This window comes from Tachyglossus aculeatus, chromosome 10 (assembly GCF_015852505.1).
Source record: "Tachyglossus aculeatus isolate mTacAcu1 chromosome 10, mTacAcu1.pri, whole genome shotgun sequence".
Classification (NCBI taxonomy): domain Eukaryota; kingdom Metazoa; phylum Chordata; class Mammalia; order Monotremata; family Tachyglossidae; genus Tachyglossus; species Tachyglossus aculeatus.
The window spans coordinates 57,784,307-57,853,483 of NC_052075.1; the positions used below are offsets into that span (position 1 = coordinate 57,784,307).

Consider the following 69,177-nt stretch of genomic DNA (forward strand, 5'->3'; position numbering starts at 1 on the left):
AGTGGCCTGTTTTGACCAAAGACTCCGGTCCCACCCCACCCCAGAGCTTCCACGACTCCTGCTCCACGCCCCACCGGGGAAATCTCAGAGGATAGGGACTGGATTATTCAGGTCATGGAGGCCAAAAAGTCTGCGTTTCCCGGTATAGACCCAGCTGAGGTGAAGGGAAGGCGGTCATTGCCCGCAGAAATCCGCCTCCGAAATCTGTCTCCGGGGGAAAGGAGCGGGGCGGAGGGCTGTACACTGAGTGGAGACCCTTCCCATTCACTGACACCGCCCCTTGACATACCGCAGCCGTATTAGGCTTGAGAAAGGGGCTGGCACTGACCCCATTCTCTGGAATGGGAATGGAGTGGAATGGGATTTGCAAGGAACCATCTCGGGGCATGTGAATTATCCATATAGTTTGCTAATGTTAGAATAAGATGCAAGCAGAAAAATCACTTTTCCTTTCCTCTGAGAGAAACTCGTCCGGGGAGAAAACCCCTTTCTGGAGAGGAAGGACGGGGGACTCAACGATTGCCAGCCCCTCAAAACAGAAATAATGACGTAGGGCGCCCCCCCCGCCCCCATCGCACGGTCGTTTCTGAGAAAAAAATTTTACTGGCTGTGAAGACTCGGAATGCGAGGTGGGACTAGTGTTTCGTTTCTTTTTAATAATGATGACATTTGTTAGGCGCTTACTATGTGCAAAGTACTGTTCTAAGCGCTGGGGGATACAAGGTGATCAGGTTGTCTCCCACGTGGGGCTCACAGTCAATCCCCATTTTACAGATTAGGTAACTGAGGTTCAGAGAAGTTAAGTGACTTGCCCAAGGTCACACAACAGACATGTGGGGGTGCCGGGATTAGAACGCTTGGCCTCTGACTCCCAAGACTCTTTCCACTGAGCCACGCTGCATCTTCCTTTTGTGCGTGATTCTAGAGTCCGCAAAACGGGCTGCCGTATAGACATGCCTGCCTGTGGTGGAAAGGACTACCACCGGGCGCTCTGCCGTGTAGACGGCCGCGATGGGGTTCTGGAAACAGAGCTTCGAGGAGAGATGGTTCCACTCTAGACCCCCCTGCAATGGAGACCAAGAAGGATTGGAATGTGCTTTCCTCTAAGGAGAAGGTATAGCTGTTCTGATGGATGCTTGTGATGACTTTTTTTTAATGGTTAAGCGCTTACTAAGCGCCAGGCGCTGTACTAAGCGCTGGGGTAGATCCAAGATAAGAAGCCCACGTGGGGCTCACAGTCTTAATCCCCATTTTACTGATGAAGTGACTGAGGCACAGAGAAGTTAAGCGACTTGCCACGCAGCAGACAAATTGCGGAAGCAGCATTAGAACCCAGGTTCTCAGACTCCCAGTAAACTGCCCTTTCCAGCTCTAAACCACGAGCTGGTTTCTTCTGAAATTCTCCGTGGGGGTCGAAACTTCCACCCTGCCCCCATCCCCAGCCGAGCCCGGGGCCGCGCCGTGGAACGAATGGGATCGAAAAGGGTCGCGCCCTGGGTCGAATCGCCCCGAACCCAACGTCTGCCTCGCAGCCGCACCCTGAAAACCGTTTCTTCTTCTGAGATCCCCGATTTCCGAGCCCCAAGCCCTCAATTGCTGCCCTCTCGAGATTCAGCGCGCTAGCATGGGGCTAGGGGAGCATATTTCTGTTTCTCCTTCTCCCCCGCCCCCCAACAGCGATTTCCAGCTTCGAGCGCAACGATTCGGAGCCTTTTCAAAGGTTAAAATAGAGCTAGGGACAAATGACTCATTTGTAGGGTTTTTGTGTTGCTTTGTTTTGTTTTTAAAACGGAAAAAAGCAGAGTTTTTTTCGAAAACGTTTCCCATGTATTTTCGTTTCCAGTCGGCGTCCGTTTACGGCCCCGGAGCCGGACAATTCAGGCCTAAACGATTTCAAGTCGTTCGGTTTGGGTCCGGTAAGGAAACGAGGAGCTGGACTGTAGGCGCTTCCTGGGCCCATCCGAGCAGAAAAAAAAAAAATCCAAAACCAAGAGAGCGGAACTCTCTTATGGAGGAGAGTCCTGATCCGGGGCGCCCCACGCCGAACTCCGAAAAACCGGGTCTGCAGGACAAATTGCGGAGCAGAAGGGTCCAAGGAGTGGAGGACTCCGGGGACAGGCGAGCGACCGGGCGGAATTTCCTGCTCTGCCTGATTTCGGATGCGCTGCAGCCCGAGGCTCGAGCGGAAAGCATTCCCCCAGGATAAAAGTCCTCAAAATAACGCAGATCTCCCCCATCCTACTCTGGGGTGGGAGGGCTGACTTAGTCTACAAGGACAGAGTGAACCCGAGAATAATTAACGGTTGATACGCCGCAACTTTCCCCCTCCTACAGTCTTCTGAGTCGTCTGATCATTGAGACCGAAACGGATTTTCTCCTTCAGTTTCTCACGGCTTTGTCCGTGGATTTCGCCTCAGAAGCCTCATCCACTGAGCATGGCAGGGATCTCGTATCCCAGCTCTGTTGGATTGTATCTTCCCAAGCGCTCAGTATAGTGCTCTGTTCACAGTAAGCGCTCAGTACATACCACTCACTGATTGACTGATTGATTTGGTTTTTCTCCTTGAGGGAAAAGGAGGAGTTTTGATTTTAGGCTAGATCCATGCAGCCAGAATTGCCCGTATATTCCGGACCCTCAATTGCCTACCTTCACTCCACTGCACCGATTAACCAGGATATTTTTGCACACCATTTTTTATTCTTTGCCGGGAAGAGTTGGCCTCGGTCCTTGCCGGACCTGGCTCCCCATTCCGTCTCCCCCTAACCTGCGTCCTTCCTTCTGGAAGAAAACGGAAAGCCCGATAGGAGGGTCTTAACCGGATAGTTGAGATCCAGATTCTTGGGGCAAAAATCTTCCTAATTAGACTGGAAGCCCTAAGAAGGACAGGGGCCGGATCCAACCTGATTAAATGTATCTACCCCAGCGCTTAGAACAGTGCTTGACACATAGTAGGGGCTTAACAAATACCACAAAAAAGGGAAGATTGGGGAGCTGCGAGATGGAGGCTGTCCACACTGGATAAATCATCCGAATTATTGTGCAAGGCCAGGTGGAGGATCCGGTCTCGCATCTCCGAGGTCCGGGGAGTTTCGGAAAGGCTAGCAAAAAAAACCGGTCCCGGATGCCATCTCTCAGGAATGAGTTTAATCCTACCTCCTAAAGAGAAACTGGGAAAGGATTTCCAGTGTGGATGACATTACACAGAATACGTGTGTCAAGCGGTTTATCTTCATCGCCCTCGTATTTGGTTGGTTAGTAATCTGTGTTATCCATGTATATCCAGTGTATATAAAATATGTAGTGTAAAGCACATCTTTGATAATGATCCTCTAGACTGTGAACAAGGAACGTGCCTACCAACTTTGTTACATTGTATTCTCCCAAGCGTTTATTACAGTGCTCTGCACACAGTAAGCACTCAATAAACACGATTGATTGATTGATTGATTGATTATACAGTATTCGGCAAAATGGGCATTCAATACCTTGTCTCCCTCCTTCTTAAGAGGGATAGGGGTTGTGCCGACCAGATCATATTGGCTCTACCCCAGCGCTTAGTACAGGGCGTGACACGTAGTAAGGGCTTTAACAAATTCCACAATTATTATAATTGTTATTACTATTGTAAATCGTGTAGTCAGGGCGGTGTACCTAACGTAACGCTTTCAGTGCATGCGCATTCTCAGGCACGATCCCTCTTCATCAGAGGGATTGCTTGTTCCAGACAACGTGTTCTATGCCCGAAATATCCGCACATCCACCGATTACACTGATCCTATAAGTAATTCGGGTTGGGTAGCGAGTGAGGAACGGTCCTTTAGCTTCCGGGGTTCTGTATCCGAGAGAGCTCTCAGACTGGGGATGATGTTTATCGAGTTGGATGTTTACCGAGACGACACCCACCCACCCACCCCTACCCCCTGGTTTCTTCCGAATCTCGACGTCAGGATACGTTGAAGATATCGCCGTCCGGGACTGCAGGTCGAAAGATCTTGGGGAGGTCTTGAGGAGACGGAAGAGGTGGGAGCCATCTCAGGCTTCTACCGAAGCAGAAAGGGCAAACTCAAAGCTTGATTTCTAATAGCCTGGCTAGCGTGAATCCAGACCTCACACAACCGATAACAACACATATCTCCCAATGCACACGTATGCCCAAATATACCTAGATTCCCACACACACATATTCCCACATAAGTACAGAAACACCCACATAAATAAATATACACAGATAAGCATGTGCGCACAAAAACAGACAAACAAATGCAGACACGAGCATAAGTGCACTCATCTGCCCAGATTTCACCCCGACGAGCGCATTTCTCCCTCAATTAATAATAATAATAATAATTATAATAATCCCGAATGGACACATTAAACGGAACGTTCGCTCTCTCGCCCGCCCGCGAAGCCCAACCCTCCGGCAGTCTCAATTCCTGTAGGCGACTGAGGGTCTCTTTTAGCGGCCAGAGAGTGGGTCAGTTTCGGATCGGCCGTATCTATTCCAGGGCCGCCGCTACCTCGGCTCCCAAAGGGACCCGCCCCAGAGTTGCTCCGGTTCCCATCCTATGACCTGTGGGTTTCTTCCAAACCCAAAAGTTCGAGCCCCCCAGCAGTCTCCCCAGAACATACATCCCACTGCCCTGGCCGGGCTGGACTGACTGGAAAGAGAAGAGTTTCAGCCCTTGAAACACCCCAAAATTGGAGATAAAAAGACAGAAATCTAGATGGAGTGTGTATGTGCATGTGTGTGCCATGAGCGTGTGTGTACATGGGGGCTTCTCGGGACCCACCATATAAAATTCCTTTTCCACACCTGATTTCTCGGATTCCCACTCCACTAAACTGGATTTCCACGTCCTGCCCAGACCCCGAGGCCCACCTCCTCGCTTTGATTTTAGAGGAGCAGAAAACAGGGGTGCATATATACATGGGCCACACATGAGTACCTATGTTAGTACGTGTGAAATTTCTGATGTATGTCCCCTATACTTCTCTGAACATCTTGGGCAGAGATACATCAGTAGGATCTCATGTACATATTGGCTTACGTGATCACATAATATACTGTTCTGTGGATGCTGTGTACACCCCGTGCATTACATAACACGTATGCATATTACATAGGTCCTCACACACTGAACCTTCCATTAGTATATGTAGTACATTCTCTCGCTCGCTCGCTCTCGCTCCCTCCCTCCCCGAGATTACTGTTCTAAGAGTTTGCTAGAGTACAATAGAAGTAAAGACAGGTCTATACCTCACTACTCATACATAGTATGTACTGTAAGCCCACAAATAGTATGTTTTTTTCATTAGGTTTATAAGCAAACACATCCGCAGACCTACACACAGTACATTCTGTGAATATACCCTCTAAACTGCAAGCTCATTGTGAGCAGGGAACGAGTCTCCCAACTGTAGACAACCAACTGTTGTATTGTCCTCTCCCAAGCGCATAGTACAGTACTCTGCACACAGTAAGTGCTCAATAAATACCATTGATGGTAATGATATGCTGATTGAATATATACAAGGTATAAGCTGTACATTTTAGATACACACACCCAATCAGTTTTTCAGCCACCCAACATTCAATTGTCTATTCACTTATTTATTTTGACTACACTAGTTCTAAAGACTTTTATGTCCATACCCCCGTTTGATACAAGCCTCTTGTAGTCAAGGAAAATGTCCCTCTTTCATACTATATACCGGGCCGAATGGATGCAGACATTACTGCTACTTCTAAGATAACTGTTACTGCAGCCGCTGCAACTGCTACTACAACTACACGCCCTCCGAGTACATTCTGCACGTTTTCCATAGTACATTCTGCCTATGCATTTATGACGCAGAACATTTTGCATATTATAAATGTACACCCATGATACATTGTGTATGCACACAAGGCGTTCCATGGGACAGTTACAGGAAAGTGTGTGTGTGTGTGTGTGTGTGTGCGTGTGTGTGTGTGAGAGAGAGAGAGAGAGAGAAGAGAGAGAAGTGGAGAGAGAGAAGAAAGAGGAGAGAGAGAGAAAGGGAGCTTCTGTGTCCGTAACTGTCGAAGGAAGGTGGGAAAGACACAGAATAATATGTGCAGGGATTGAACCTAACCCAGGCGCTCCCCAGCGAGGGGCTCCGAGCCCCGGGGACGCGGATGCGTGTGCTGGTTTCGGGCCAGGGGACCCCAGGAGGGGATTGAATTGCCCACCGGACAAACCCCCCCCCCTCCCCCAACCCTCTTCCTTTCTCTCTCGGCCGCGGCCGCACCTGGGCCGGACAGACTTTCCCCAGTTCTTCGTCCCTCTGTTCCTCCACTTCCAGACCCCATGGGCCACCCATGGGCCAGCCCACGTCCCAACACTCGTGGCGAGCCTACTCCTAACATGCTTGTTCCAGGGAACATGTCGCAACATGCATGTCCAAACGAACACATGACCTCTTCAAGCGTGGGGGTCTCGTAGTCTCTGAGCTTGGGGAGCTGAGCATTTCTTCTTTCCTCGGAGTGGGGATGGTAACAGGGTACTTCTAGGTAGCCACCCCCAAACACACTTCTGGCCCTATCCACCTCAGATCCTTGCTCCGTCCTTAGAAATCAAGTCAAAACCCTTCCCTCTCACCTCCTGTTGGTTTTATCTACACCACGTTCGGTTTCTTGAAAAAGTAGTAATAATAATAATAGAAATAATAATGAGCAGTAAGTCCCGTCGTATTTCCATCCCAGCCTCTGCCCCAGCCCCCTCCTCATCCTCTGTCCCAGTCCGAGACCCTGCTTCCCCTCCCCAGCCTAACGCCCGTGTTCCTCTCTTAAATCTCCATTTGGGTTTTCCTTTTGGGTTTTCCGTCCCCTCACTCCCCCGTCCTCTGCTCGTCTCCTGGTCTTCCCTGCTCCCTCGAGTGAATTTCTTAATCCCTTCTAATCGGTGGTTTGGGTTTCTATCGCTGCGCCTGCGCCTTCCCTGTTTCGAGGTGGAGGAGAGGGGGCAGCTGAAGAGGGCTGGGTTCGGTTCGGTTTGGGGTTGGGGTGTGTGTGTGTGTGTGTGTGTGTGTGTGTGTGTGTGTGTGTGTGTGTGTGTGTGTGTGTAGTGTAGTGTACTACATTTTCCAATGATTTCAGTTTCCCCCGCACCCGGCCTTTCCCTTCCAACACCCCTTCCTTTCCCTCTCCCCGCAATCCCCAACTCTTTTCCTTTTACTCTCCCTTCATTTCCTCCTTTCCGTCTTCCTCAGCCCCTACAAAGATATAAGGGTCCCCGCCTCGCCTGCCTCACCATCCCCGCCTGAGATGCGGGCCGGGTTTCCCGGGTCGAGGCCCGCGCCGTCCTTCAGCCCTGCCCGGTCGGAGAATTCCAAGCTCCGATTCGGGTCCAGGGGCGCCGGGGATGTAGGGTTTGGGGGAGCACCCCGCGCCCCCACTCAATAAAGAGTCATGGTCTTTTTAAAAAGCAACTGGACAACTCAGAGATAGGTGTGTGGGTTGGGGAGAGGGGAGACAACGAGCCTTCGCCTCCCGCTCCCGCCCCGCCCCCGACTCAATCCCTGGCCAAAGCAGACCGAGGGAAAGAAGATGGAAAAAGGGATAAATACCTCGTCCGGCTACTCGGCTTGTTGCCCTGCCCTGACCAAAAGAACACACTCTTTGTGATATATCCGGCGAGGAGGACGGACCGCCCCCCCTCAAAAAACCTCCCCCCCCACCCACCTCGGTTTTCTTGTCTAACTTGGAAATGAACTTGGACTTCTCTGGCGGTCTCGGCCTAAATCGAGGGCGGGGGGTCGTCTGCCTTTGAAGGGCTTCCTGGGGGGAAGGGGAAGGAAAGAGGGGTTAAGGGGAAGGGGGAGGGGTACCTGCCGAAGAGGAAAAGGATTGAATGGGTGGGGGAGGGGGTGCTTACACACCAAATCTAGGATAGAGAAAATAGCAGCGTGGCCGGGGGTGGGGGTGGGGGGGAGGTGTGGGTGGGAGTGGGTTATTCTATTGATTTCTGGACTCGATTTTCTTTATTCGCGTTGTTTTATACATTTCAGAGGGTGGTTTGGGGGGTCTCTGGAGAGTCCTGAGTGGGGAGAAGAAAGGGGGAGGGAGATGAATAGGGGGAGAGAGGGAGGCACTGGAACTGGGGGATGAGGAAAAGCAGAATTGGGACCTAGGGCTGAGGAGGGGGAGAGAGGAGGCTGGGGGCGGGGAGGATGAGGAGGGGACTGGGGACGAAGAGTTAGGGGAAGCTGGGGGCGGAGGTTTTCTGGAGACCACCACTGTTTATCCCAGGTTCCCCCGGGGCCCGGCGGCCCACGATGGTGAGGGGCTAAGAGGAGGCGGAGGCGGCGACGGGGGATCGTGAGAGGTAAACACCCTTCCCTTCCCCACCCTAAATTTGGGGGTTCGGAGCTCCCCCTCCTTGGGGATTCGTCATTATCTTGGGGGAGGGACTGGGGGGGTGATGAGTCGAGGGGAAAGGGGCAGACGCCGGTCCCTGCCCCCGAAGCCCCTCCTCCCCCGCCCCCGGACTAAACCGCTCCCCAGTCTGGGGGTTCGGGGTGCGGGGGAGGGAGAAGGGAGACGCTCGGTTCCCAGGCCGGGCTGGGGCCGCGCTGCGGGGGTGGAGACGTCAAAAGCGACGCAGGTCCGGGGCCCACGGGGGAACCAGCCCAACGGCGTCCACACGCTCCCGGCCTCGTCCACAGGCTCCCGACCTCGGGGACCAGAGGGACGAACCCGCAGGCGCCTCCGGCTCCCCCTCTGAGCCAGGCGCCCCCTAATTCCCCGCTCCTGCTCCGGGGTCCCTGGGGGCAACGACCCCCACCCTCCACCCCCTCCACCGGGCTGAGGCTCCGGTGGCTTTGTCCGTTTCCTTTCGCTCCTCGAACCCCAGAGCCACGCCCTGGGGGCGGTGGGAGTCCTAGGAACGGGGGCGGAGAAAAGAGGGGGGAGAGGGTGGGTCCCCCGAATCTGGGCGTCTCTGATAACCACTCTGAGGAAGCCCCGTCCCCCTGCTGCAGCCCTCAACTCTGTCTCCCTCTTCTGATTTCGAGAAACCCTGGGAGCTGGGAGGGAGCGGGGGCGCTTGCAGGGGAGGTACCCCGAGACTGCAGAGAGAGGCGGGGAGGGGAGGAGACGGGATGAGAGGGGAAATAATGACCACTTGAGTCTCGGAGCGGAGATCACCGGCAGGGAAAGGCCTGGATTTCGGAGGTTGGAGCTGGCGGGTGTGAGCTCGCGTGTTTTGCGTGTCTGTGTGTGTAACTGCGTGTGCATATGTGTGTAACTGAACACATAAACACACATATATCTCTACTGGGTGAGGAAGACGGACCGCTCCGCCTAACCCGCGCCCCCCAAAACACACATACACATGCACACACACCCACAAGACCCCTCTCCCCTATTCCCTTCGACTCCCTTGTTTAACTTGGAAATGAACTTGGACTTCTTTGCCACCCTGGGCCTAAACTCGCGGAGTGGGGAGGGGTTGGTTTTATATTTCCATTCGCAAATAGGTCTACTGGACACGATCATTCTGAGGGTCTGGAGCGCCTGTGGGAATGCGGACACGGGGGTCGGGTTGGGTTTGTGGACACCCTCAGGGGTATACACACACACACACACAAACATGCACACGCGCAGAAAGCAAACTGAAGCTATTTTGAACCTGCCTGATTCATTGGTCTGGGGAATTGCGAAGAGGGTTTCCACTTGGGCATCGGTTTCCCTTGACAAACTCCATTTTCAGGGGAGGTGAGAGACGCAGTCAGGGGGATTCGGGGGCTCGGAACTTCTGGCGTCTCCTTCGAGGTACCCTGAAAAGAGTCGGGCTGTGGCAGAAGCCTAAGGGAAGCTCAGGGTTTGGGGCTTTTAAAAAAAATATTATTATCGTTATTGTTATGATGATGACGACGAGGTTCGATTTTGTAAAAATGCCGCCCTTGTCGGTGTGAAAAGTTAGGCCCCCCTGAGTATTGCGAATTTGAAAAGGGGGCACCGCTCAGGATCGGGACCCCGAAATGGACCTAGGATGGGATTGGGGGCAAGGAGAGGAGGTTCCGCGAGAAAGGGCTTCACACCCAAATGTCCGTGTGGGGTGAGGGTGCAGATTCACAGAGCTCTTCCCCATGCCCGTGGGAAATACAGAGAACAGAATTAGGGGGCCGAAGCTTGGGAAATCGATCGGTAAAGAGACGGACCGTTTAGAAGGCTGATGAAAGAGGTGGGTGGGAATTTATCTAGGCACCCGAACGTCTCGAACGGCGTTCTGTGTGGGGGGTGGGGTTAGGGGTAGTGGTGGTCTAGAGAGATGGAAATACGGGAAATTTCTCCTGGATGGAGACGGAGAAAGAGCCGAAGCGGAAGGGCCAAGCACAGACAGAGGCGGTCCTGGGTTATAATGATGCCTTTCCCCCACCTCATCCACCCCTACGCCCCGCAACCGCCACAATCCTCACCCTCCAGAGCTCCTTTTTCTCCAGGAGTTTGGTCCAATTTTATTCTATTCGTGTCCCGGCAGCCTTAGCCCCCGGCTCCCCGCTTCTGGAGAGGAGGAGAGATCCGAACCCACAATTGTTACGGTTCATTTTGCTTTGCTCGCGGCCCCTAATCCGACGGCCAACTGAAGGACGAGAGGGGAACGCGGATCAGGGCGGAGACCGTGGAGAGCCTAGATTAGAAGTGGGGGGAATGTGGAAGGCAAAAGGGTTTGGGGCGCTCCAGGAACCCCATTTCCTGCCCTCCACCCCTTTCTCACTCCTACTTTCTGTGTTAATTTTCGCCCGGCAACCTGGCCTCAATAAATGGAATTGTAAAGTCCCGAGCTTAATTAAATCTATATCTCATTGCACTAGGGAGAGTGACTGTCCTTACATAAACCCAGGAAGAACACATACTATTAATTTCATTTATGGACGGCCGCTTTCCTTTAAGAGTCTAACTTCCAGGGCCCCTTAAGTCTCCTTTTCGAGAGAGGGAAGGGGGGAAATTGAGGGTCCCAGGGGCCCCAGGAGTCCAAGTCTCTGCCCTCCCCGCGACCATCCCAAAGCTTCGACCACCATTTTGAGGGAAGTAGACAAGGTGACAGCGAAACGTGTTTTGTGGGATTCTCGGTTGAGGAACGAGGCGAGGCAGGGCGCGGTGGGGAGGGGGAAGCCGACGACCCCCGAACGGGGTTGGAACTCGGGTCTGGGCAGCGGCAGGGTTTTGGGTTCGAACCCCGTCCTCGTTCAGACACCGAGACTGAAGCCCCTGTCTAGACGCGAATGGGGGAGGGGAGACAAGCTTTGTTTTAGGATTTTACCTTGACCTTGGACCGGGAGTTGTTTAGACATAAAATTGCCTCTTCCTCTCCCCCCCTCCTTCCCCCAGTTCTTTTTCTCGGTTAACTCGCCACCCGGAGCCTCTCTCTGTCTGCCTCTCTCTCTCGTTCTTATTTCCTCCCTTCAGATCTAATTGCCTTCCGGATTGCACAGACCAAGACTCACCGGCCACTTTCTTTTCTTTTTTATTTCCCAAATAATCACGCGATGAGTCACACAATTAAGAACCCCAAATAAATCCGAGAAAGATGTATATAATATGATGATGGTGGTGATTAGGGGAGGGGAAAAAAACCGCCCTCATAGAGAAGTTGACCTTTATCCCGAATACACACAGGCAGATCTCAGAAGCCAAGTGAACTCGGTCTCCAGCGGTCGAAACTCCGAAATTGGCGGGCAACGGGGACCGCTGGAGGGGAAGGACGGGGGAAGGGTCTTCCGCCGGTTACCCCATCTTGGACTTTCTCTTCTCTTCCTCCCCGGAGGCGCAGACAGTGGACCCGAACCCGGTTCCAATCTAGGATGGAGTCGCACTCAACATGCTGCGAGAAACTGAAGAAGAAAGAACATGTCTAAAAATATATATTTTCTGTCCTCCTTCCCTCCTAGTGGCAAGGATCGATTTCTGATCATTTCCCACCGCTCCCCGAATACATAAGGAACTAGACTCGGTCCCTCGGGTCCTCCCGGGTCTCTCTGCCCTGAGATCCTTTCTGAGCCTCAGTGGTCCCTGTTCTGGGGCTGATTGACCTGGAAACCGGTAGATTTACTGCTTCGGTGAAGCGCCCAGATCTGGGAATGCGGGGAGATTGGGAGCGCGTCGAGGGGACAGGGAGACACCCTGGGGTGGTTCTTTGGGGAGTGGGTGAACCCAAAAAGCGTGAGGGGGAAGGGGTCACCCCTAGGACGGTCCCCCGGGAGCGAGCAGACACGGTCCTTTCACCCACCACCACCACCGGAGAGTCTGCTAAAATGAATGGGTTTGGGTCTGGGTTCCTCGCTTCTCCCGGGTGGGAATATGAGTTCGCGGGGTCCTCTCTACTTCTCTCTGAATCGGGGGAGCTTTCTTTTCTCGTCTGAAAGAGAAGCCAAGATTGCAGACGAGGACCGGTGATTCCGGGGTTCGGAAGGAGGGGGAGAACCCGAATTTTTTTTCTCTATTCGATTTACTCACAAGGGAGAGCTGGAGGTGAGGAACGGGGACAGTCTGAGATGGAGATAGACTCGGGCTTTCCGGCCGAAAATGGTGGGGGCGAGGGGGACAGAGACCTCCGTCTCTCCCTACTCCTTCCCGCTTGTTTGCCGGTTTGCTCCGCGTTCAAAGATCTGATTCTACGCCAGAGCACCCCCCGTCCCGCTCTCCCGGCTCTTCTTTTCGGGTGGGGGCGGCACGCCCCATCCCTTGCCCCCAATTCCTCAACCTCCCCGAAACCACCCACCATGCCCACTTTGGGTCGGCCAAACGGTGCCCGAGCCCCCTCCTCTCCTATCCGTTTTCCCTCCCCTAGCGCCCCCCCCACCACCCGTTTTCCCTGCCATCCAGGGGGCGTTGCCCTGCCCCTTTAAATCGCTCTACCCCCCCCCATTACCCCTCCCCATCACCCCTCCCCATCGTCCCCGAGCCAATGAGCACAGGGCTGTCTCCCCCACCCCCCTCTCCCTTGGATGAGGTCACGTGGTGGGCGCGCGCGCGACCGTGTGTGTGAGTGCGTGTGTGTGTGTGTGTTGGGGGTGTGTGCTGCGTGTGTGAATGTGTATGTGTGTCGGAGGATTTCTTAATGAACCGGGGAGCGAGGCGGGGCGCATGCGCGGGGAGGAGGGAGGGAGGAGAAATGCGAGGAGGGAGGGAGGGAAGAAGAGGAGGAGGAGGGGGGAGGGGAAAGGGGGTTCGAGGTGTCTTCCTCGCTCTCAGCCTTTGGCAAGTGGAGTTTTTCAAAAGCTCAGGGCAGGCAATGCCATGACGACTTCGCTGCTCCTCCACCCGCGGTGGCCGGAGAGCCTCATGTACGTCTATGAGGACAACTCGGCGGAGAGCAGCGCCGGACCGGGAGGCGGCGGCGGCGGCGGCGGAGGAGGAGGAGGAGGAGGAGGAGGAGGAAGCGGAGGAGGAGGCGGAATCAGCCCCAGCAAAACCCCCCTCATGGACGGGCTGGGCGGCAGCTGCTCCTCCGGCCACTGCCGGGACCTGCTCTCCCACCCGGTGCTGGGCCGCCCCCCGGCCCCGCTGGGCGGCCACCAGGGCCCCGTCTACACGGACATCACGGCCCCGGAGGCGGCCCGCCAGTGCCCGCCCCCGTCGGCGCCCCCCACGTCTTCCAGCGCCGGCCTGGGCTACGGCTACCCCTTCGGGGGCAGCTACTACGGCTGCCGCTTATCGCACAATGTGAATCTGCAGCAGAAGCCGTGCGCCTATCACCCGGGAGACAAATTCCAGGAGCCGTCGGGACCCCTGGCGGGCGAGGAGCTGTCCTGCCGGGCGAAGGAGTTCGCCTTCTACCCGAGCTTTGCCAGCTCCTACCAGGCCGTGCCCGGTTACTTGGACGTGTCTGTGGTGCCCGGCATCAGCGGGCACCCAGAGCCGCGCCACGACGCCCTGATCCCGGTGGAGGGCTATCAGCACTGGGCTCTTTCCAACAGCTGGGATAGTCAGGTGTACTGCTCCAAAGAGCAGAGTCAGTCCGCTCACCTCTGGAAATCGCCGTTCCCAGGTAAGGGGGCTTGTGTGTCATCCCCCCCCCCCCAACACACACACTCCCGCTCGCCCCCTCCTCCCGATCCGGTGCTCTCCCCCTAACCCCCCTTCCCCGGCCCCACCTCCACCAACCCGTCTCTGGCCGCCGCCGCTGCCACCCCCGCGGTCTCGCCCGGCGCCGGGAGCCGGCCCGGTGAGCTGAGCTCAGGAATGCGCCGGCGAATCTGCTCCGACACGTCTCGAGCCGAACCGAGCCGAGCCGAGCCGCCCCGCCGAGGGTGTAGCAATCGCAGCCGCCCGGCTCCTCGGCTGCAGCCGCCCCCCACATCGTCGCCAGCCTCGGGGAGGGGACTCGGGTCCGAAAACACCCTCGCTTGGGATCCCGGGGGTGAGGGATAAAAGTGCTGGCGGCCCGTACCCAATTGTGGAGCGGGGGGGGGGGGGGGGCGGCCTGGGGGCGTGGGGAGAGCCGTGGATGCAGTCGGGGTGGGAGACTGTTATGGGAAGGAGAACCGCTCCGTTCGTCCCCATCATCGGGCCGATTCGGGCATAAACCGGATTGTCGTGAGGCCCGACTATCCGGCGAGCATCTGCTTAGACACATAGTAAGCGCTTAACAAACACCATCGTTATTATTTTTAATATCTGCCTGGGGAACGCGAGAAATTGTGGGAGCACGGGGAACGATCCGAGTCGTGACGCCCGGTCGGGTCTCTCTGGAGGTAACTGGGAATTTCTGCCCTGGTTTCCCCCCTTCGCGCACGTACCCCAAACATTTGACGCCCCCTCCTCCAACAGGGGAGTCCAGGGAGACGGGCTGGGACAGAAATGATTGGAGGATGTGGGCGCATTTCGCAGGTGGCGGCTGAGGAGGGGCGACCCTAGAGCCGAGCAGCGCTGTCCGTCTGACCCGGGGCTACTTTCTGGAAGCCCCCCGCTCCCTCCGTGACAACGCCATTCCATCCAGTTAGAGAGAGGTCCGAGGGTTCGGGGGAGCGGGGAAGCGGCTGCCCCCTGAGTGAGAGAGCAGGGCCTGACCTGAAGAATAAGGGGATCCAGGGCTCCGACAGTCTCCAGTTTCCCCCAACCGCTCAAGGATGAGGGGAGTCCCAGACAGAGGAACAGAACCCCCTGCAGCGGGGACCCCCTGCCTGGTTTTTCCCGGACTGGAGTAGCGAGAAAGGACGTTGTGTTTTAAAAATAAAATAAAATAAAATAAAATGGCCGAGGTGGGCCAAGTGTTTGGCAAGCGCTGGGCAGGAGCCGGGAGAAAATTCTCTCCCCAGACTGGGCTCTAACCTCACACTCGAAGAATAGCGTTCTGGTAGGGACAGAAGCGAAGACAGATTTGGGGACAGAGTCGGGACAGAGCCTGGAACAGACAGAGGACAGAAGTGGGACAGAGACGGGACAGGGCAGGGTTACAGCCGGGACGGAGACAGGATGCGACTAACTCTGTTTTATCTCCTTGCCCACTGCGAAGCTACTGAGTTGCGAGCTTCTCGAGAGTAAGGGGACTTGGTTGGGGCTGGGGTCTGGGTCGAGACGAGGCTTGGGCAGGGCAGGAGAATAGGGGTGTGACTGCACAGGGACTGGGGTAGACGATGGATCTGAGGCTCTGCTAGGGTTGGAGCTGGACGGGATCTGGATCTGACGAAAGGATTTCACTTAGCCTCTGGAACTGCTTATTTAATCAGGACATATACTCCCTTGAAAATGGTATTTTCATTTATTTAAAACAGCTTTCATCTGGGATGTTACTCTACCTTCTATGTGAGTGAGCATGTAGCTGGGGAGGAGTGTGTGAGTGTGTCGTGTATGAGGATTGTTTCGGAATGGATGGTGTACGTGTGAATGTACGGTATGCTTGTGAGTTGTGTGTGGTGAGGGTGGTCTGCCAGGAGCAGATAGAGAGCTCCTCGGTGCAGAGTGAGTGTGAGTGTGTGTGATGTGTGATGAGAATGTGATATCCGTGTGAGTGTTGTGCTTGCGTGTGTGCGCAGAGTGCTGTTTATTTACAAGATATTTTCCCATTCACAAATATCTCTTACTCCGAACATATGTATTTGCGTGACTTCCAAGTGAAAAGAGGTAGATTTGTTTATCTGAACACACTCGCCTTCATAGGTTTGAACTACTCTGAGGTTTCCTTCTTTGTGCCTTGAAATAATTATTCGGAGATTTTAATACCCGCATAAATAACGATTATAATATAAATTGAGATACATATCAGGAGATAAGCATCAGCAAGTTGCTATTTATAGTGCAGCGCTACATGCGTATACACGGATGTCTTTATATCTGTGTTTCTATGTGGGTGTGTCCGTCTGAGTGTGTGTGTCTGGTTGTGTGTGTCTGTGGGCGAATGGTGAGAAAGTGGCGGGGACATTTACACAGTCTGTTTGCTAACGCGTTGTGTGTGTGTGTGTGTGTGTGTGTGTGTGTATTTTCTCAGAATCCATTTGATCTCAGAGAGCACAGCCGAGACCCACAGTGCAATATGCATGATATTAATAGAAGCTGATGGAATAGAAAACTCAATCTATTAAGGTCACATAATGTGACGCTGTGAAATGGAATCCCGGGCCGTGTGGTCCTCCCGGAGTAGGTAAAGGGCCGCCCGGTCCCGAGGGCTGAATCCGGATTTTCGACCGAAAAAAGTCCTCAAGAAAGAGGGTGCTAAAACAGAAGAAGCGAGCTACGGCGGCCCGACCGCCTCCCCTGTCGAACAGCGCATTGTGGAGAATTCAACTTGCTTCATACACCACGGCGGATTCTTAAAGGGACAAGTGTAGATGCGGATGGATGAGGGTGTGCGCGTGCGTGTGGGGCTTGGGTTTAGGATCTCGGAGGAGGGGGTTGTGTTTGCTTAGGCAAAGAGGAGTAAGGAGCGGGAGGAATTATCCAGATAATTGGGGAAAACCCTAGGGTGTTCGTAGTCCCAGGCGTTCGGCCGAGGGATCTAATTCAGGGAGCGATTTCCCAGACCGCACTTCAGTTTGCCCGTGTAGACACCGCCTCTGACCGAGGCCGGAAGCGGGAGTGCTAGTCCAGCGGAGTTGACACGGTGACCCGGATCTTTCTGGAAAATCAACTCCACATCCACGCGGCCCTCACCGCCCCTTGGCTGGGCGTTGGGGCTGGCCTGGATAATCGTTTGGAAGCCCACCCCCCTAACCCCGGCCCTGCTCTCCGACGTCGTTCCGAGATTGCCAGGAGAGGGTCCGGGAGCTGGACTCTGTCCGGGAGAGTGTAGATGAGCCTCTTCCACTCCCCCCCCCCCCCCAAAAAAAAAATAGAGCTAATTTTTAACCTGATTAATTGGGATCCACTCTGCCTGCCTAGGCTTGCGGGGGGAGGGGGGAGGAGATCCTCTCCTGGGATAGGGAAGCGGGAAAGGGGAAAGAGGTAGCAAGAAGGAAATGAGAGGGAATGGGCCTGCCTGGGTCCTATCCCCAGCCCAGCCCCGACTCCAGCCCTCAGCTGTCTCCCCGCTCGGAGCTGTTTTCGTGGGCGGGCTTGCTGCGAAACAAAGACTTGAAACTCCGTCCGAAAGGTTGGGGGAGGGAGGGGAAGACAAAGCAGACCGGTTGCGGGGAGGGAGGGCGGCTTTGTGAAGACCAGATTTAAGGGCATCGAGAAATCCAGGGGTCCCCCTCTCCTCAGAGAGAGAGAAAAGCCTCCCCTTTACCAACGAGCCCTTTTTCCCCCAGTTCCCGCTTTCGGGTCTCTGCTGACTCGGTGGGGGCCTGTTCTCTTGCTCTGGTCTCCTCTGGATTATGTAGGTTACCCCATCTCACTCCTAATAACCGGGCCCTGGTAGATTCGACCCCAAGCAACTTGTCTCTTGCTCCCTCCAGACGATTCCTCGCTCACCTCTCTCTCTCTCTGTCTCTCTCTCTCTCTCTCTGTCTCTCTCTCTCTGTCTCTGTCTCTCTCTCTCTCTCTTTCTCTCTCTCTCTTTCTCTCTCTCTCTCTCTCCCTTCCTCCCCCACCCCTGGTACTCCTTTTAGATGTGGTCCCTCTGCAGCCCGAGGGGAGCAGCTACCGGCGGGGCCGGAAGAAACGTGTTCCCTATACCAAGATCCAACTGAAGGAGCTGGAGAAAGAATACGCGGCCAGCAAGTTCATCACCAAAGAAAAGAGGCGGCGGATCTCGGCGACCACGAACCTGTCGGAGCGCCAGGTCACCATCTGGTTCCAGAACCGACGCGTCAAAGAGAAGAAAGTGGTCAGTAAATCGAAAGCGCCTCACCTGCACGCCACCTGACGTCACCAGACCCCACTGCCCAGAGCCCCCCAGGCCTCCCCCCCGCCCTATTTATCTCGCCGCTTTGTATCATAAGACACCCCTCACCCCCACCGTTGGACTCTTCGCCGAGAAAACCGATTATTTAATATTAATAATAATTAATAATAATAATTAATGTTAACGAGGAGGACAGAGGGACACGCGGGAGCCCGGGAGAAGGAAGGGTCTCCACTGCCTTCCTTCCGCTGCTTCTCACTGGCCAGAAGGAGGGGGCAGGTGTTGATTCGGAGTATTCCAACCGAAGCGGGTTTTTGGGTTGGAATGACCCGGAGCCGAGGCTCCTCAGGAGGGCTGAGGGGAGTTTTACCGGAAAAGCAATGGAGGCTCGGCAGATTAACGTCCCGTCTCCACTATCTCCCCTCATCCGAGCCCCAAAGGAAAGGGAGTTGGAAAAGAGGATCCGGATCATTCCAGCCAAAGCGGGTTTTGGGGGCTAAATAATCCGGATTACCTTCCGCTTCTTTGCGGCAATGGAGACCTGACCTAGAGACTGGACGAGGTAGAGCCGGGGAGATGGCCTGGATCTCTCCCTTTCGACTCCTGCTTTCTCCCGGGCCTGTGAAAGGATCTGAAAAAGTGGTCTGTGTATATTTAAAAAATCATAATGATAATAATAATAATAATAATAATAATGACGGGTCCAGCCACGTAGGCAGAGTCGAGACACGGGGCCTGGATCGGGGTTTTGTACCTTCTTTCCGAAGCTGCCCCCTCCCTCCTCCCCCCGACCCTCTCCCACCCCCATCCCATCCGCGTCTCGTCCTTCCTTAACCCCCGAATCCATGAAGACCCCGACTCATCCCACCCCACAACTCCCCCGAGCTCCCAACTTCCACTCGCCCTCTCTCTTTTTCTCGTCTCAACATGGAAATCCAAGAAAGAAAGAAAAAATATTTAAAGCTGCTAACGTCATTTTACATTTTGTTGGGGCGGGGGTGGGGGAGACGGAAAGTGGAAGCAGTCATTAATTTTTTTCTTAAGAAAAAGAAGGGGGAACTTCATCTCGGAAGGGACTGGAATCACCTCACCATCCGAGTTTCTTGGACTTTGTGGTTTCGGGACTTTTACCCGAGCGGAGCGTAGTATGAAGACCTCAAACTGGATTCTTCAGGTCAGCCTCTCCTCAAATGCGCTTTGACCTCAAAGAGTCCCCTCCCCCAACCTTGAGAGCCATGAAAAATGCGGATATTTGACTCCTAGCTCCATCTCCATCTTGCTGGTGTAGACGCAGCCCGATATTGCTCTGGACGTTATTCATCACTCTCCCATCCCCCCCACCTCGCCCAACTGTGTTCTCTCTCTTTTTTAATGTCTCGTACCTGTACATAGTATTGTGGTGTCCGAATGACAATGTTCTGAATGCAATACACACACATACACACACACACACACACACACACACACACACACCAAGATGAACCTGTTTTTAAAATAAACTGTCATTTTTTTTGGCTTCGAAGCGAGCGATCTAGATTATTCGACAACGTTGTTGGAAAACATTAAACACTGTATAAATGTAAGCCTCGGCTCTGTATCTGCGCCGCGGGCTAAACGTAAAACAATTATATGAATGACTCGGGAGGTACACAAAGCTATTCAGACATCAGAACAACTTGTCTACACCGGTTAAAGGCGGGGGGGATGGTCGTGTCCGGGTTTGTCTGGGCCAGTCAACGCTCTTTGTGAATTTCTGGGCGCCAACACCCCAGCTTTAACGGAGGGTTCCTACTGCCCAAGAAACAGACCCCGGGCGGGGCAGTTGGGAAGAAAAAATTGGGATTGGTGACGGGAGCCGAAGCGTCTCAAATCCCTCCTTCGTACTGGACATTAATCGTGTTGATTCTACACCAGAGAATCATCCGGGAATTTCATCTATAAATATCTTGGGCAGAAGAAATCCCCGCTTCCCTCCGACTCAGCGAGAAAGCGAAGAAGCCAAAGTCTAGTTTACTTCGGACCGGTCCAGCTATTTCGCTGGTTTAGTCTCGCGCCTTGCTTCTGTCCAGCCTATGCCGGCGAACGACTCAGATTCTTCAGGTTTGAAAATGCTCTTCGTTCATTCGTGGGACCGGGAGTCCTCGCATTCGGGTCCGTCGCCCAGAAAGGTCTGGAGCGGAGAGACAGAGACAGAAAGACTGAGAGAAAAATAAAAAGTGAGAGAAAGGCGGAGAAAATATAAGACGGAGAGAAAGGGAGACACAGAAAGAGAACAACAGTGAAAAATAAAGAGCCACTGAGATGCACACACCGAGAGACAAAGAGAGAAAATGAGTCAGAAAGGAAAACAGAGACACGTAAAGAGAGTGACAGAGACAGAGATGAACCGAGAGAGACAGAGAGAGAGAAAGAAAGAGAAGGGGGTGGGGAGAGGGGTCCGTGTGTTCATCTCGGACAGACGCGTGAGAAGCCAGAGCCTCCCCTCATTCATTCGTCCAATCGTATTTATTGAGTGCTTATTGTGTGCAAAGTACTGTACTAAGCGCTTGGGAAAGTACAATACAACAATAAACAGACATATTCCCTGCCCACAACGAGCTTACAGTCTGGGGAGTAGACAGACATCAATATAAATAAATAAATTACAGTTATGCACAAAAGTGCTGTGAGGCTGAGAGAGGGGAAGAACAAAGGGAGCAAGTCCACTCCTCGTCCCTTCCTTCGGACACCGCATCGTTGATCCCAGGAAATGCTCCCTTCCCGTTATCCGCTTCGGCATGGGAAGTGGACCTGGGGGTGGAGGCAAGAACCCCCCCGATCTCCCGCCGGCCCTTCCCCACCGCTCACCTCGACGGGGCAAGCTCTTCCTTTGGCCACCCAAACAGCCGCGTCTATATGGGTAAAAGGTGGTGGGGGTCGCAGGCCGATCACCCTGCTCAATTGTTGCCTGGACACCCCCCATACACATACACCCCTGGTCCACCCCACAAGCCTCTCGGAGGTCAAGCGCAGTTTTTCAGCCAATTTCGCAGAATAATTGCTTCTCCCCTCCATCTCTCAAATGCACACAGGCAAACACCCACCTCTCCCCCGCACAACGGTCCAGAATGCTGACATTGGGGCCTAATACCGGGATGATTGGCGAGTGGCGGCCTAGGCAGACCCACTAATTGTCTTCCCGACGCGCTCGGCCCTATCTCTGTTTCCGCCGGAATTAATGAGCTCGTTACAGCGTCAGCCAAAGAAGAGTCTTTTAGAAGAGATATAGTCTAAAACAATGTTATCGCGACTCCCATCTTTATTGGGGCAATTTTTATTTAGAGAGAATATTTTTGATCCAGGGCGCAGGAGTAGAGGGGGCGGGGAAGGGGTCCCACCAAGGAGTCGGTCTGACCTGTGTTTAGACTCAGCCTCTCCTTTCCACGTCGGGAACAAAGGATTCTCTCCTCTGACCGGGCTTTTTTTCTGTTAGCCGTCGTCCTCGGCCCGTCTGTTCCGCCCCACCCGGGTCTAAGCGGCCTCAATGATCCGGAGAATTCCCAGAAAGGGGGCTCCTCCCCACCTTCAAACGTTCGTTGCCACGGTAAATGCTTTGGGTGAATTATCCAGCTAATTCCTGCTTGTGTAGATGTGTCCCCGGCGCTGTCTCATTACCCTTGGCCTTGGTCTGCACTGAGGAGGTTGTCGGTGCTGGGGGGGAAGGGAGAAAGGAAAGGCCGTCACGGCAAGGTGGGGGAAGGTAGAAATGGGGGGCGGTCCCTTTCAAGAGGGGTTCGCGGGGTTCTCTGAACCCCTTCGGCCAGCTTTGGGGGTGATCCCACCTCCCTATGGAAGGCTCGAGTGGGCAGACGGGACTGGGGAAGGACTGGGGGAGTGAGAGAAGGTATCGAGAAAAATTTGCAGGATTATGGACGGGGTGTCTTGCACCTTCCTCAGCCCTCTGGCCAGGCCTCACATAAATAAATCACTCTGGAGTCAACGAAATCTGCACACCCGAGTTGGGATCTAGGAGACTCAACTAAAAAGGACTTGAGATCCGGGTGCGGAAATGCTCCCATGTTTGTGAACACACACACACACACACACACACACACACACACACACCATGTATGGGAGAGTGAACGTGTATGTGTGTGTGTGCTTGTGTGTGTGTCTAAGCATGTGTGTATGTTCCAGTGTAAGTGAACCGATTAGTGGGGATGAGAGTGTTTATGCGATGTATGAACTAATTCAGTTCCTCTTGGATTAATAAGGGTCTCTTTCTCTGAGGTATTAATACGGGTTGTGCGAGGGGGGCAGTGTGTGGGGTAGGTTTAGGGGCGTCTCTGATGCGTGTTGGTGGTGGAAGTTAGGGGTAACCATCGGTGTTTATTAGCATATGTACGGATTGCCCCCGACCTTCCAAACCCTCCAATCCTCTCCCCATTCTCCCTGCTGGTCGGTCGTCCGAGTCTCTGCCCCTGCCTCTAGAGGAGCTGACCTAGGAGTCGATTGGGAGAGGCAAAGAGGACAGAGGAAGGACGCTGCCCTTTTCCTCTCTCTCTCACCCCCTCCTCATCCCCCCTGACTCCTAACTACACTGGTCTCTCCGAGGTTGGAAGTTTGGGGCCCGAGTATCCGAGAACCCGAGACTAAGCCTGTCCTGAATGTGACCCCCTGCGTTTCTGGCTCCCCGCTTCCCCGCCTGGTCCCTGGAGTTCTGGAATTCCGGTTCCAGCCATAGCTCAGGTCGGATTGGATGGCTGGAGAGTGTGTGTGTGTGTGTGTGTGTGTGTGTGTGTGTGTGTGTGTGTGTGTGTGTGTGTGTGTGTGTGTGAAGTTGTGTGTGAGCGTCTGTACTGAGGGGCCAGAAGGCCGAGCCGACGAGAGCGTCCCTGCGTCCCTCCCCAAACGAGGGCCTGGACTCTCCACAGAGAAAGGGCTCCTCCTGCCCCACTATTTGTGGAGGAGAGAGAGAGAGGGAGAGGGAATCCGAGACCCTTCCCCACTGAACAATCCCCTCTCTCCGGAAAAATCCGGACCCCCCTCAAAACGTCTCCCCTCCAACCCTTACCCGAAGGAAAATCAAGCAGCGAAATTGCAGCGAAGTTCAGACAGATGTTGTGACTAGGGGCCGGAGCTGTTGACCACAACATCTGGGCGGATGGAGGGGCTTTGAAGGGGGGGAGGGCGGGGACTGGGCAAGGGGAGGGGGAGGTTGGAGTGAGGAATTGAAGGGGGTGCTGGAGTAGCGATAGGCTAAACGACCAACCACCGCGGTTTCCTCTGTAGCCTTGACCGTGACAAGTTCGGCCCTTTGTGACCTTGGACATCACGGGGGGCGGGGAGGGGGGAGGACGGAAAAGCGCGGGGGTGGCGGAGGCCTTGATCTTCCGGTTGCCATTGAGCCGGGAGGGTCGATTCGCTCCCCCCACCCCCGCATCCTCTGCCCCTACTGCGGCCGCCTCTGTTTACTGATAGAGAGGTGTTGGCCTAAGTCTAGACAGAATAACCATTAACCCTCATAAAACGCGGCAGCGAAACTGCCCCCCATCTCCTCACTCGCTGTTCTCCGTCTTCCACCCCGGTTTTCAAATTAGGGAGTAGAGGGCGGAGGGGATGAGGAGAGGGAGAAAAAAATCCGAAGACGTTCCATCTCTTCTCCTCCGAGCCCCGCTCCCAACCCATCCAACCCTAGACACCCGATCTGCACACCAGGTAAATTCGCGGCGCGTAATATCCGGGGTCCGCACCCCCATATCTAGTAGTCCAAAGCAGCGATAAAGCGAGTTCGTTTCCCTCTTCCGCTCCCCTCCCGCCCCCCGAAACTGAAGGTGGATTTTTCTTTGGATGAACCAGCCGAGAGATCTCCCTCCTTTTTAGGGAGGGGCTGGTGACCGTGAGGGGGTGTCTGATCGGTGGAGGGGGTGAGGAAGCAGTCTCCGTGGCCTTGGTTGGGGGGCTGCTGAGGCCCCCCCCCCAATTTCTCTGAGAATGGTGAGGGCTGAGGGTTGGTAACTCTTGACGGGATGGGTAGCTGAGGGGGCGGCGGGATGTGGGGGGGATCCCCAAATACTCTGGGCCAGCTCGGGTGGAGTCTGATGATTGCTGCAGAAGGGTGTAAGGGTGTGGAAAGAGGGTTGGGAGTGGAGACTCTGAGACCTCCCCTTCTCCCCCCCCCCCACCGCCCCCACCCCGGGATCCCGGAGTCTGGGGCGGCGACTCCCGGGCGTTTGGCAGGCGGAGGATAGCCTCTGCTGGCGGCGGAGGGGAATGTGGAAGCCTAGCACGCCCCGGGACGGGCGGGCGGGCACCACACCGAGCCTGCGCCGTGGGCTGGAGGACGCCCCCTCCCCGAACCGCGGAACCGGCCGAAGATCTTCGCCTCTCGTCTGTAGTGGGGGCTCCCCTTTAGTCCCCCGCTTATCAGCCCGGAGGGGGCTCCTCCGTTTGCCGAACCCCAATTTCGATTTCCTCCTTTCCCCACAAAACTTTGGGGCGCCGGCGAGTGGGATCGCATAACATAGCCTGCAGCAAGAACCTAAGCGTCCAATTACAGCCTCCGTTTTAAAGCCCCTGGTAGATTTCTCTTCCCCCTTCCTCATTTCGGCCCTCCTCGCCACGCTCCCTTCAGGCCCAGATGAATTTCGGAAAATAAAGCGAAACGGGCCGAAGATGGGGGTCTTTCCGGCCCGCAGTTTTCCCTTCACCTACTCCGGTCCCCGGACGTCAGGGATCTGGATGGGAGCCGGGTTTCCTTGGTTCTGGGGAAACACGGAGAGGGGGATCGTGGGGGTCAAGTTCCAATTGGGGGTCGAGAAAGGGGCCTGGAGGGGAACGTACCCAGCAAACCAGCCCCCTCTCCCCCACGTCTGTCCCTGCTTCGCGCCCTCAGGGCTAAATTCCCTCCTCCATCTCCCTCTCCAGGATAAAGCGAGTTTGATCGAGGTCAGGGGATTTGAGTGAGGAATGGGGCATAGTCTGGGCAGTGGTGGTTAGGAGGGTCTTCCTGGGATCCCCCCGCCCCCCATCTCTCCACTCCTTCCCAAATCCCGGGAATCGCGGCGACAGACTTGCTTTGCATATGGCCCCGGTCGGGTTTTTGCAAACTAGACAGTGACCTTGAACCGTCTCCTCGCCAACTCTGCCCTCCTCCCCCCGCGACAAAGAAAACAACGAACAGACGAGCGTCGGCCGCAACTACAGGAAGCCAACCCAGGAAACTGCTCCAAGCGGCCTCCGGACCGAACCTAGGTTTAGACCGCCCCACTTCCCACCTCCAAACACCCTTCTGGTATTTCCGCTCTTCCCGGCCAGCGACACCGAAATATCCGCGCCGTCTGATGAGCGAGTGACACTTTGTGAGTGTGTGTGTGTGTATATGTATGTGTGTGTGTTTGAGCCCGCTCGTGTGTGTGACCATGTGTGCGTGAGTTTGTGGGTGAGTGTGCACGTGCCTGTACATACATATGTCTGTACGAGGGTCTGTGTGTGGTTTTGTGTGTTGTGTGTGTGTGTGTAGGGGAGGTGCACCCGCACTTACGGAGAGACAGGCGGTTTCCAGTGTGGAACTGAGGCTCCTTTTCTCAGCCTAGCCTCTTCCGAGCCCACCGTCCGGGTAGACGGGGTAATCGGGTAGAGAAGACACGGTGGAATATAGGTATTTGTGATGTAGTGTAGGCTTCGTTACACAGTGCAAGTTGTATTTCTCTTCCAGATGGTATTCTTCGGTAGGGGTGACATTTCACTGTAGATTTGATTCTACGGTTTAGGCTCTACTATTTGGAATAGATTGTATTCTACGTTAGAGACTATATTACATGGTATTATATGGTAGAGATGGCTATATAATATACTTTATAGTACGCTTTAAAATTGTTATATACGGCTTGGATTGCATTAAATGGCATTTATTATATTACATAGTATAAATGGTATTATATGGTATGAGTGATAGTACATTTTTATGCTATTATATATGTTACATAGATTATGACATATGGTTTAGATTATGGGTTATATTGTATATGATTACAATGGCTATATAGGTGATGCGGGGTGGTATAGATTGCATTATTCAGTCTAGGTTATGTAAAATGTTCTAGCTTGAAGGATACAGCAAAAGTTAGATTATATTGTAATGTAACATAACAGGCAGGGTGTGGTGTAAGTTACACTTCAGTGAATACTGGCTATTGACACATATTATCTCCCCCTTGCTCTCGCCTTCACACACACACACACACACACACACACACACACACACACACGCACATATAGGAATATAAGGAAATCTATCTATAGATATCTTGTAGATATAGATAAATATGCCCTGTCGGAGCAGCTGAACCTTGGGAAGGGGCCACTTCGGCATCTCTTTGGCTCCGACCCATCGGTTTTAATTAATCAAGAAGTTAATTAATGAGGAAACGGCTGCGATTTCCAGCTGTTGGCCACGGCGGCGACGAGGTGCGGTAGGGTTGGGGGCGGGTTTCGGTGGGGAGGAATGTGCCGCGTTTTCACGCGATGCTCTGACCCCTCCGGCCTGCCCGGGCCTGGGCTCGCCATCCTAAGCTGGAAGCCACCGCGGCGCTATAACCGGGGTTTCTCTGGGCGTGGGGGCAGGGGGATCGCGGCGGCGGCGCAGGCGGCTGGAGGTATGTCTCACCCATTGTCGGTGGACGCTTTTGCGAGTGGAGGGGATTGTGTGTGTCGGGGGGGGTGTGTGTGTGTGTGTGAGCGCGCGCTGTAGTTTGGGTGCGTGTTGTGAGGTTAATTTTGGTTTTAGATTTCGGTGGAATCCATCGGCGGGGCGGTTGCGGTCCCAGCCGGGAGAGAAGCTAAAAGCCCGGAGGAACTGGGCGGCGGCGGGCCTAAAGGGCAAGCAGCGAGGTGCCGAGAGTGGGACGGGGGCTAGGCTCCAGAGGCAGAGGAAGAGAATCCTAGTATTCCCCCTAACCTGTTTCAAGAAAGGGAAAGGAGGAAGGGAGTTGGGGGTGAGGGGACGTCCCCTTCGGGGAAGAAGAATTTGTCCCTTTGTCGTTCTCCTGCTCTTCTCTGCCCGCTTCCTCCGGCACCTTCGGTGAGTCAGGAGAGACCCCCCCTCTCATCTCCCCATCCTATTTTCCCCTCCATCTCCTTCCTTCCAGATCCCCGCTCCATCGCCTCTCCTAGATATATTAACCGCCCTCCCACACACACACACACACGTATCCATCAACCTCTCTCCTCTGGATAAGCCTCCTTCCCCGTGCACTCAACCCAGAAAGACCAAAGGCAGAGGAAAGTGTGTGTGTGTGTGTGTGTGTGTGTGTGTGTGTGTGTGTGTGTGTGTGTGATTATGTATTGGGGTTGGGGTAGCGGTTTCTGCTAAAAACAGCATCTCTCTTTGAAGCTCCCTCTTTCTCCCCTTCTAATGAACTCAGTCGATATGGGATATTTTCGCGCGAGCTGGACTGGAGGAGATGGGAGACGGAAAGAATGGAGGGGAAAAATGGGGTTGGAGCCCTAAAAGGGGGGGCGAGGAAAGTAAAGGAGACTTCTTCACACACACACACACACACACACACACACACACATACACGCACGCACACGGATACACACGCACGCACACACACCATCTAAAAAGAAAAATACTCTGGATAGCGCGGTGAAATTCCTTCACAATAGAGTCAACACCAAGAACTTAGTGAGAGTATTCATTAAAACGTTAGTGGGGTTCTTATCTGGATCGTTGTGGTGGGCGGGGGAGGGCACAGGGAGTGACGACCCCTCTCCTCTCCAGGCCGGGAGACTAAACTATTTTCCCTATTGCCAGAAACCGACATAATCCAGCTTCGCCTCCTTGTCCCCGCGGCTGTGGATTTGCCTGAAGGGGTAGAAGAGGGGGCGGGGGGGGGGGATCTCCCGACTCCAGAACATCTTCCTCTCTCACTCTCTATCCCCTAACTGGGCTAGAGGTTGGGAGGGGGTGAGCGCCCAAGGGGAGGAGGTGGGAAAGGGGTCAAATGGAGGATAGGAAACTTGTGATGGTGGGGGCTTTGGGGATTTTTTTTTTGGTATGCTTTTAGGGAGTGTAGGAGAATAAGTGGACAGATGTGTGAGTGTGTGACAGTGTGTGAGGGTGTGTTTGTGTGTGTGTGTGTGAGGGCGTGTTTGTGTTCGTGTATGTGAGGGTGTGTGTATTAGCTGGAAGGGGTGTGCATCTCCACTCTCCCAGGGAGAAACGGAATCCGAGGAATTTTGGTCAACTCTCCGGGGCGTCCGGTTAGCCCAGAAGGGGTGGGAAAACGCCTGTCCGCATGCATTGCAAGGGCATCCTCCTGTATCTGTCTGTCCGCAGACCCATCGAATCTTAGTGGGAGATGCATCGCTCTTCTGGTTGAGCTATCTCTTAAGGGTTTAAAAACATCTCCCCTTCACATAAGGATTTACTGATCGGCTTCTCCGGACTGGGAAGCTGGGAGTTATCTCTCCGTTTCTCTCTGTGTGTGTCTCTCTCTCCCTCCCTCTCGGTTTCTCCTTCCATTTTTCTGTCGATCCGTGGGCCTTCCTAGCTGTCTATTTACCCAGAAAATTATTTATCTTTTACAGCAGAGTTCGCGGATTTAGCGATTCGCCCGCTGTAAGGTGCTTAAATTTAAATGTAGACATTTCGATGGAATGTTTCATGGTCTTTCAAACAAATGGAACAGGACTGATCTGGCAGGTTTTCCACCGTCTTCACTCCCCCACTCTCCCCTGCTTCCAGCCTCCGCCCCGCAACCTGGAGTCCTCCGCCAACACTGGGATGGACTGGACGGTTCTTTCTGGGTCGCGGCTCCCCCCAGGAGTCCCAAGCATGTAGCTTCGGTTCCGCGTTCCAGACCGCGAATATGTTCTGTCCGGATCACTCCCTACCCCTTCGGCCTTGCGTTCCTCCCCAGAGCTGGGCCCCCGACTTTCTCCCTCCCGCCCGGGGGAGCCCCCGCGTTTGTTTGCTTTTTTTTTTTCGGAAAAGAAATTCCCGGAAGAAGATAGCTGGCGGGGACCGGCTCCTTTCCCTCTGACAGTGGGACTTTCTTTCGATTGACTAAAGACCTTGGGGAGAGCCCAGAGGGAAGCCAGACCCCCCCACACTCACAAACCGCCCTCGCACACACCCCTTCCCACAGGGGAAAAAAAAAGCATTCTGGCGATACCTGGAGGGAGAGGCAGCCAGAGAAGTGCTGTGGCTCGAGCGTCCCGAATCCAAAAGTAGTCACGCAAACCGGTTTCCACCTCACCCGCCCCCTGCCCCCCCTGTCCTGTAAATAAACCCCTGTAGCCAGCGGGCTCATCCGTCTCTTTAAAGAGCCAGTAAACTTTATATGACACGATATCTAATAGTAATTTATTGGGGAGATATTGTAAATTTCAACGGTTTTAGTTAATAAAGGAGCTAATTAAAGAACGGCAGACAGCGCTCGCCCAGCTGTCGGCATCGAGGCGCACACATCTGGGGGTGGGGGGATGCTGGGGTGTGTGATTTTCGTGTGCGTGTATACGTGTGTGTGTGACCTTTATTAGTATTTTTAAACCCCGTCGCTCCTTGCGTTATAAAACGTTTTATGATTTTTTTTAGTCCCCCAAAAAGATTCATAAACCAACTCGCCTTGTCTCTCAATCCTAGGAGGAGGGGTTGGGGACGACGGTGGGTCTCTGATAGTCCACGGTGGGGGGGGGGGGGGGCTTCCGATACTCCCCGTTCTCCCTCCCCGGTCTTGTCCTTCGCGCTCCTCCTCCTCCTCCTCCTCCTCCTCCTCAGGAGGAAGGGGGGGCCCCACGTGTCCTCCCCACAACCAATGGCAGGCAGCTTCAGGTTTAACTATCTTTAATGTCAGCGAGCACTAAAGTAGAAGCGTCGGTCGGGCCCGGCGGAGATGGGTGAACACAATCTCCTGAACCCCGGGTTCGTGGGGCCGCTGGTCAATATCCACACGGGCGACACCTTTTATTTCCCCAACTTCCGCGCCTCGGGGGCACAGTTGCCCGGGCTTCCTTCCCTGCCCTACCCGCGGCGGGACAATGTGTGTTCGCTGCCCTGGGCGTCAGGGGAGCCCTGCAATGCCTACCCGCAGCCCTACCTCGGCGGCCCCGTGTCGCTCAGCCCGCCCTTCGGCCGGACTTGCGAGCTGGCCCGAGTCGACGACACCAAGTGCTACTACCGCGACGCGTGCTCCGAGCCGGGGGCCGGGCTCAAGCGGGAGGAGCGGGGCCGGGACACGGGGCTGATGACCCTGGAGCCGTCGGGGCCCGCGGCCCCGACCATGGCCTTCGCCGGCGGCAAGTACGATTACAGCACGGCAGCGGCGGCGGCGGCGGCGGTGGGGCCGGGGGTCGACGGTTCCGCCCCGCACGACCCCGCGTCCTGTCAGTCCCTCGAGTCCGACTCCGGCTCGTCTCTACTCAACGAAGGCGGCAAAGGAGGTGGCGGCGGCGGCGGCGGCGACGCGGGGGCCCTCGGGTCCCCCATCAACCAGGGCCACGGTCTCTCGGCCAGCGGTAAGCCCACCCCTCTCGGGGGGCTGGGGCCGGGGCTGTCGCGACGTGGGGCTCCCCCATCCCCTTCCCCAGCCCACCCACCTCTGGACCCCCGCGGTCCCGCCACTCGGTGATGTGCGCCCGGACCGCTAGGGGAAGCAGCGCATTGGGCGAACGGGCCGTCGCTTGCCCAAAGAAAAAGGATGGGGGCGGAGGGGGAAGCCCCTATAAACCTGGAAATCTCCCCTTCCCCACCCCCACTCCCGGTCCCCTCCCGGAAAAGGGAGGGAGAGACTCGCCGGCTGGGGAGAGAAGAGAGTGTGGACGTCTTGACTCTGAGCCCACTCTTCTAGACTGTGAGCCCAATTGTTGGGTAGGGACCGTCTCTATAGGTAGCCGACTTGTAATTCCCAAGCGCTCAGCACAGTGCTGTGCACACAGTAAGCGCTCAATAAATACGATTGAATGAATGTCTTGAGTGGGAGCGGGCAACTTCAGGATGGAGGGTGGGTGGCGAGAACCTGTCGTTCTCCCTCAGGGGTCGATTCCTTTTTCCCTCCTTCCTCTCGGAAGCCCGAAGTTCCCCTCCCTCATAACACCTCCTTCCTCCCAAATAATAATAATAATAATGATAATAAAATTAAAGCCACCACCACCGCCAACAACACTTATTTCCTCATTGGTCCATGTCCGAGGTCGCTGCCCCGCCTGGCCCGATCAGAGGAGATGTCCTCCTTGGGACTGGGGGCGTCTGGGAAAGAAGAGGACAAACGACAGGGGGTGAGGGGAGGGGGATTAGGAAGAGAAGGGAGCGGGGAGAAGCAGAGAAGCGGGTGGGGGAAAGAAGATGGGAGTGGGGAGAGGGGAGGGAGACGGAAAGATGGGGCGGGGATCAGGAGGAAAGATGTGGGGAATAAATCCGGAAGAGGGAACTCAGGATCGGGCCTTCCCTTTCACTTTACTTACTTTTTCTTTTAATGAATAACTCGCACCTTCTCCTCTGCCCCACCTCACCTCCCCAATCCCGCCACAGGCACTCCCTGGTACCCGCTTCACACGAGGTCGAGGAAGAAGCGCAAACCGTACTCGAAGCTGCAGCTGGCCGAGCTGGAAGGCGAATTTCTGGTGAACGAGTTTATAACGCGTCAGAGGAGACGGGAGCTCTCGGACCGATTGAACCTTAGTGATCAGCAAGTGAAGATCTGGTTTCAGAACCGCAGGATGAAAAAGAAAAGACTTCTCCTCCGAGAGCAAGCCCTCTCCTTCTTCTAGACTCAACCCCTACCCGTAACGACCCTAAATAATAATCATAATCATAATCGAAAAAGGCTCCATCTGCCGCCGCCCCGCCCGCGTAAGACAGTTCCGCCCGCATACACGGCGGGCCGGACTCCAACGGGGTGTTTGTGTCTGTTCCGGTAATCGGTCCCTTAAAAAAAAAAGTTAGGATCCTACAAGCCCCCAACACAACTCCAGCTGCAAGAGAGACAGAGAGAGAGACAGAGAGAGAGTGAGAGATAAATGGAACCCGGACCTGCTAGGGAACGATAAGTAAAACAAAACACCTTTGGGTTTCTGTGGGATTTGGGACGGGGGCGGGAGAGGGAAGGGAGGGGTCTTTCGGGGCTGCCTTCGCGGGCAGCTAGAGGGTAAGGGCGTGTCTCTCCCCCCTTCCTTTTTTTCTCCCTTCTCCCTTCTCCCCTTTCTCCTTTTCCCCCTCCCCGGACACCTCGCTTCCCTAGGCCCCGCTCCGCTCTCAGTCTTTGAAGTCCTTCTGCGGTGAGGGAGAGGGGCATTGAAAGGCAAGAGGGAAAGGGGCTACCGAGCCGGTCCTCATGTGCAGGGAGGGAGGAGAAGGAGGTTGGCGGGGGGGGGGGGGGGGGGAGAGGGGAGGAGAGGGCGAAGGTAAAAAAGAAACGGAAGAGGGACAGTTACGAACTCGAGACTTGCTAGTTTTCCCGAGTCGGTGAAGAGGGACAGTCCCGTCCCCCAGCTAAACCCGTACAAGGGGGCCTTTCCTTTTCACCCCGAAGATCCGAGCCGGATCCCTCCGTGGCGCCGTGCGGGCTGGGGAGGAAAAAGGGCTCGGAAGAGGGGAAAGTCACTTCGGAGGAGGCGATCGACCAGTCCAAGTTGAGGGAACAGTTATGTGCGTTTTTTAAAAAAAACCTCCGGGGGCCTCTTGGAAGAGAAGGAAAAGGCAGCAGGGCGCTTCCTTCCCTCTCCTTCGGGCCGAGGCGCGTTATATGGAGGAGGCAGCCTCAACCCATATAACACACCAAACGTCCAGTGCCCCCACCCCCCAATAACAGGTGTGCTGGTCATAAAGTCTTTATGGGGCCCCTCTAGAACAGGAGGCAGGAAAAGGGCACTGGAGAAGAGTGAAATTAGGCGGAGAGTAGGCTCCCACACTTATTGCCCCCGAATCCACCCCGCACATATCCCACCACGTTTTGGGAAGGGGGGGATGGCGGGAGGCAGCGAGTCCCTGTCGGAAAGGGTGGGGGACGGGGAGGGCCAAGGACGATTTTCTAGTCCGTATTGATAGTCCACCCCCTCCCCACTCCCCGCCCCGCCTCCCCTCGCGTTCACGGTCACGGCCGAGGCCGGGGATGGGGAAGCTGGCAGGTCTAATCTACCAGAAGACCCCGTTTCCCAGGACCGTGATAATGACTGGAGGGAGGGGTGGGCAGGGCTTTCTTTGCCTCCTCCTTCTCCTCCCATCAGCCACCCCCCCCACCATGTCTCTAAGGGTATCCCCCCCACTCCCACCCGCTCCGGGCCTCCTTTGTCTGAAGCTGTCTCCTCCTCCTCCTTTTCCTCCTTCTTTTCTCCACCCTCCTTCTCCTCCTCCCCCCTTCGCCCCCTCCTTCTTCTCCTCTCCCCATCCTCTTTTCCTTCTTTCCCCTCCCCTGGGCAGGACGAGCCGGGCGGGGGAGGGAGGTGAAGGCGGGCTCCGGCGGAGAAGGCGGCAGGACCAGGAATCCAGGGAAATTCATGACAGATCCGGGCCCGTGTCTCCGCCCAGCCCCCGGGACCCCGATCCCAACGGCCCCCCAGATCCGGTTCGTGCATGGGGCTGGGCGGGCTGGGGCGGGACGGGCGCCGAGCCCACGGGGATCGAACTCGTAGGGAAAAGGCGCTCTTGGCCTCTTTCCGCTCATCGCTCGCTTCGGGTCCCGAGGCTGCAACCCAGCGGAGGCTGAGTCGGTTCCCGGGGCGGCGGGGAAGAGGAAAGGGCTGGAGGGGGGAGATCGGAGGGCGGGGAAGCCTCTTTGAACCGTTCTGAGAGCTCAAGGCAGGATAAGGGGCTGGGGCGATGCTCCCACACATGTACATGCACACATTCACATGCATACATTCCCCGCCACACAAATACAAACTCTTGCGGTCTCACAAAAGCATATACACATCATTCACCCGCATTTTCCTTCTCATACATGCACACAAAATTCACTTGCACGCATCTCTCATACACCTTCTCTCTCTCTCTCTCTCTCTCTCTCTCTCTCTCTCTCTCTCTCACATACACACACACCCCAAATTCTCGTCTTCGTTAATGAGTTTAACCCTGTGGACACACGGTGTAAACTCTCTGAAGCCCGTGACCTTTGTGTTACCCGCGAGTGCTCATAACCACAGGTGAAATGAGCTCCAACCTGAGTCCCTCCCACCTGCTCATGATCCCGGACCCAATCTAGGGCTCCCTCGCTCTTTGCTGACTCGCCTCACCTGAACACTTTTGTATCCCCATATTCACTCCTGTCCACCGCAACACGCACTGGACACAGAGATACTCATGAAACCCAGGACTCAACAGTCACAGCACGCGCTCACACACACGCGCACACACACACACACACTGACACACACACACACACACACACACACACACACTCCTAGCTCATTGCCACGGCCTAGCTCCCACAGGCATCCTTTCCAGCTCTCTGAGAGCCGGACCCCAATTAAAAAGAAAGAAAACTAGGAAAGCCAAGTATCAGCTGTGAAATGTCCTCTTACCTGGCCCTTTCCCTGATGCTGGGTGATCGGTGCTGCCTGTCCTTGTCTGCGTTAGTCGATGTCTGTCTTCCCTGTTTTCGCTTGTACCTAGTCTAGGGTGTTTTCTGTCGCCAACCGAACTCCGTGTCCTTCCCCGTAGACTCCTATGCAATGTCTGTCTTTAGCACGTTTTCGCTTTAGATCGTCCTTGTACAAAGTCGCTTGACCATATGTTATTAATATTAATAATAATTATTATTATAATTAAACACAGAATGTACGACAATGTGATTTTTCTGAGACCCAGAATAATGACAATAACAAGAATAAAAAAACGTCGCTTCCTTCCTTCCTTCTCCCTCACCGCCTTCGGTACTGGCGGAGTAGGTAGAGTGAAAGACCAAAAAGTCTCCTTTGTGATTTGATTTCTCGGGGAACCAGGCTCGTATCCTTCGGAAAGGAAAATATAAGCCTTGAAGGAACGCGCGGCATTGTACGCAACTCCGAAATCGTTCAAAGCTCGGGAGAAAATCTGTGCTTTTGGAGTGTGTGTGTGTGTACTTGCGGTGAGTAATGAGATGGTATTACCCCCACCCACTATTCCAAGACCATCAAAACTATTTTCAGAGTCCTGGGCCAAGGAGAGAATGTTCGGTTTGAGCAAAGGAGGCCTGGCTCCTCGCTTTAAGGAGGCGGAGGTGGGAATTCGCTCGCCTTGTGGGGAGACAGAGGGGCCGGGGAGGAAAGAGGGAGGCGGGAGGCAGGCTACTAATTTTCAACAGAGGTCGAGTGAACAGGGAGAGGAAAGAAGAGGTATTGAGAGAGGAGAAGAGGTCGGTTTAAAGGCAGATTGTATTAGCGTGGTCTGTCTCTGTCTACCTTGCTTTATTTAAGGGGGTCTCCTTATCCCCCGATAAATATTACTTGGGTGAATTGCTTTGCTAATTTTTCGAGTCTCAGTCTCCAGTCAGTTTCGTTTTCCTCCGTCTTTTCGGAGCCTTCATTCTCCTCCTAGTTTTGTTTCCGGGAATCCGGGAGCGGTAAAGACCCCTAAGAGAGGCGATCCCGCCTCGCCGGCGTCTTCTTGGTCGTCCGGATCTGGGGGGAGGGGGGGCGGTGCCGGGGGGCAGCGGGGGCAGGGAGAGAATCTAGGGTCCCTGTTTCCCGATCAACCCCAGGCCCCGGAGCGAGATTTTCGGAAGGCCCTGGGGAGCGCAAGTGTTGTAGGGACGCCAGAGGCACCCCAAAACACTCCCCCATGGCGAGGGAGGTGGCTAATTTGGGGTGGAGGAAGTGGGCTCTCAGTTTCCCTTTTCGACTCCAGATCCAGGGCTCCGCGAAGATGGAGGCAGGGCCGATCTCCCACATCTAAGCGGGTTTGGGGCCTTTAAATTTTCTGGCTGTGGGCGGCATGGCTGCCGGGCCCCTTGGGTTTTGTTCTTTCAAGATCCTAACCTGAAAAATATTCGGCTCAACTCACAGGCTGCCCGACATGGGAATTTGAGAGCGGTGACAATTATCGGGGGTCGGGGAAGAAAGGGGAGCATTCCATGACTTAAAGGGTGCCTCCGTGAGTCTGTAATTAGGAGCGTTGCTCGGCGCTCGGCTCCGCCTGTGTAGACGCGGCCCCGGAGCTGAACTCTTCCCGACGGGAGCCCCGCCTCTCCGGGTTTCGCTGGGAACGGGAGTTGGGATGCGCCCGCCTCGAAAGGGAACCGACGGAGATGGAGAAGGACTGAGGCTCCCGCAGGAGATGCTTGGATCTCCCACCCTTTCGAGGTACAGATAGATTTCCTCCGGCACATGTACTTGGAGGCTGCTCCTTGTGCGCGTACCCTTAATAAGTGGGTTTGCTATGTAGTATTTATGCAGTTTGCATCTTCGAGTACAAAGGGCATATGTCCGTAGTAGGTATATGTTTCCTGGTGCGTACTGCGAGCGCACTGGTTTGCGAATGGTTACTCTATGTCTGGGGGAACACGGAGTGGATATAGAGCTGTGTACGTGTGTGTGTGTGTGTGTATTCCCAGAAACAATTTCCATGCCCGACACTTTCTCTGGTAGGGATGAGTTGTTTCGGATCGCCCGGCTTGGAAGGCACCGAGGAGGTAAATTCAGCCAGCATGTGCCCTCCGAAATTGAGAGGAAATTCCAGAGCCGAGCTGGCATTTCTGTACGTCCTCGTTAGGGTCCTACAGTCGACTCCACATATCCTCTCCTCCCCACACACACCACACTACACATACACACATACGTTCGCCCCCCTTCTGGCCGGGATCTGAAATATAATTAAAGCAGCGCGTGACGGGTGGAACATGTCGCAATTCAAAGTAGTCTAGCATAACGCACACTGTATAGTGCACGCCGCCGTTGGGTTCCCGCACCAGAGCAGAGCTAGACGCAATGAAACGGAACATCCGGGCCACTGCAATAAACGAGGCTCCGCACCCTGTAGGCTCTCAATAAACGGTGTTAATGATGATAATATAATCTGCCACAATATCATAAATACATCTCTACGTATATAATATGCTCTAATAGAACAGCATAAAGAAACAAGCATATAATAAACAGCGCTCTGCACCCGTGGGCGCTCAATAAATGTTGTTAATGGTGATGGGCAGCTATATATAAATATAATCTACGACAGTATTGTACCGTACACTACAATGCAGGTTATAAGTAACAGCCTAAAGTAGCAAGCACATAATAAACAGAACCCTGCGCCGGAGAAAGCTCAATAAATGTTGTTGATGGTGCTGAGAATAATAATCTGCCGCCATAAAATACAATAGAATATAATAAAATCCACTCTATGTAGGGTGAGGCTATATGGTCTACTCTCTAATGTTATATAACATGCCCCCAGCAAAATATAGTAGCAGCAAACACCATGTAGTTGCATAAGAGTCTTTGAGGACAAGGGAACTATACAATTTAATGTAATAAAATACAACATAACGTAATATAGCATAATATGATACAATTTAATAGGTGTCACCAAACGCAATATGACATGCTAGAATACAGTATAATGCAGTATAAGATAATATCCTGTCAGGTTCTGTGTGTGAGAGAACATACAAGACACAAGATATGAAAGAGACGATGGCTTCACTCGTCGAGGAATTTTGAGAGTTGAGCGAGATTCCTAGCCTGCTCTCAGGCAGGAGAAGGACGAGTTGATGTTGGGGGTTGAGGGGTGGGGGGACTGGCTCTCCCTACATCCCTCGTTGCCTTCACCTCCAGATAGCCGGGGCAGAAGGGACGGCCAGGCAGCGAGGCAGGTCCTGGCTCGGCCGATCCCTTGACCCAGCTGCGCCTCTGAGCCGTGAACCCGGAGTCCCGGGATCCGGAGAGGCTGTAACCGGCAACCGACAGCCCTCACCCCCGGATTATCCCCGCCGCTGCCGAGGTACCACCAGGACCCGCCCGGCCGGGGAAAGACAGTGTCGTTCCATTATCTCCTCCGCCAGAAGCTGTAGCTCTATTTCTGTTTGCCGGTACCCGTCTCCCTGCAACTGATTTTCCTCTCTCTCCCGCTCTGTCCCTGCCTCTGTCTCTCCCTCTTTCCTCGTGTCTCTCCCTCTATCCTTCTCTCTGGGTCTCTGCCTCCGTCCCTGTCTTTTCCTCTCTCCCTGCATCTCTGTCCTCCATCTGAGAGACCCAAACACAGAGAGAGGCAGAGAGGCAGAGAGTGAGACAGAGACTTATACGGAATCTGAGACAGGCATACTGATGGCCTGTCAGGAGGCAGAGAGCTAACGTCCATCTGCTGGAGATCTAACCCCAGAGCCAGGCGCCTGGCAACCAGAAGGCCGTGGAAGCTCCGAGATATCGGATATTTCGCCCCGCCCTAGCCCCAGGAGGCGTCCGTTTTTCTGCTTCCTGAAACTGCAGTGAGGGGAAACCCATTTCTCACCCCTGACGCCGAGATCTCGTCCACCCAAGTAGAACGACGCGGGAAATTATACAGAAAATTCAGCCTTATTTCCCTCCTCCACAGCTTTCACAGTTTCAACGGTCTGTCTGCTTCCTCATTTTAAAACCTGAATGATTCGACTCTTGCATCTCGCTCGGTTTGGTGAGCTCTCCCACTCAGTGTCAGGCGCAAGACCTGAAGGAGAAGAGAAAGGGACGGGGTTTGGGGGATGGGGGAAGAGAGGACAAGGTGTATTTTTTGTGGGTTGGCGGGCCCATGTCGACCCTTCATAATTTCCTGTGGCCGGGGATGTATGAGTTGGGGTTTCAGAGGGTCCCTGCGGCCGGCCCGGCCGCGGCTGGGAGCTCCGGCTGCTTTCGGCGCGGAGCAGCGGCTTTTCAAGCCACACCGAGAAGACGGAAAGGATGGGTTGGCTAAGGGAGGTAGCGTGGCCGGCGAGGGCAGGGGCGGGGGAGACTCTGATAGATGGTGACTCTTATTGGGGGGGGGGAAGATAGGATGGAAGCCAGGCGCAGAGAGGGAGAAGGCATTTAAAGGGGCTGCATATTCATCCTTCCTTCCCACCCCCCACCCAGTCATTGCTTTGAGAACCTGATTCAACCCTCTTCCCCAATCCCGAATAAAACTTTCGGTTTCTCTGTCTCGCTTCCATCACTTTGTCCTAAAAGATAAACTCCAATTCTCCCTTGTTTCAGTGTCAGCCTCTCTCTATCTCTGATTCTGTCTCTTTCTCTGCTTCCCTTCTCTCTCCCTTTCAATCAATGGTATTTATTAAGTGCTTACTACGTGCAGACCACTTTCCTTCTACCTCCATCTCCGCCTGTTTCCTGCCTTCCTCTTTCCCTATCATCGTTTCTCTCTCTCTCTCTCTCTCTCTCTCTCTCTCTCTCTCTCTCTCTCTCTCTCTCTCTCTCTTCCTTTTGATGGCATTTGTGAAGTGCTTACTATGTGCCAGGCACTGCTAAGCGCTGGAGTAGATACAAAGCTAATCAGACACAGCCCATGTTCCACACAGGGCTTCCAATCTTAATCCCCATTTTACCCATGAGGTAATTGAGGCCCAGAGAAGTGAAGTGACTTGCCCAAGGTCATATAGCAGACAAGTGGCAGAGCCGGTTTAGAACCTACTGACTCCTATGTCCATACTCTGTCCACTAGTCCACCCCGCTTCTCTCCTGTCTCTCTCTCTCTCCCTATTTCCATCTTCAGCTCTCTCTGTTTCCTCTGTTTTTCTCCCGTCTCCCTTTCTCTCCATCTCCGTCTCTGTCTCTGTCCCTCGTTCCTCCGCCGTCTCTGTTGCATGTTACAGTTTCTTTCAGAGACAGGAGCTGGCCGGGGCCTCCACGAGGCCCCGGTTATAGCACTGTGTGAACTCACCCGAGCTTCTCCTGGCCCGGGAAACCAGGCCGAACTCGGGGTCAGACTTGGGTCTGGTTACAGGAGTTAATCCCCGTTTATGCCACCGGCGGCCTGCTTGGCGGAGAGACATTACTATGAGTGGGGGTGGAGGGAGAGGCTCAGCTCGCTTTGCTGGATTCTGGTACAAGCAAGACATGATCGGAGACTCGGAAAAGAAAAGAAAAGAAAAGAAAATAAGCAGGGAGGGGGACGGCTCAGAGTTCCTTGGAGGAAGAGAGGGAGGGAGGCAAGAGGGCCGAAGGGATGGAGGAGAGGTGGGAGGGAGTGGAGAGGGCCTGAGCTCTCTCCGTTTGGAGAAGTTGTGAAACTCTAGACCAGGCTGCATAGTCTGAGCGGTTCGACCTTGTCCAAACTCTGTGTCGCTTGCACTTCCTGGAAAAATGGTTTTATGTGTCTGTTGTGCATCTTGTGTACTTGTATCAGTGTTCGTATGTGGCTTTGTGAGTGCACTGTTTTTGCATGTGTGTTTCTGTGTCTTTCTTTGCATCTGAATATACCTCGGTGTGTGTATGTCTTTGTGTTCGTCTGTTGGGCGTCTTTGGCTGTATCTGCCTGGGTTTGAGTGAGGCTGCTTCTAGTGAAATGGTGGATGTGAGAATAGTGTTTGGATATATGGAGAAGCTGAGTGGCTCAATGGAAAGAGCGTGGGCTTTGGAGTCAGAGGTTATGGGTTTAAATCCCGGCTCTGCCAATTGTCAGCTGTGTGACTTTGGGCAAGTCACTTAACTTCTCTGGGCCTCAGTTACCTCATCTGTAAAATGGGGATGAAGTCTGAGCCCCATGTGGGACAACCTGATCACTTTGTAACCTCCCCAGTGCTTAGAACAGTGCTTTGCACATAGTAAGCACTTAATAAATGCCATCATTATTATACATTTGTGTCTGTGGTCCTGGGGGCACATAACCATCTGTAGACGAGTGGGGGAGATGGTAATTATTGAGGAGAACGTCTTTGAGGATTTGTAAGTAAGTACCCGAATGTTTGACAAGTGAATGGCTGTGTATGTGAGTGAGTAGGTGTTAGGGGCGAGGGAGAAAAGAGGATGAACGGATAGGGAGTAGGCCTCGGGGGAGGAAGTCATCGCCTTTAAATTTCGATTTACAAATCCAGATCTCTGGTCGAAGGCTGTGTCTACGCGGGTAGAGTGAAGTAGAACGCAATTTTCCTCATCGTTTAGGCCCCGAGATCTTTTCAGGAGGCAAAAATTGGAAGGGAGAAGGTGAATACTCCGGGTGAAGCAATGTCCCGCGTGGTTCAGCCCCAGGTCCCGCCCGCAGTGGCCAGGGTCCAGGGACCATGTATCACGTCGCAGGGCGCGAGGATGTCGAGAAGGGTTGGCCGGGAGTTGTAGAACGATCGGGGAAGCTCCAGGCCTCGGGCCGAGGCCCGGGTCGGGGCTGGCGATGTTTCAAGGGGCAGAAACATCGAAGCATTCTAGCCACCCACCGAGGTCCCCAGAAACCCCGCCGACTGCGATCCAGAAAGCACTCTGGGCTCCCTGGGAGGCCGGAATGCTGGGGAGACTATTCAGAACTAGACTGGACTCCCAGGAGAGGCCTATCCCTCTTGCTGCGTTTCGCCTTCCGGGCCGCGTGGTTTTGCCCATAGAAATACAGTAATCTCAAGGCCGCCCCCGACCCATTCAGGTTATAGGGCTCGAGAGGGTGCTGGGGGAACGGAGAAACACGGAGGTCCCTGACACCCTCCCCACTTGTTCCCCTCACCACCACCACCATGGCTTCTCCTGCTCTGATGTGGCACAGAGGACGAGGGACTCTCAGGACAGGGTCGCCTGGCCTAGGGCAAGGATGAGGACTCGCTGAGGACTCGGTGAGGTGGCGGGGGGTCGGGGGGAGGGCCCGCCTTTCGGGTAGGGTTGGGGGAACAGTGGGGACGGTTAGCCGGGGGGATCCCGAGAGAAAGGAGCAATTGTGGCTCTTAAAGGCGCCGCCCGATTCTTGTCTCTTGTCTCTTGTCTCTTGTATTCGGTAACTTTTGTCCGTCAGTCTCTCTGTCTGGGAGGGCAGAAGGCGGGACAGAGGCCGGGAGGCGGGACTGGGTCGGGGGCCGGCTCGGGGGGCGCCATTACAAAGTGAAGGTCAAGTTAGCATCGTACCTTATATGGAAAGAGCCGTCCTCCATTTCTATGCCGGTCACCGGGGATATGTCGGTGGTTTTCGAATCCCTGAAAACCAGGACGTTGGGCGCTTTTCCTTCTTTAACCCCCTTAACCTCCCCCGTTATTGGGCGGGGGCGGTGGGGGGGGGGGAGAAGGGGGAAAGGAACTACTCCCTTGCAGTCAGTGATGTCCAGCGGAAACGGAGAAGTTAAAGAAGATAGGATTTCTCTCTTCTATCTTTTCTCTCTGCTCCCTCTTGCTCTCTCTCTCCCTCCGCCTCTCCCTCTGTCTCTCCCTCCCTTCTCCATCTCTCTGTCTCTCTCCATCTCTCTCTGTTTCTGTCGCTCCGCGCTCCCCTACCCCTATCCCCACTCCCCCCGCCTCCCGCCTCCTCTGTGCTGACGCCAAACACGTCTGTCCCCGAGCCGACGAGGGGAGACCGGGCGAGCCACCAAGGAAATTAAGCTTAAAGAAAAGCCAGGTTTCAACTCAGAGTGCCGAGGACCGGGTCCCCCTCCCCCGACCCCCCTCCTCGAAAACTGCAATGGGATTCGGTAAGGAGAAGAAAGGAGAAAGTGGAAGGGGCGGGAGGGTAGGAAGGGAGAGAATTGTTCATCTTTCCTTCGGGAAGGCGAAAAAAAACGGGGAAGAAGGCGAGGGCGCGGTTAGCAAAGGGGGTGTGTTGGGGGGTCGGAAGGGAACGGACGGACAGATAGACAGCCGCCTCGAAGGTAAGAAGAGCTGGAGATACGGAGCCAGAGACACTGAGTCCGGGCAGCGAAGGGGGGAGAGAGAGAGACAGGCAGAGACCCAGAGGCGCAGACAGAAATAGAGACCCGGAGAGAGGCGCAGAGACCCAGAGACCCAGAGACTGACGCGGAGGCGCAGGCGCAGAGACGCAGAGACGCTGAGGCTCGGACACCATTGTCAAACCCGGATTCGGCTCCGCGGGGCCTGGCTGCGAGGGCATAGGCGAGCCGAGACGCGTCCTTAAGGTACAAGAGGGAGAGCCGAATCGTGTCCCGCCCCTGATGTAGCGCCGGGAGGGGGAGATCCGGGAGGGAGAGGGGAGGGGGTGGTTTCCCGATCTTCCCCCTAACCGGTTCCTGGCATTCGCCCCTCTTTTTTTGTAGGAGGGGGGAGTGTACGGATCCCTCTCTAAAGGGAGGGGGGGATGGACTGAGCGAAACGTAGTTAAAAAGGACACCCTCCCTCTCCGAAATGCGCTCCCGGGGAAGGAAGGTGGGGACAGAGAGAGGAAGCTGCCAACATCTGGTACATCTGTGCCTCCCCCTCCCATTCAGAAACCTGAGTTTTTAAATCGCCTCCAGCAGCCCCCCGCCCCCGACTCATATCCAACGCTCAAGAGAGTAAGCGGCGGATCCAGAAGCCCAGGATAATGAGGAATGGGGGCAGAGGGGGGAGAACGTGGTTTTATTTTACCAACTTTCGGCCTCTCCGATATTTGAATCCTGAGGGAGGATAACGCCGTGTGTTATACATTTTTTTTTTCCAGAAAGAGAGTGGAGACCTGTTTCTCCCTGACCTCTGGCTCTGGGATCTCGGGTTGTAGCAGGCCCGGGGACCCCTACTTTTTCCCTAAGGCGCCGCCCCTTCCCGAGCCCCTCTCTGCCCAGACCTTCAGACTCCTTCTCCGGGCTTGACGCCTCTTGGAGGAAGGAAACTTGGAGAGTTAGAACCCCTCAGTTTTCCCGCCCATTTGGGGGTCCGTCTCCCACCCCCCTGCAGCCCACGAGGCTGCCCTCACGCACCTGGTGGGGATAGGCGGGGAGGAGAACAATAAACACCAGTTTGAGCACAGAGTCCCTCGCTCATACCAACAGATAGCACGCAGGCACGCACACTGACACCACCGTCCAGACACGAATGCGCCCCATTTCACAACCCCAGAAAGACCCAATTCACCCAGAGATGCAGACACAAAGTCCTCCTTCCTCGACCCCCGCCACCCCCAGACAAAATCACGACACAACGGTGCCGTCATTGGAGCCCCAAAATGGGTTCCCTAAGCCTTTTGCTCGGGTGAAGCACAGGCACAGCGTTCTCACGCGCACACCCTCTCCGATAAACACACCAACACCAACACCCGTTGAAAATGCATGTAAAAGCGTGTGCCCAGATGCGCATTGAATTCTCTCCATTGCGCGCGCGGGAGCTCGCTCTCTCACTCTCACACACACACACAAACACAAATATATTCAATTTCACAAATACACTCTCAGGTCCAAATCCATTCAAACCTCCAACAAATTCCGTAGCTTGCACACACACACACGCACACACACACACAGCTCAAAAAATTTCTTATATGCACTCCCAGGTCCAAATTCACTCAGATCTTTAATAAATTCCCGAGCTTACACAGGGCGTGCGATCTCTCTCTCTCTCTCTCTCTCTCTCTCTCTCTCTCTCTCTCTCTCTCTCTCTCTCTCTCTCTCTCTCTCTCTCATCGTCTGACTTTATCCCATTCGAGCCCAGATCCCGAGGAGTGATTTAGGAAAAAAACCAACAATAACCCCAAGCCTTTAGAGACGGGAAAACAATTTTGCCTCTTTCTGCAGCGCAGTTTCTGGATTCAAGACAGTAACAGGGTGGGAGGAAAGCTTGCGAAATAAAGGGAGATTCGTCTAATTGGGAGCAGATGATGATGATGGTAGTGTGTGTGTGTGTGTGTGTGTGTGTGTGCTGTGTATGCGGCCACCCGCACACACTTCTCTACTCGTGTCTGTTGGTTCTTCTCTGAGAGGAGATGAATGCAGTGCTTAGTGGGTCGCCCCGATTTCGGGGTACCCCAAACTGTAGAGCTCATGTCCATGCTGTTATAGACACCGGCGCGGGGGCCGAGAATAGAAAGGGGCTACACAGTGTATCTTTTATTTTCGGGGGTCTCTTGGCTAGTACACAGGTGTGATAGGGATGAGGGGGTTGGGGATGCGGTTCGGACTGAAAATAGCTCTAAAGGCGGGGAGCGGTATCCGCCCCCTCCCACCAGAAAAGGGACGTTGAAGGTGGAGAGAAACGGGGGTGGGAGAAAGGCCGAGAAGAGAAGGTGGAGGAAGGAGTCTTGTCTAGCTGGGCGCAGGATCATCCGTTCTTTGGGTTCCTCCACCACATGGATGAGAACCGGCCAAAAGGATACGGGAGCGAGGGAGTCGGGAAGTCCGGAACCGGGAGATAGGAGGAGTCCTAGGGAAAGGGATCCCGAGTCGGGCCTGGTCGGGGCAAGGGCTGGACAGGGAAAAGACAGTGGGGCGAAGGTTAAATCGAACAAAGAAGGGCCTTAGGATGAGAACAGAAGTGAAACTGATACCAGGGAAATTCCTCCTCCCCAATCCGGGCCGGGCCGAGTCGAGTAGTAGTGAACCGAGCCGAGCCCGATAGATTAGAGCTGAGCTTGGCTCCCAGGCTCCAAACCCGATCCGGCCCGGTTCTTTGCTCGCCTCTCCTTCCATCTCTCTTGGCTCCGCCTGAAACCTCTCTGGCGACCCGGGGACGAAGGGAAATCTAAAGCGATTCTTCTGGCTTCCAATTGTTCTAGGCGTAAGCTTTTCGGGTTCTTCTCCCGGGAACTTTGTCTTCGTAATTTGAGGCTGATCAGGTGAGATCGTCCCCTACCCCCCCGCCGCAGCCAGGTCCTGCCCCCCAAAGGGGGCTGGGGGGCTTGATGAATGGGGAGAGAGGGGGTATCTGCAGACGGTGCAGATCGGGGTGAGGGCGGCTCTTTGCTAACATGCAAGGCCCAGAGGCCCGGAGCGGGCGGAGAAACGGAGAAACTGAAACAGTTCCAGGAATGCGGATTTTCTCGCTGTCATGGAGGAGGCCGGGGGCCCCAAGCCCGCCCTCCCCAGAGCGGTAGGGGAACCCGCCTCATCCTCCGCAGAGCAACTGTGCACACACACACACACACACACACACACACACACACACACACACACACACACACACCCCGATTCCGGGATGGGGGGAACAGAGACGAGGCTAAGCTTCGTGGAGACTGTACGGATTGCTTTGATTTTCGGCTTCGAGTGTCCGGTCTCGGCTCGCCTAAAAAGCACAGCGCTGAGGGAAGGGATATTTGGGGAAGGTGACTTAGTGCCATCGAGGATTCTCCCTTTCTCATGTGAACCCCTGCTTTGAGGGTAGAAAGCAGGGAGCTTTTCCGGGTGGAGAAGGGGATGAGTCGCACTTCCCTAAGATCGGTCCTGATGGATCCGGGGAAGGGCCACTAGGATTGTGGACCGGGAATATATCTGCTAACTCTGTTGTATTGTTCTCTTCCAAGAGTTTAGTGCAGTGCTCTGCACTCAGTAAGAGCTCAGTAAATACCAATGATTGGCTGATTGATTAGGTGCAGAGTGGGCTTCTGGCTGGGGACCCCTCGAAGCCATCCGCTCCCTGTCCGAGTCTTCCTGACCATTTCCACCTCCCTCTCTGCTCTCTATCTCTCTATATTTCTGCTTCTATCTCGGAAGAGGCCAAGGTGGGATCGATAAACTATCTGTGTGGGTGCTCATTTGTACGTGAGGGTATCTATGTGAGGGTATGTCTGGGAGTGTGTGTGCCTACGAATGCGAGAGTGAATTTCTGTGGGAGCGTGTCTGTGTATATGCTTATTTACGTCTGTGTATATTCCTTTTATAACTACAGATCGCTATATGAGAGAACTGTCTGTGTGTGTGAATATGTTTATTTGTTTCTGATGGCTGTGTCTGGGTGTGAGTGTGTTACTGCATTTCTGTGAGTGCGCATCTGTATATATCTATATAAAGCTGTGCATATTTCCATAGAGAGACTCTGTGAATGTATGTTCAATTGCTTTTGAGGACGTGCTTCTGTGTCCGTGTACGTGCGTTACTGTTCCAGTGCCTTTGAATGCATGGATCCGGGAATGTCTGGGTTTGTAACTGTGATTCTGGGTATCTCTGAAGGATGTGGCTGTGTCTCTGATTGTATGTTTGAGCGCTTAGTACAGTGCTCTGCACATAGAAAGCGCTCAAAAAGTATGATTGAATGAAATGTGAGAACATGTCAGTGTGTACGAGTTTTTCTCCGTGGGTTTGTGGGTCTGTGAATAAGTTCTTTTTTTGTACTAATTTCGGTACATGTGTGAAAGTGTGGGCGCGTGTGTGCTTTGTAGAGAAATAAAAGCCAAATTCCAACCTGAGGATTTTTTAAAAAAACGTTTAGTAGCACCACGCCTAACCACCGCCCATTAAACCCTCCTCTCCACCATCCTCCGGTTGCCTCCGGCTCCCAGCGCTTCTCTTTGAGGGGGAAAAAAACCCAAAAAGTTTTCTGACTTTCTCTCTTTTTTTCCTTTCTTTTCTTTCTTTATTCTTTCTTTTTTTTTGTCTCAAGGAAACTGAGCAGACTGTTCTCTCCCAGCCGCAGGCCTGGGTTTTATGGTTGTCCCCGGAATAAACTTCGGTGGTCAAATTCAAGTGCTAAGACTCCACAGCTGTCTCCTTCCAGGAAACTGGCGACCCCTTCCCCTCCCCCCCAACCCCAGACATTTTCCTCTCTCTCTACCCCCCCCCCCCCGCCCCTCCAAGCCCAGGAGGTCCTGGACCCTCTGGACAAGAGCGAACCCGGCGTGGACCAGGGAGCTGGGCTAGGGAGCGACTCCTCTCCTACTCGTAGACCCTGAAGCATCCCTAAGGTCGGAGTAGGTTGCCCCCCTTTACCCCGAACCCCTGATATGAGGGGGAGATCTTTCCCAAGAGCGTAAAACCGAGGTCACGAAGCAGGGCAGACCTACCGCCTACAGGAAATGCGAATGGCCTAAATGTGTCTGACTGTGCCCTGGCTCTTGTTGAGGGGGTTCAGCTTCCCGCGGCCCTTCACAAAACAAACCTCTCCTCCCTCTCCCTCCCTCCCATCTAACTGGGATCCCTCAGGATCCGAAGGATGACCCACGAGGAGGCTGGGCGCACGATGGAGCGGCGTCCCACGCAATGTCGAGGTCGAAGTAGCCAAATATTCCCCAATAGCGAGAAATTGGGGCTGGAGGAGGACGGGACGATGGAACGACAGCTCCGAACAGCCACCGCCGGCTCCAGATGTTGCTCCTCCTGGACCCCAATTTCCGCTCCTCTGCCTGCAGACCGAGCGACTTGGGGGTGAGGGGGGGTTGCCAAGGGCGGACGTGAAGGAAAAAAATTGGTCTTTCAAAATCGGGGGGCCAGAAGTGACTCTCTCCACTCTCCCATGCTCGGTACTTTGGAAGAGACAATCCCATGGCCGTCTCCACTCTCGCCACAGTCCCCATCGCCACTTCGGCCGGGACAAGAGTGAGACATTACTGGCAGGGAAGGGAGAAACGACATCCAGAGCAGGAATCGTTCCATCCAGGAAGCCGTGGGCTTCCACCATCGGTGACCCCCGGAAAGGAAGTGCGGTGGGAAGGAGGACGAGAAGTGGGTCTGGTTTTCCGCCCGGTGGGTCAGGCCGCCGGGAGATCCGAACGGGGATCCGGCCCCGGGGTCGGGCCAGTGGGAGTCCAGAACGCTCCTCTAGCAGCACTACATCCCCTCTGATCCCTTTCTCCCAATAAAATTGATTTTCTGAGATTCGATCTTACTTTGGTGTGATTGGAAGCCCCGGGCTCGGGGAAGGCTTGGGTTTTCAAAACGAATGAAATACGTCCTGAGAGCTAAAACTCGGGACAGTCAATTGGAGGGGAGGAAGAGAAGAATCGGGATGGGGACAGAAAACGCCCTGATTCTGTTGGACGCCTCTGCATATCTAGAAGTGGAGTTCAGGGGGCGTATGGTTGACCCAGCTTCTGCACTGAGGCTACATTTTCTCCCCATAGCCATGGGTGCGCTGGCCCCGTCCAACCGTGCAACCCCGTGCAACCGGTACCCGCTCCATTATATCTTCCGGAGTTTCCTCAGAAGGCTGGGGGAATATTTTTGGCCGGGCGATCCTTAGGAAAACATAGACGGAATAAATCCCACCAAAATATCCCAAAAAAAATCCCCTTCTCAGGAGTGCTCCGGCCTCCTGAGCTCTATTTGGGGGCAAGAGGGTGACAGGCCGAAATTAGGGTTCGGGGCCCGGGGGTGGGCTCGGCTAGACAGGGGAAGTGAGGAGGCGAGAAAAGAAGACAGATGAGTTTAATCAGAATTTTTCCTCGTTTGTTTTTGGGGGGTTTTAATTCGCAACCCGACAGCTCTCTGCGCATTGATTGACAATAAAGCCAATATGAAATATTCAGCGAGCCACTCTCCGGCACTAAATATTTAACACGACATTAAAAAGAGGTTTTCCCAGACTGCGTGGGGACCGGCGGGAGTCGCTGGCTCGAGTTCCTGGCGGTGACTAATTCGAGATCCCAAAGTCAGAGAAGCCATCTCTTCGGGACAAACTCCGGCGCCTCTGTCGCTCCAGAAACCGCTTTCTCTCCAGGAGCGAACCCCCTCCCCGCGCCCTCCCTCCGTTCCCCCTCCCCCTCGAAAAATAAATGTATTGCAAGATCCCACGGAGCCTCGCAATTCGACTCGTCCTCCCTCTCTCCTGAAACGACCCGGAGTGTAATGAGGCAGAGAGAGCAATAGGCAAATCTCTGGGCCGAGAAGCGACCCACCCGCCTCCCCGCCCTCCCTCCCCGCCGTGGGTTGGCTCTGCCCCTGGGTGTCGTCTCCTTAGCCTGGAGGGAGTAAGGGGGCGAAAGGTGAAAAAATGATAAGGGCAGAATTCAAAACTAGCCTTGTCTCCCCTCTGGAAAACAAAAGTAAAGCAGCAGGGATTAAAAAAAACTGCGATTAAAAACCCACTCTCCCTCCCTCCCTAGCCCCCTCCCCCCTCCCCTCCTCTTTCTTCTACCCCTCCCCTTCAGGTCACTCCTTGGAAGTAAAAAAGAGGGGGTGAGAGGAAGAGAGTGGGAGAGAGAGAGAGGGAGACAGAAAGAGGAGAGAGAATAAGAGAGACAGAAAAAAGGAGGGAGGGAGAAAGATATGAGCTGAAACGAATGCGAATCTGCAATTGATTTTCATAATGTATCTGCGGGGCTGGCAAACCAATAGCTTGAACCTTCCGGGTCTTACCTCCACGGCGGCGCACCCCTACCCCCCTACGCGTCTCCGGAGCGCTTCGCCCCGACAGACGGCAGAGTAGCTACTTGGTGATCACGTGCTCCAGGGAGAAGGAGTTAGGCGGCCCTCGCGTCATCTCGCCTGCCCCAAATTTCCCCCCTCGCCAGCCCGCCCGGGTCCCAAACCTCGGTCTGTCGCCCGCCGGACCAGGAAGAAGATGTTCAACTCGGTGGGCCTGGGGAACTTTTGCTCGCCCGCGCGCAAGGAGCGAGGCGCCGAGTTCGGCGAGCGGGCGAGCTGCGGCTCTAACCTCTATCTGCCCAGCTGCACCTACTACGTCCCCGACTTCGCCCCGGTATCTTCCTTTCTGCCCCAGGGGCCGTCCCGGCAGCTGACGTACCCCTACTCCTCCCAGGTGCCACCCGTCCGGGACGTCTCTTACGGCCTCGAAGCGACGGGCAAGTGGCCCTCTCGCGGGGGCTACTCGTCCTGCTACGGCCCCGAGGAGCTGGTCGGCCGAGACTGCCTGCCCCCGGCCGCCGTGACCGAGCTGCTGCTGAAGAACGAAGCCGCCTCGTACGCGGGGCATCCACACTCACTCCCGCACCACCCGGCCGTCAACGCCCCGGCCCCGCCGTCCGGCTTCTACCCGGCCGTGGGCAAGAACAGCGTCCTCCCGCAGGCTTTCGACCGCTTCTTCGACCCCGCCTTCTGCGGGGGCGACGGGTCGACGGATCCCCCCGCTCCGGCCGGCGGCGGGGGCGGCCCCAAGGCCGAGGCGAAGGCCGCCGACGGAGAGTCTCCGCCGGGAACCCTGGCGTCCCGGCCGGAGTCGGGCTTGGAGCCCGAGAATGAGGAGTTACACACGGACCCTAGTTCCACCGGCTCGTCGCTTTCTGCCGCCAGCAAGGAGGCCGGGAAAGGAAATACCGCCAGTAGGTAGAGCGGAGCTTGTAAACGGGGGGTCTGGGTCGAGGGGGAGGTGGTCGAGGGGAGGGGGCTCGGGGCGGGCGCGGGGAAGGAGCTGGACGGTTTATGTGGAGTTTTATAAGCATTCGGGGGATTTTATTAGAACCCACAAAGCGCTCTCTCGCCAAGAGGGGACTTTTTACGATGGGGGGGGGGGACGAAGAAAAGAGTTTCTTTGGAAATGGGACCGGGATGCCCCCCTCCCGCTCCCCTCCACGCCCCCAGTCCTCTCCAGTCATCTTCCTCCCTACCCCAACCGCCCCCCTCCACTCCCCGGTCTGGGAAATTCAGGAAAACGCCACCAGCGCGGGCGATATTAACTTTGATCGTGAACTTAGAGGAGTGCTTCAAAGGGGTAGAGGAACCGGGCTGTGGAGGGGCGGGAAGGGGGGAAGGGGTGGAGAGGGGAAAAAGGGGAGGGGGGAAAGAGATGGGGGCGGTGGGGTGGGGAGAGGCGGCTGAGCGGAACCGCGCATAGGAGGAGCGGGAGGGGCTTTCTGTCTGTCCTTGGTTCTGTGTGTGTCGGTCTGTTTTGAAGGTGCACCTGGGTTCCCCTTAGAGATATTAGTAGCTGGGGGCCGGTGGGGGGAAGCAGGACGCCCCCACCCCCACCCCGGGAGGCCGGGTTGCGGTTGGGGGCCTGTATTTGCCCTGGAGGCCGACGCCAAAGGACTCTTGATTTCAGTTTAGTTTTCACTTTCCTCTCGGAGCTCAGGGCCTCCACCGTCCCTCCTGCAAAATGCCCAATTCACCCACCCCGGGTCGGCCGGGGCTCGCTACCCTACACCCTCCCGGCTCCGGGGAGGCGGTCTCTCCCCCACGGGCTTCGCGCACGGTTTTGAGGTCTCGAGTTTTTCCCGGTTTCCTTTGTCACGGGGCTGGCGCGCTGGAATAATCGGAAACGGCTGCAGAGAGCATCGGGCAGAGCTCGGGGAGCGGACCGGCGTCTTGGGCTGGAGGAGTTTTCCGTCTGGGGGCAGACACCACCCGCCGCCTCATTTACTCTGGCTGTGCTCTCCTCCTCCGTTCCCCGCCCACGTCTCTGCCCCTGCCCGTCCCTGTGACCCGGCGACCGAAGGACTGTTGTGTGTGTCCGCCCGCCGGGCTGGTCTGAACGCCCGGGTGTTCGTCCACCCGGCTTCTGACCCAGCAGAACGGGCAGAGGGAGCCGCTGGCGGGGTCGGGAGATGGGAGGGTCTTCGGCAGAGTTCTGGACACACCAGGGTCTGATCTGTCTCTCTCTCTCCCCCATCTCGTGCCCGCCCGCTTCCCCATCTTCCTCCAGACGCCCCCCGCGCTCGGAAGAAACGCTGTCCTTACTCCAAGTTTCAGATCCGGGAACTGGAGCGTGAATTTTTCTTCAACGTCTACATCAACAAAGAGAAGAGACTGCAACTGTCCAGGATGCTAAACCTGACAGACCGACAAGTGAAAATTTGGTTTCAGAACAGAAGGATGAAAGAGAAAAAACTCAGCAGAGACCGTCTCCAGTACTTCTCGGGAAACCCTTTACTGTAGACCTCGGGGAGGGGAAGTGGGGGGGGGGGGGGCTGGGTGAGATTATTTTATTTTATTTTAATATTATTATTATTATTATTATTATTAATTATTTTCCTTCCCGAATTCGTCTGCCCCTTTTGGTATGGAGGGAGGGAGCAGCGCAGAAGACAGTATTACAGTGGGGGTGCGATGTGGGGGGCCCCCTCCCCACCCCATCTCTTCTCCAGACCCCTTCCCAGATCAGCGTTTCTTCGGGACTTTGGCTGAGGTGGGGCGACAAACTGCGGTTGGAAAACCGCATTGGACGACCGACACTGCTGCTTGGGAATCTGAAGAGTTGGGTTAATTTCCTCGTGGAAAATTTCCCTGCTCTCCGAAATAACCCCCCGAGTTATGAGTTTCGGAGTCATTCCTCTCCCCCTGGGCCCCGACTCCTCATGACCCTTCTTCCCCGCGCCCTCGCCAATGTTGAACGAAGTTCCTTTTCCTTGAATTTAGCGTCTCGGGAGCAGTCCGGTCCCGGTTCAGGCTAGTGGCCCTACCAGGGACGGGGAAGGCCCGCCACCGGGGCAACCAGATCGCACACCGCCCCCCTCCTTACGCCTCGCTCCCCAAATCTCTGTGCAGTTAATGTCGTTCGGACCCTTTCCATTGTTGTTTAAAGTGTGATGTTTAGGGGTGGGGGGCGGGAAGGGGGGGGGGTCAATCCGAGGAGACTTTCCGGAAGGTTTTATAAATCTGCATCCGGATTCGGCCTGCAAACACCTCCCCGGGAGGAGGTTGGGGAGAGGGTCGCTTGAGTATGTGTGTGAAAATGGGTGACTATGTGTAACAGCGCGAATGTGTGCTCAGCTTGTGTGGATTTATGCTGGTCGTCTGTGTGTTCGCCAGTTCATGTGAGCGTGTGTGTCAGTGTGTATGAGTGGTCTGGAGAGTGACTGTGTGGGTGTGGTTGTGCGAATGCCATCCCCCCTCTCGGTTGGGGGCGGCGGGGGAGTGTGTGTATGTGGGGGTGTTTCTGTGCATTTCCGTGGAAAATAAAGATATTTCTCTTGGTTCGATATCGCTACTTCATTTGAGCTTTTATTGACCATTTGTCTCGCTCAAGAGTTGTGGGGCTCGGGAAAGAACCTGGAGGGGGTGAGGGTCGCCTGGGCCCCTCCCTCCCTCTCGCCGGCCTGGTGGGCAGCACCGTCTCTCCTCGGGGTGGGGGTGATTGCTACTCTCACTGGTTGCAAATTTTATAGGGAATTTTTCTGCTTCGGACGCCTTGGCTCCCAGTGCGCCCTCCCAGTTCTCGGATCCGGAAACCCTGCAGTAATTTTTGCAGGCAGAGACTATAGTATTCTCACCTTTGTTCTTGTTGCTCTGAACTCACTCTTTTGTGGGGGGGATGCCCAAGACTCTGGGCCTTGGCAAACGCAACAGTTTTGGGCCTAGAGAGGCCGCCGCTGCCTGTTTCTTTAACTCTCAGCTGGAGCGCCCAGCGCTGCTTCGGAGAGGCGGGGGAGGGGGCCGACGTGGGGGCAAGGGAGGGGGGCTGGGGCGGAGGCGGGGGGCCGGGTGTTCTCCCACCATCTGTGTCCGGTGAGTGTCCCGCCGGACCCGCCTGGACCGTGGCGGAAGGGAGAGAAGGCTAGGATCCCATTCACATTGCCGGTCAGATTCGGGGTCGCTGCACCCAGGTTTGGGGAGGAGACCAGGGCGCGGGGTATCGTTTCTCCCTTTGTTCGTGCCCAGTTCGCATTTACGCTCCTCAGTATGGCCCGGGAAGGAGAGGAAAGCCGAGATGGCGCGCGGGGCGCCTTGTTCTGGGGCGGCTGGTGGGGGCCAGGGTCGTCTCTACACGTATGAAATGTCTATTCGGGTATGGCGGGGAGGAGAAGTGGTAAATATAGTTCCTGTGCATATGGATATGCTTCTCTTTTGGTATGCAAGCTATGCAGCTGGGACACCAAGGGGAGAGCACAGTGTACATATGTGTATATATATGCAGTGTGCATACATAGATATGCATATGAATGAGGGGTGTATAAAGATATGCATATATATGTAGTGTGTATGTGTGCACACATGCACATTTACGGGCCTCACTCGCTTCTATCTGGTTTATTTTGTGGCTTTGTCCCGGGGATTCCAGCTTGGCCCAAAAATGTACATATCGATTCGGCATAGTGTGTACGTGTGTGTGTGTGTGTGTGTGTGCGTGTGAGAGAGAGAGAGAGAGAGAGTGTGTTTGTACACTCAGACTCACTAGGAACAATCTAGATTCAGACAGCATGTGGACCCAGGGCTGATCTCTGAGCTCAAACATGCTTGGAGGAAATGAGTGGGATGACTGCGGGCATAACGGTATGTGTTTGTAGATGTAGTTGCTTTTATAAATTGAGTGCGTCTGTATGGGTCTGTGTGTGCGTGTATGTCTTTTTAGTGCTAGTGCATTTATGAATTAGGTGTGTGTCTGGGGAATGTGTAAATTTAGGTGAGTTTATAAATTTGGAATGTGTGTGTGTAAATGGGCGTTGATAAATTAGGAGTGTGTGTGTGTGTGTGAATGGGTGAATATGTGTTTGTAAATGTGGGTGCGTTTATAAATTAAAAGAGTGTGCTTGTAAGTGTATGTTTGTAAATATAGGTACATTTATAAATTAGGTGTATGCCTATGTGTATATGTTTGTAAATGCGGATGTATTTGTAAATTAGATGTGTGTCTGAGTGTTTCTGTAAATATGAATATTAGCATATAATTCATTTGTATGCCTGGGTCTGTATCTGAGATTCAACACACACAAATGCACACACACACACGTGTGTGTATATACATATATAAATGTGTACGTACAAATAAAATGAACAGGAGCGTGTCTGGCTACAGGTTTACGTGTAGCTAGGTATGTTGATTTACATTTGTGAATGTATGGATTCTCCGTGTGTACATATATACATATTATTTATATGTCGGTGTTTGGATGTATTTGTAAATACACACATACACGTGATTTATATTGTATATGGGTGTCTGAATGTGTATGTGTGTTTGTATAAACGCTCATATATAATGCAAGCACATGCTTGGGACTGTGGATATGTAAATATACATACAATATATAAAGGCATAATTCACGTGTGTGTCCGCATCTGTTTGTGGATGTGTGTGTACCCACATAGATAATTTATATATGTGGATGTCTGGTCTGCGGGTGGATAAATGGCCACATCTTTTACTTGGGTGCGACTCGTGAGTCCGCGCAGATATGACAACATTTCCCGTCCTCTTGTGGATCCACTGTGGCACAGATTAGCGTATTTGTGTCTTTACCCACCCATGCGTGCACACGCGAGTGGGCATATGTGTATGTGTGTGTGCGCAGGCGCACGCGCTTGTGTATGCGTGTGTGTGTGTGTGTGTGTGTGTGTGTAAGTGCGTGTGAGTGTGCGTAGAGGGACAGACGGCTTCTAGTGCAGGTCAAGGCTCCTTTTCGCAGCCCCTACCGAGTTCGCGGTCCATGTGGGGAGTTGTAAAGCCCGAGACTCTTCTTCGGGGTGCGCTACCCCCTTGAATTAGGAAATGAAAATCGGGGAGAGACTGCGACCCCTTTCTCACTTTCAGCCCCAATTCCGACCCCCATCCCGGAGTTCGAGTGGGCTCGGAAATCCACTCGAATTCTCTTCCCCGCTCCCAACCCCCGAGGTCCTCCCCTGCTCCCCTCCTCACCCCGAAGAGAGAGGCGGGCCCCCTCCCTCCGTCCCCCCGTCCCCCCGTCTCGCCGCCCCCCAGGCCAATGTCTCTGGAAACGTGGGTGTCCCCGCCCCTCCCCGGACCCTCCCGCTCCCCTCCCCGGGCTGGAGCTCCGACCTGGACACAATGGGCCGCTCCGCGCGCGGGGGGCAGGCTCGGTGGCGAGGGCGGCGGCGGCTCCCCCGAACAAAGCGGTGCGTCTAGACGCGGCTATAAAGCGCCCCGGCCTCGGGCCCGGTTCCCCCACCCCCACGTCCATAGCCTGAGCCGCGCTTCCGCAGTAAACAGTAAACAACTCTCCATCCTCTCCCTCCCCCCTACCCCTTTTTCTTCTGCCTTTCCCTGCCGCCCCCCAACCGCCTCCCCCCGCCCCAGATAAACCCGAGGCCTAGTTCAAAGTTCCCGGTGTTGAAGAGGAATGCGAGCGGCAGTAAAACCCAAGTTTATAGTTCACGTGGGATCTAGGGGACGGAATGGGGTGGTTGGGCGGGAGACCCCTCCCCTTCCTACCTTCTGAGGGGGCTGCTCAGGGAGGGGGGGGAAGATGTGGGGGGAGCAAAGGAAAAGCGGGGGCGGGGGGGGGGAGGCCATGTCTGCAACTTTAGCGAAGAGCTGAGGCCACCAGGCCAATCGGCCTGGTTCTACCCCGCTCCTGCCCCCCATCCAACTCCATGTGGCGGGTCAAAGGGTACACGAACCTCCAGCACGTTGAGATTTTTGCAGAGCAGGAAGAAGGGGGGGGGGGGGGCGTGGAAGGGGCCGGTCCCCGGGAAAAAAAGCGTGTTGAGAGCGCTGTATAGACGCCAAACACCCCTCCTCTTCAGAGCAGTACGAACGCGTCCTCCATCTCTTCCCCCGCCGACGCAGAAGAACCGCCCCAGAGACAGGAGTTTCTCGAGTGGGTTGGAGCGGCGCGGGGGCGGGGGGGAACATAGAAATTTGGTGTCTTTGAACTTCAAGGCAAGTCAAGGCCGGCACCTCTAATCCACCCATTTCCCCCCGCCCCACCCCCGACAGAACCCAAAAGCCAATTCTCTTCTTTCCGCGACCTGCTCGGGGCGGGGGCGGGCGTATGTGTGTGGTTGATGGGGGGAGTCCCCAGATCGAGGCGAAGCCCCCCACCCTCTCTGAGATCTCCCTGCCGCTTTCTCACACGCGACAACCTCTGTTTATTGTTCGTGTAAACCTTTTGAAAGCGCAGCGCCTGGGCTGTTTTTATAACTCTGTTTTGGCATAAAAGTTTTACAAGTTTCTTTTTAATGCCCTCGAGTTAGAACCCTGGATGGGAGCCCTGGAAAGCGAGGGAGGGGGCCGGGGTTTCCGCTCCCCCAAATTAACTTTGTTGAGATGTAGATTTTATCAGCTCGAGGTTGGGGTGTCCGACGGAATGTCTGTTGGGCTTGAGGCTCGAATGGCCACCACCACGCCCTCCCGGGTTTGAGTGGGATGATGGGGGTCCTGGGGGTGGAAGCAGCCAACGGGAGCATCAAACACACGGCTTACACTTCCCCCACATCATCTTCCCGCCCGGAAGGCACTGCTACAATCTTTTCCGGACCCATGGACTCAGACACAGTCATGGATTTGGACACACACACACACACACACACACACACACACACACACTCACGCACTCTCACGAACACAGGAAGGACTCAGACACTCTCAGTTCGGGGAATCTACAGATCGAACCAGAGGAAGTTTCAGACTTGGACACACGTATACACACACAGAGAATGAAAAAAATATGCTGCACACACTCTCACAAACCCGAACATCCTTTCCCCCACCAATACCACCACACAAACATATTCACACGCAGTCTGGACCAGACGCCGTACCAGATTAGGACTCACACACACGGATTCGGTCAAAAACATACAGACGCAGTCTCCGACCCAGGGTCGGACACACATCACAGTTTCGGATGGAAGGACGGCTATACACACTCACGCAAACACGCGCGTGTGCTTCTCGGGCTGGGAAACACTCGAATCGGATACCCACGAGCTGGATCAGTCCAGTAGGACAGACAGGTCCAGGCGCTCGGGGCTCATTTGGGGAGGTCCGATCTAAACAGACTGATTTCCCCTGACCCTCAACAATGGCTTTGAATCGAGAGGCAGGGACGGAGGCGGAGGGTCGATCCGGTCTCTGGACCGAGTCGGAGGCTCAGCCTGGAGTAGCTTCGCGAACAGACCGAGCCGGCTGCTCTGGAGGGCTCCAGGATTCCTTCTCAAGACTCCGCGCTTGGAGGGCTCCGAACGGGCTCCTTCGCCCCACGCCGGCGGCCTTTCCGGGCTCCAGACCTCTGGGGCACATAATGGGGAAGGAAAGGGGGAGCTGCGAAATCACTCGAATTCCTCTCAGTCCCGCTTCCCTTCTTATTATCCTTGCCCCTCCCTTATTCTGGTCTGGAATCTTGGCCTTTCTGGAGAGGGGGGTTGGAAGGGCGGCAGGCGATGAAGAAGCAAACCCTCCCAGATTACCGGATTTTCCCCTCCACAAATGGCGCCTTTTCGACCCGATCAGGAGCCCTTTTTCCACCCTCCTTTCACCTCTCCCTAACCCATCTTGAAGCTCGTCCGCCCCCTCCCCGCCTCTTTCTTGGTGGCGGGGCGCGTCGGGGGGAGAGACCCTTGTAGGAAGGTTTATGTTAAAAAGAAAAAAAAATCCACTTTCTTGGCCGCCATGAGAGGAAGGGGAGGGCCATTAGAGAAAGACAAGCAGACAAATGAAGCGGCTTGGTCCAGCAAAGAGCCCGAAGCGCCCGATGTATGTGGCGAGGTGCAGGGCCTGGGGGGGGACGGTCCTTGGAGGTAGGGAAGACATGAAATGTCGTCCAGACTTCCACGTTGCCTTCCCGATTTGGCCTCCAACCGGCCCTTACTCACCCATCCCGTTCTTCCCTGGCTAGGCCCCACTCCAGCCCCTTTCCCCGCGCGTTCTGCTCCCAGCCCGCTCATCCTCGGTTCGGCCCGGCCCTACCATCCAATGGATTCAGAATTCCAGGCCTACTCTTCCCGATCAGGGCTTAGGGCGACCCCCAAGTCAAACTGGAGCAAAAGAAAACGGTTTGTTTCCTACTCCTTTCCCCAGACTCCGGGGAGCAGGGGTTACGGGTGTGTGTAAGGGGGGAATGCATGGGGGAGGGCAGGCGCGGAGTCGTGTGCCTTGTCGTTTCCCTGAGATTTCTTTCTGGGGCAGAAGCTCGAGGTGCCTGGCATGGGTTGCCTGAAGGGTACACCGATGGCCCGAGCTACAGTTTCACCGGGTCCCCGCGATGAATTCGCATGCGAACCCGAGGGAAGCTGCCTAATATTCAGGCCGGACATGGCGGGAGAATTGCGTTTCCTTCCAGGTGGACGGGTTGTGTTTTCTAGAAGACACGAGAGTGTCTTCGGATACTGAAAGCCGGGAAGTTCGTTGGGTACTCGGCTGTCTAGCAAATATTTGCCGCGTACGCGGAGGATCCATGGGCAATTGTGTATTTTCCTCGAATTGTGTAGGCGGAGGGTGTGTTAGAGAGAGGTAAGCTTCCCTCCATCCATGAGATATATATTTTATATCGCAATAGTGTAATACTGTCCTCACGAGATCATCTACCTAGGCACCCATATAGATTCACACATACACACACACACTCACACAACCAACACACACATGTACACACACTAGCACACACATGCACACGCACATACACACAAATGCAGTCATTCTCTTCTTCGAGAGAAACAGCCCACTTGAAATCTCCTTTTCTGTGTCTGAGCAGTTCGTTTTATGCTGCTGCAGCGCCTACGGTCTGGGTCACAGACGACGACGTTTGACCAGAGAGAAAGAGCAATTTCACTTTCATTTCGAGAGGGAGAAGTTAGATTTGTCTTTCGTTTCCAGTTCGGAGCAAAATCTCCTCGGAATGTTCCTGGGTCGTTGTCTCGGGTCCTTTCACTGGAAGCGATTTGTACACACACACATACACACACATGTAAGAATGTGCCCACATGCATGAACAAAAACACACGCATGCACAAACACACAAAGGAACACATGCGGACACACACCTCACAGAAATCCTCTTCGGAATCCTCCTTAACTGTGCCCCCTCTGGGTTTATAAACGAGATCGGGTATCCATTTGGAAAACCGTAGCCTGGAAAGGGAAGGGTGCTTAGCCGATGTTCAGAATGGGGATAGTTATTCGCAAACTTGGGGCTTTGGGGGCAGGAGTAGAGGCCGAGGGTAGGAGGTGATTTTCTTAGAAACTTGTTCAAAAATACTTCTCTTTCCCCCCTCCCTAGATTTCCCGTCCTTCTGCCTCCGAGTCCCTAATGCTGGGGATCTGGGAGCCCAGAGTCTCCCCCGTTGCTGGGGGGGGGGGGGGGGGGCACGGATATCTCATTTTCCGGGAACTCGGGGGAGACATCTGGGGATCCCAACCCCTTTCCGTAGTCCGCCCAAACTTCCCCTCCGCCAAGCCTCTCCGCCTCTGCCCTGGGGAAGGGGCGCACAGCCGGAGAGGAAGGGAAAGGAGCGATGTGGGGGTAGAAAAGTAGAATCACCAACCCCCCTCCCAACCGACTCCAGTTTTTCCGGGAAGAACCAGAGTCCGAAAGGGGGGCAGAAACCGGAACGGCCTGGCCGGAACGAAAGCCAAGGTGACAGGCCGGGAGAAGACTGGACCAGGGTGACGGGCAGAGGACTCTGGAAAGATCTTCTCTGGCCCGATTTGAGAGCTGGGGGTGGGGGTGGGGGGGTTCGACCCATCGCTTCCACCCCTGGTGGGAAATTTCCGGCGTGCGTCCCCACCCCACGGCTCCTTTCTTGGGAGGGAGAGAGGCCGGGGCCTCTTCCGGCTACAGCCCGGAGTCTGCGGGCGCCAGCGAAGCCCGCCAGACTGGAGACAATAGGTGGCCGGGCCGGGTTGACCATGGACGAGGCCGAGGAACGAGGTGCGAGGTGCCAGAGTTCCCAGCAGAGATCGGGTAATTCCCTGCCACAGAGCCCCCGGGGGCGAAAACCGAGCAGAGCCAACCACCACGCCCCCGCTCCCCCCTCACCCTCGGAGCCCCGTTTCGGGGCCTCTCCGGACCCCTCACGCCCCTCTAGAACTGCCCCCGGCGGGGCCCAGCCCGACCAAGGTTTAATCTACCCCTCACCCCTCGCCCCGCGAGTCTCCAATTGCACCAGTCCGCTTTTCTCCCGGCTAATTGGAGGCGAATGTTTGTTCCGTCGGGGGTCCTACTTACGCTGATGAATTTGATTTCTTCTCCCACTAATGGGCCGTGTTTATCATACCCCTAATGATTGCAACTTTAAATACACTTCCTCCGGCGCGAGGGCGGGGGGCTGTGCGGCCCGCTCCCCTCCATCCGCTCCGCCGCATTCGGCCCGGGTTTTTCTGAGAATTAAGGGGCTCATGGCGTGTCTCTCCCTGGTCGATCTCTTCATTTGGCGGGGAGAGGTGCGAGAGGATGGGGGGCTCGACTGAAGGACGGGGGTCTCGGGGCTCATGTTAATTATGTCTAGGGTTCCTCTGGATCTCCTCTCTCCCGTCTTTGATCTCCTCCCCCAACACCCAAACACATACAGGCACACATACACACACACACACACACACACACACACACACACACACACACACACACACACACACACGGCCCCATACATCGGCATCTCCGCAGCGGGCCGGGGGTTTAGAAGGATTTCAGGCGGATTTTAGACAGTTTATGAGATCGGGAAAGACAGACCCGGCCAGGAGCAGGGCGCCAATTTCCAGACCCAGGCCTAGACGCCGGAAATGGCTGGGGAGACGGTTAGATACTCGCTTCTCCTCTCAAAAGGGGTCTAGGGACTGACTGGAAAGACAGACGGGAGGAAAAGCTCGCTCACTAACCAGGAGAAGGGGGCGGGGGGGAGCAATATAATTCTCAATTGCTTTGGACTTTAATTTCATCGCCCTATAAACGAGAAAATATCGGTTCCCATACTAAATTTTTATCCCCGGCTGGTAAATATGATGGGGGAATTTTCGTTGGGTCGTCGTAAAAGGAAGCAGTTTCGGTCAAACTGGAGGGAGAAGGTTATGCAGATAATACAAACAGACCGGTCATAAAGTCCCAGATAGCTTTCGGAAAGGGGGGTGGGGGTCGTCTGGGAGAGCGAGCAAATGGCTGATAGCGCTTTAGCCGGGGAGAAGGAACCTCTGAGGCCTAGACTGGCTTTAACCTTGTCCAAGGAGTCGGGGCCGAAAGCGGGTTGCCGGGGGTCCCGGACTCAGGCAGGTAGCAGGCAGCGACTGGAGAAAACATCCGGTATTGGAAATACCCCAAATTAGGGGTGGAGGGGAAAGAGAAGGGAGGGACTCTTCCAGACTTAATCACGAACTATTATCCCACTGGACTCCCGGCTCGCATATCCCCACCACCACCCCCCACCGCTTTTTGGCCCCAGAAATGGGAAAATTCAATGTGTTTGCGCCTCTCCGGTTCGCGGTTCGCTTCGCCGGCGGCTAGGTGATCTCTCTACTTTTTTTCCCCATCAATCAAATCCCTCTTGTTTCCTTCCTCGCTGTCCCGCGCCCCGCAGGCCTTCATACAAGGAAACCGGCCACAGTCCAGATCGCATCTCCTAATCCCGAAATTTCGGTTCATTGCCAAACGGTTTCGGAAATGCTCCGTCGAGGTCGGCGACCAAGGAAACCCAGTGAACCGGCCAAGAGATATGCGGTCGGACCCGCCCAACCAGTTGGCCCTCCGGTCCCCGTTCCTGGGAAATTCAAAGGGAAAAGAGCAATAGTTTAGCTCGCGTCGGGAGAAGGGATTTGGATGGAGGGGAACAGAGACAGAAAACGGGTCTGAGGGCGCGACCCACCCTCCGTCACCCACTGCCCCGGCCCGGGCTCGTCGCCTTCCCTGGCGCACGTTCGCTCTCTCTAATAACTCGGAATTTAAATTTCCTGGTTATCTCTCCGCATCCTTTGAGACTTCACCGGCATTTCTGTTTCACCCAAACCGCTCTGTCCACGGAGTTAATTTATTTTCACTCTTTCTCTCGCTTTCCGTGATATTTCTTTCTTCGAGGAGGTCTCGAGCTTCGAGAACGAGCCAGGCGACAAACACGGGGTAGTCGACCCGAACCGACTAGAAGTTCTAAAGACTACTGATAGGAAATCACAATCCACCCTTTCCCCATAAACAAATTCACTCGTAGGACGGACATTTCCGAATTCTTGTTTCCGAAGGATCAAAGCCGAATGAGGTCTCCCTTTCCCCAGATGCTTTCTGCCTCCCTCCCGCCTCTCCCTTCTCTTCTAACCGAATCCCAAATGCAAATGGGAACTTTTCAGCCCCAAATGCCGTTAACCTCGGTTCCTCGAGATCCACAGGTCCCCTGGGCAGAGGCCGATAGAGGAGTGAGGGGGAATTTTTTTAAAAAAACAAAACAAACTTCCCAGCCGTTCGGAGTTCGTCTATTTGGGGATTTGAGGTGCTCAAAACCCACCCACCCCCCCTTACACCCACTCAACACACAGAAGGAAGGAAAGGGAGAAAGGAAACTGGGGTAAGGAAGGAGAAAAGTACCTGGAATTTTTCTTGACCTTTTAATTTGAATTTGACTTTGCTTTTTATTTCCGTGTGGGTCTCTCCCTCTCTCTCTCTCTCTCTGCCTCTTTCTTTTTCCCCTCTCTCCCAATTCCACGCTGTTTCATTGGTAAACAAACTCCGGTTCCCCTGTACTTGTCTCCCCCCACCCCGCCGCCTTTCCCCACGTCCCCCTCTCCCCTCCCAAGCCTCCAACACCGCCCCCCCCCCTCCCCCGTCGCCTTCCTTTGTTCAACGTGAAGGCCTCTGGCGCCCTTACACGGCGGCTGCTGCTAGGTGGCGCTGTTGCTCCACGTTCGGGCCTCCCTCTGCCGACAACTTGACCCCGGTGACGTCACGGCCGTCTGAATCACCAAGTCCATTTTCAAACCCCATTGGTCTGGCCGTCACATGGTGGGGAGCGAGTGCTCGGATAATTATGGAGCTGATATTTTCCTCCCCCCCTTAAAGAGAGAGAGAGAGAAGGGGGGGAAAAAAAGATGTCAGTGCTGGGACTCTAGCATCCCTCCTTTCAAAAAAAAAAACAAAAACCAAAAACCCTCCGCTCAGAAAATGACATGCACCAGTGGGGGAACGAGCAGCGCCTATCTGATGGACCCCCTCGCCGGCGCCTGCAGAGGAGACGGCTTCTCCTCCAGCCAGGAGATGTACGTGCAGCCCGGCGGCGACTTCAACTGCGGGGTCATGAGGCATTGTAGTAACCTCCCGTCTCTGTCCAAGAGGGACGAGGGACACAGCCCCAGCCTGCCGCTCAACCCCTACCCGTCCTACCTCTCGCAGTTGGACTCCTGGGGGGATCCCAAGAGCGCCTACCGCCTGGAGCAACCTGTTGGCGGCCCTCTGTCCTCCTGCTCCTTCCCGACCAGTGTCAAGGAGGAGAATGTGTGTTGCATGTACGGCGGCGAGAAGCGGGGCAAGGGGGGCCCCGAACCCGCCCTCTACCCCAGCCCCCTGGCCGAGCCCTCTCTTGGGGAGCACGAGGTGCCGGTGCCCAGTTACTATCGGACCGGCCAGAGCTACTCCGCTCTGGACAAGGCTCCGACCTGCCACCCGGCCCCTGGTGACTTCGAATCCAGGGCGAGTTTCGAAGCCAGGCCGAACCCGGCCGCTCGGCCCGAGCACCTGGAGTCGCCGCCCCGGCTGGGGAGCAAGGCGGGCTACGCGGAGACCCCAAGGGCAGCCAGCCAGGCCCCTAGCCCGAACGAAATCAAAACGGAAAAGACCCCGGCCGCCCCCAAAATCAGCCCCTCGGAGAGCGAGAGGGAGCAGAGCAAAGCGACCGACACGAGCACGGATAATTCGGACACGGAAGGGAAAGGTAAGCGTAGACGGGAAGGGCGGGGGTGGGGTGGGGGGGGCGCTGGGAGGGGAGAAGAGTCCTGGGGGTGAGAACTGAGAACTTGGTCTTCTGTAACCTTGGAGGAACGAGGGGCAGAAAATCGGCGCCAAAATAGAGAAGCGGAGTCAAAGGTCTGTGGATGATGAAGGGTGATTAGGGTTGTTAGTCGAATTATTCTTTTTATCATTATTATTACAATTATTATTATTCTCGATACTATTATTATTATTATCGCCGGAACCCGGGCGAAGGCCGAGCAGACGTCCTGATGGGTCTCTTTCGATTCGGATTCTTTCGGATTTCCGCAGTACGGTTCGGGCCCGCTAGCCTTTTGTGCGTTTGTCGGTTTGGGCTGAAGGTTTCGGTTGTTTGGTGGAGAAGGTCCTGTCTTTCATTTGTGCCCGAGGCCAGTGAGTTGGAGGTGGTCTAAAATGGCGGGGCGCAGGGGGCGTGGGGGCCGCCGGCTCCTCATTAAAAGTTCTTGCGAGAAAAACGCCGTTTGGTCTCGAAGGGGAGGCCCCGGATTCGGGATGGACTGGGCGCGGCGTTGTGGCCGGGTGGCTCCTCCCGGCTTGGAGATATGCGTGTGCTAGTTTCTCTGTTGGCTTTTGGCTACGAGTCGGGTCTCCCGCGTTCGGGTAGGGGAAAGGGCCAAGTTTTCCCCTTCTCGGATGGGGCTCGGGTCTCGGGGCGAACCAGGGTTTTCGTGGCAAGGAGATTTCCAGACCACCTCCGTTTCCCGCTGCTCGCAAGACCGGTTCGTAACCCTCGGTCTCGCAAGGAAGAAATGCGGAGGTGTGTGTCGGGGGGAGATAGGGGGGTCTGGGAGGGGACGTTTGGACATGAATTTCTCTGGAGAGTTGGAGCGAAAGGTATCGAGAATATCCAGGCGGATGGTATAAACCCGCTGCCGGAGCCCTCGGTGAACCGGTAGCTGTACATGAGGCGGGATCACGGGGCTATAAAGCAGATGAAATACCAGTCGCGAGGAGCGGACGGCGGAGACTAGCCTTCGTATGTGTAGGAAAGGTGAATACACGTAATCTGGATGCACACTTCCTCACACGCACCCACTTTTACCCAGACACACTCACAGTTCCCTAGAAACTCACACACACACACACACACACATACACTCCTCCCTGCACATACGCACACGTACCCTCTTCCTTGTATACACACTCCTCTCTACAAATTCACACACACGCACGCATCCCTTCTTCCTTGTATACACACTCCTCTCTACAAATTCACACACACGTACGCACACAAGCACAGATGCATCCACTTCTCACTGCACACGAACACAAGCAAACCTAAAATCCACACGGCCTCACACCCTCACGTCATCACGCACTCCTTCCTGCACACCCCTACACACACACACACACACACACACACGCACACACGCATGCACGTGCACAGGACATATACCCAGATAAACACATAGTAGCGTGCACACACACCCTCTCAGGTTTGGTTCAGGGCCGAGGAAAAGCTATTCAAAATACCAAAAGGTCACTGCCTCACCCTACCAGAGTTAAGGATCTCGAGGCGCTCCGGTGTCGTGCGTGCATAAAGCTCCCCCCTGAGCCCCGTGTAAAGACACCCTACCTGAGCTCCCCGTCCTCTCATGCCCAAGGAAGGGAGGGTATATACCCATGACCTCAGATCAGGTCTCCGTGGGGACTGCGTGAAAGCGAATCTTCCAGCGCGAAGACAAGAGAACCCTAAGTCTCTCCCCATGTCTCCCTTGCCCCTGGCCGCCCCCTCTTCTCAACACCGCACTAAAGCAAGAGAAAGAGCGTCCCAGCGAGTCTCTTTCGATGGGAGGGGGTGGTCGGCGAATGGGTTTTTATGTCCTGAGAAAGGGCCGAGGGGAGAGAAGAAAGGAAGGAGGGAGTAGAGTTCGGATTTTCCCCGCTCTCTCCTTCCCCATGGCCGGCTCCCCCGGAAAAGGGGTAAAAAAAAGAACGAGGAACACTCGGCCGCAAATGGGGTCCTCACCCCGTTTCCTGAGAGGGGGCGGGGAGGGAGATGGTCGCCCGGGTTTCCCCCAAAGCAGATCTCAAGTTTTCGTTGTTTTTGCCTGGTCAATCTGGGAAGAGAAGGTAAGAGCCGTATATCCTATGCCCGGGGCGTGGGGAGGAGGGGGCGGGGGCGCGGGGATGAGTGAGTAAAGTCACCTCGAAATGCCACTTCTCTCATTCCACCTTACACCCCACTTCTCATTCAACCCCCCTCGAATTTTCCCCTGGGGGAGATTCAGGAAAAACGGGCCCATATCGGCGGGGATTGGGTCCTGAGAAAGGTGGGGTCGTGGGTGGTGGCGGCGGATGGATGTGGCGGTTTGCGGGGGCGGGAGAGAGGAGGTTAGGACATTTTTACCCTAGTAAAGATATGGAGTGGGGCAGACCACTCTGCTGGGATAGCTTCCTGGCCTTTGCTATAGCGCGATGCCCAGAGCGAGGAGACGAGAATAATTCGGGTCAGGGAAACGCAGTCAGTCAAGAGACTGGTCTGTTTGGAGATGGGTTTGAGGTTGGGAAGGTGAAAGCTGATATTACCCGACCCAGCCCTCCTCCTCCAACAACTAGTTTACCATCCCCTCCGTAAAAGACTCCCCCGATCCCTGGTTCCAGATTTTCGGGCCGGAGCGCGAGAGCTTGAAATCGGAGTCGATTTTGTGAGCGGCTACCGTCGCCGCAGACCGAAAGCTGGGCCCCGAGAGGGGCGGGATGGGGGGAGTCGTAGGTTCTGGAAAGTTCGAGTGTAAATAGGACCGGGCCAGCAGGGTGTGTGGGGTGTGGGGGGCGGGGAGATTTTGAAGATCAGAGAAGGGAGCTGGAGGCGGAGAAATACTCAGGTTACACTCTGGAAGCAACCAGAGGAATTTTTGTAAAATCGGGAACGAATTATTTTTTGGAAATCAACAGTTGTTTCCTGCCTCTCCCTCTCAAATGATCAAAGGAGAAAGAGGAGGAGAAAAAGGAAAAGGAAAAGGAGGGGGAGGAGGGGAAGAAGGAGGAGAAGGAGGAGGAAGAGGAGAAAGGGAAGGAGGAAGGGGAGAGAGGGAAGGAGGAAGAGAAAAAAGAGAAAAATGACTAGGAGGAAGAGGAAGAGGAGGAAGAGAATAGAGTCAGAGATGGAGACAGAGGCTTCTCTCTGCCGGGGGTTGGAGGTGCACCCCCATTCCCGTCTTCGTCCCTCCCGGCCCCCGCCCCATCTTGTGTCCCCAACCCCCGGCCCGAGGCGCCTTGTTAGGAGCTGGAAAGGTCTCAGCCCCTCGGAACACTTATCCAACTCTGCTATTTTTAACAGAGGACATAAAGGCAGAAAATACTACAGGGAACTGGCTGACAGCAAAGAGCGGAAGAAAGAAAAGATGTCCTTACACCAAGCACCAGACACTGGAACTGGAGAAGGAATTTCTGTTCAATATGTATCTGACGCGAGAGCGCCGCCTGGAGATTAGCAAGAGTATTAACCTGACGGACAGACAAGTCAAAATCTGGTTTCAGAACCGAAGGATGAAACTGAAGAAAATGAACCGGGAGAACCGGATTCGCGAACTGACCTCCAATTTCAGTTTCACCTGAGCGCCCCGGCCCCTGGCCCCGCCCCGCCCCCTAATCCTCCCCCTCCCAGCCCCCTCCCTCCTTCTCTCCGCGATTCCCCCCAAATCGGTGCGGGCTCCCCGGCGAAAGTGGGTGCGGACAGGAAAGGCCTTCTGACTCTCATTGGGGGATGGGGCGGGAGGGGGGAG

The 69,177-nt window shown here is 55.0% G+C and overlaps 4 protein-coding genes and 1 long non-coding RNA gene across 5 annotated transcripts; 4 read left to right on the forward strand and 1 right to left on the reverse strand.

Moving 5' to 3' along the window:
• Positions 1–11,474: 11,474 nt before the first annotated feature.
• On the reverse strand, positions 11,475–29,447 carry LOC119933526. Its single transcript, XR_005452560.1, has 2 exons — positions 29,406–29,447; positions 11,475–11,857 (listed from the first exon to the last, which is right to left on the reverse strand). It is a non-coding gene; the product is annotated as an uncharacterized LOC119933526 (long non-coding RNA).
• Positions 13,263–18,267, forward strand: HOXC13 (homeobox C13). Its single transcript, XM_038753075.1, has 2 exons — positions 13,263–14,013; positions 18,011–18,267. The coding sequence occupies exons 1-2, from the start codon at positions 13,263–13,265 to the stop codon at positions 18,265–18,267; spliced, it is 1,008 nt and encodes a 335-aa protein (XP_038609003.1).
• Positions 29,448–30,125: 678 nt separating the features above from the next.
• On the forward strand, positions 30,126–31,998 carry HOXC12 (homeobox C12). The gene is made up of 2 exons (XM_038753076.1): positions 30,126–30,747; positions 31,760–31,998. Exons 1-2 carry the CDS (start codon positions 30,126–30,128, stop codon positions 31,996–31,998), a joined length of 861 nt encoding a protein of 286 aa, XP_038609004.1.
• Positions 31,999–50,481: 18,483 nt separating this feature from the next.
• HOXC11 (homeobox C11) lies at positions 50,482–52,751 on the forward strand. The gene is made up of 2 exons (XM_038753236.1): positions 50,482–51,199; positions 52,519–52,751. Exons 1-2 carry the CDS (start codon positions 50,482–50,484, stop codon positions 52,749–52,751), a joined length of 951 nt encoding a protein of 316 aa, XP_038609164.1.
• Positions 52,752–64,575: 11,824 nt separating this feature from the next.
• HOXC10 (homeobox C10) lies at positions 64,576–69,011 on the forward strand. Its single transcript, XM_038752910.1, has 2 exons — positions 64,576–65,390; positions 68,733–69,011. The coding sequence occupies exons 1-2, from the start codon at positions 64,625–64,627 to the stop codon at positions 69,008–69,010; spliced, it is 1,044 nt and encodes a 347-aa protein (XP_038608838.1). The 5' UTR covers positions 64,576–64,624; the 3' UTR covers position 69,011.
• The last annotated feature ends 166 nt before the right edge of the window (positions 69,012–69,177 follow it).

Excerpts from the sequence above, each read along its gene's own strand:
- HOXC10 (XM_038752910.1), top strand. The coding sequence starts at position 64,625 with ATGACATGCACCAGTGGGGGAACGAGCAGCGCCTATCTGATGGACCCC. Across the intron at positions 65,391-68,732 it reads TTCGGACACGGAAGGGAAAG|AGGACATAAAGGCAGAAAAT; the intron begins GTAAGCGTAGAC and ends TATTTTTAACAG.
- HOXC11 (XM_038753236.1), top strand. The coding sequence starts at position 50,482 with ATGTTCAACTCGGTGGGCCTGGGGAACTTTTGCTCGCCCGCGCGCAAG. Across the intron at positions 51,200-52,518 it reads CGGGAAAGGAAATACCGCCA|ACGCCCCCCGCGCTCGGAAG; the intron begins GTAGGTAGAGCG and ends ATCTTCCTCCAG.
- HOXC12 (XM_038753076.1), top strand. The coding sequence starts at position 30,126 with ATGGGTGAACACAATCTCCTGAACCCCGGGTTCGTGGGGCCGCTGGTC. Across the intron at positions 30,748-31,759 it reads CCACGGTCTCTCGGCCAGCG|GCACTCCCTGGTACCCGCTT; the intron begins GTAAGCCCACCC and ends ATCCCGCCACAG.
- HOXC13 (XM_038753075.1), top strand. The coding sequence starts at position 13,263 with ATGACGACTTCGCTGCTCCTCCACCCGCGGTGGCCGGAGAGCCTCATG. Across the intron at positions 14,014-18,010 it reads CTGGAAATCGCCGTTCCCAG|ATGTGGTCCCTCTGCAGCCC; the intron begins GTAAGGGGGCTT and ends TACTCCTTTTAG.